The sequence below is a fragment of the Hordeum vulgare genome, chromosome 3H (genome assembly GCF_904849725.1).
Source record: "Hordeum vulgare subsp. vulgare chromosome 3H, MorexV3_pseudomolecules_assembly, whole genome shotgun sequence".
Classification (NCBI taxonomy): Eukaryota; Viridiplantae; Streptophyta; class Magnoliopsida; order Poales; family Poaceae; genus Hordeum; species Hordeum vulgare.
The window spans coordinates 193,837,958-193,910,046 of record NC_058520.1 but is presented as its reverse complement, the minus strand read 5'-3'; positions in this window follow the sequence as shown (position 1 = coordinate 193,910,046).

Sequence of the window (72,089 nt, the reverse complement as noted above, 5' to 3'; positions counted from 1 at the left end):
CTTGGTCTTGCATTACCGGGTCCTCCACTGCCTATCAGCATGCGCTTGCGGGTGTCGTCCATTGCACGACGCTTCTCTTCCAGCATAAGCGCTTTGTTAACCAACTCGCTGAAAGTCTGGCAGTCGCAAACCACCAGCTGGTATTGCAGGGACTGCTGTAACCCTTCCATGAAGCGTTCCACCTTAGCGGCCTCAGTGTTAACATCTTCAGGTGCGTACCTTGACAAGAGATTAAACTTCTGCAGATAGTCCTTAACAGTTCCACTGCCCTGCCTTAAGACTCGGAATTCACGCTTCTTAATGGTCATCAGTCCAGGCGGAATGTGAGCCGCGCGAAATCCTTCCTTGAACATCTCTCACGTGACGACTTGCCCTGCCCGCATGATCTGGAATCCATCCCACCATGCCCTGGCAGTGCCTCCGAGACAGTGAGAAGCATAAAGGACCTTTTCATGATCATCGGTGCACTTGACCAGCGCAAGGAGGTCTTCAATGGTGCGAATCCAGTCATCGGCGTCCAGGGGTTCACTCGACTCCGTGAATATGGGGGGCGTAGTCCGCATGACCTCAGAAAGAGTAGAGCGACCACCGCCATACTCATTCCGCGGTGGGTTGTCCACCAGGACTTGGGTCAGCTGCTGGATAGCGGCATTGCTGGCTTGACGCTCCTCTCGAAGAGCTTGAAGGAACTGAGCCATCGTCAAGTTCTCAGGAGGAGGTGGTGGCAGAAGGTCTCTAGGCTGCTCGTGGTGACCTCCAGCGTGATCTTCTCCTTCGGTTCCCTGCGGCGTCCCTGAAGAGCCAGCGCCGGGGTTGCCGAAGGTGCTGTTGCGGGTTGCATTCACCATCCTGTCATAGAAACAGACAGGTCAAAATGCCACCTTGCTCGAGAGTACAAGGATTTTCTCCTAGTAGGAGGGGGTCCAATACGTGCATGTGCCAAGTTTTTAAAACCAAAGTTTTTGACAAACTGGAAATTGCATTCATGACAACTAGGTGACGTAGTCCTTACAGACTGCCCAAGGAAATAGGTGACTTACATCAAGCACACATACACAATTTAAAAACGGATACAAGGATACCCTATACTCGGGTACTCCGATTGCCTATGCAAAAAAAATCTAAGCGGCGGACTGCTCGGTCTCAAAGGAGGACTCAACGGGATCCTCATCTTCATCAACATCCTCTTCCTTTATAGGAGTGGAAGAAAGAATCCGCACATCTCGGCGTCTCTTGGGCGAGGCGGCGAAGATCTCAGTGTACTCTTCCGCTGTCAGGCAACGACTCTGAAGAGGGACTGCTTGGATGGGTAACACACCACCCCTAGTGGCAACAGCTGCCCTCCCTTCAGGTGCGCTTGCCTTCTTTACTTTGCGGTTCTGCATCTTTTGTGTGTGGAGCAGGCCTTTGACTAGGTGCAGCTCTTGGCGAAGCTTGACTGATTCCTTAACCAGGAAGTGTGTCAGGGTGTCTGACGAGAGACTGAAGTAGGTCTGAAACCTCAGTGGCATCCCATCCTCCGTGGCGGGGGTGAGTGTCCAACTCCCATCCACTCCTTCCTTAATGAAAGGTAGATGAGGAGTGACAGGCTCGTTGGCCATCTCAAGGAGGATGCTGCGGAGTTGCACGAGCGCCTCTCGTGCAGCCGTCTCCACTGCCAACATCAGCTCTCCCATCTGTGGTCCTTCAAAGAACCAACTAGACGGGGAGTCATTAGCCTTCACTATCACGTCCACGTGATATTCCTTCGTGTCGGCGTTGACCCAATGCTCGTGGTAGAGGAAGATGGGCATGCATCGTACGTGGCACTTCTCGAGACAATCCACCAGAAGTAGTCGAAAGCCGGTCTCCAGAAGCGTCTCAGGTACAGCAGCCATCTACAAGGCATAGGAGAGTAGTCAGGAGGTTGTATGTGCAAGAGTCTTGTGCAAGGCTGGCGTCCTAACATTCTTGGTTAACGTCCATGCTATCTAAGGCTTCCTATAGTCAGGATGGCTCTGATACTAGTTCTGTGGGGACCCCGACTAGCAAGTCGAGTTCGCCGTGCCCAGTGACCCCAAGGATCAATGTTCACTGAACACAGATACTGAGTGATAGAGTCTTACATCCAAGTACCAAATTATTACATCAAATGACCAGAAGGTCGGGTTCAAGAGCAAGGCCTAAAGCCAAATAAAGGGATACATCGAGTAGCGGAAACTCGTAAGGGCAAAGCGGTGCCCATGCCATCAAGCCTACACCGACAGGCATTCTGACTCGGAAGCGTCCTAGATCGCAGGTCCGTCTCCGACGGCGTACTCATCGCTTCCATGTCTGGTCAATAACATAACCAGTGGAAAGCCAATGAGTACTTTGAATGTACTCGCAAACAGCCCATGACATAAATGGTAATGAATGGCACTAACATGCATCTTTAGTGGAATGCGATGAGGTGGTATGATCATGTATATGCATCAGGTTAAAGAATTACTTTTGAAGAACAGGTTACAGATATCATCATCTCTGCTAAGGGTTGAACACATCGGGTTCACCCTATAAGCCAAGTCATCGGACTTGTCATAATCTCAAGGTATTAATGAGGGCTAAACCATCCGGGTTTACCCTATATGTCAAGTCACCGAACTTGATCATATTATTGTGATTATCATGATTATAACGACACCTTTTTAACACCACACACACACACACACACTTGGTTTATGCGGAAACTCAGGATGTAGTTTAAGCAGCACCACCCAACTGTCCTTGACCGTGGACACGGCTATTCGAATAGTTTACACTCTGCAGAGGTAGTACGCTGGACCCATGAGAAACGGAATACTTCCGTGTCATCCACGACTCGCGGTATATCACATATACCCGAGGTAAGTATCCGATCATCATCTTTCCCCTGATGATACTAGACAAAGAGATCCACTCGATTGGTACCCAACCCACATGTTGTACGTCTTACGAGCACCGGCTCTGGACTGTATCAACCATGCAGGGACCAACGGTGTGCCTGGAACTCATAATAATGGCATAGTCGTCCTACCTGGCACGACCCCATCACGAGAGTGACACCGATCACTCCCGCCACTAGTAATGTGGCTCTTTGCTAGCACCGACCAGAGTAATCAACAAAGCCCCGTCCGATAAAGGGGTATCGTGGTCGTACTGGGTAAGGTTGGGACGGTCGACACATCATAAATCTAATCCATTTCCGAAACCATACTCACACCAAAATCACCGGTGCATCACTTCACCAAAAGTGATCACCAACTCATCATCACCTTCGGGCATTAGTGGCACCCGACGGGGTTTTCATAAACTCTTTATTTAACTCATCATCATGCTCATGATAAAATGCTCTATTATTACTTGTCAACGTGATGTGCCTTAACATTACTTGTCAACATGATAGTATCATGACCCTCCCGGGGTCCAGCTCAATGCAGTGATTCTACTCTACTAGCCAACATGACAGTAGCATGATCCTCATAGATGGTAGGATCAGCTCATCATGCTCATGCTCCGAGGAGCCATGTGAAATCACTACTATAATGCAAGGGCTTCGAAGAAGCCTTCGGTACCATCACATCAATGATGAACGGACATCGTGATTACATGCAACGGAAAATACTGGCTATTCTAGCATGCATCATTTTATTTACTTAAGTCATGGCAAAAGGGCATGCTTGCCTTGGTCAGCTAGGTATCCGGGGTCTTCGAGGTCTTCCGCTCCGGATCCTCCGTCACTCGGTAATTTTACTGTCGAGAAAGGAATAAATAAATACTAGCTTTTACTAAAACAGTTCACAAAGTGCTTTTAAAAATGTTGCAAGGCTTGAATAAATCCAGGTTATTATTTTGAAAAATGTTCCCTACTGTTTTATTAGCTAAGCATATTTATTTAAAAGCAAACAGAAGCAAACAAGTGCTTTTTAATATCATTTTATTATACCAAAATAGTTTCTGTTATTGATAAATGTCAACTATTACAAAATCAAATACTACTCATTTTTAGAAAAATACTGGTGGAAGAATTATATTTTTCTACTGGCTAAATCTTTTTATAAAAATCATTTAGTTTGCTGGATTAAAGCAAAACAAAAAGGCCAGGGAAACAGATCCAGCCGGCCCAGCCAGCAGGCCTGGCCACCAGGCGCGCGCGGGCCAGGTTCAAACCTGACGTGCGGGCCCCTGGGGTCAGCGTCAGCGGCTGCGCGCGCTGGCAGCCCCAGGACACCGGCAGGTGGGCTCCACCTGTCGGGTCCTTCTCCTACCTCTGGCCAGAGAGGTGGAGATGGACGCCAGTGAGGCTGCCGTTGTCCTCAGGCCTAGCTAGGAACGGGAACGGGTTCCTCGTGCCTCCGCCTACCTACTCGTGGTCGGGACGTCACCGGAGGTGGTCTGGGTCGCCGGCGACGAGGTGCTCGTGGCGGCAGGGTTTCGGGTTCGAGTTGAACTAGGGGCTAGAGGTATGAATTTGCTCGGGAGAGTTAGGGGAAATGTTCCTGGTGTCGAGGGGAGTGTAATGAGAGGTCGGGCAGCGCAGGAGCTGACGTGTAGCCGGAGATCGACCGGAGCTCCGAGGCGGAGGGTCCTCGGTCGATCTCGAGCACCGGGGCTCTGCGAGCTCGATTGGGCGGCTAGGGAGTGTCTACTGGTTGTGCTGAAGCTGCTTGGAGGGTGCTGGAGTGTCGGGGGGGTCAATTTACAGGCCAACGGCGGTGACCCGACTCTGGCACGCCGGTGACTCACTGTGGCACGCGTGCAAGCACAGTGAGGTACTGGCCGCGAAACCATGGGTTCGGGACGTGGTTTAGGGCCTCCTGATGCAACGGCTGCAAAGGGAAAGTGAGTGGGGATGAGCTGCAGCGACCGTGCATGCTCGGCCGCGTCGGGCGCGCACGGGCACGCGTCTCCTGAGCTCTTGCGCGAGGGGGAGAGGGTCCCGGGGGTAGCTTTGCACTGAGGGGCTATCGGGGAAGAGCTTGGACACTACTGGGGAGGCTGGGACCGGCCGGAGCATCGGCCCCTTGCGGGTGGCTCTCTGCAGCGCGCCCAGAGCGCAGTTTTGGCATGCCACGGCATGCTGGCTCGCTCTGGGGCACTTGGGACGTGTCCTCCATGGCCTGAGCGTTGCTGGGAGTGTGCCTAGCCGTTGTGGTTTAGTGGGAGCTCGAGCTGGTCAAGGGAGCAAGGAACACTAGTGTTGCCAGTACTGTCCTGCTGCTCAAATTGGAGTTCTTGTCCCTTGTGCTTGGAATTGGGGAGGGGCTGGTTGACTGGGTGCTCAGCGTGTTCTGGTGCTCTAATCCACCAAGTTGGGGGCCTTGACATTGGGTAAAACAGTGGCTAGGAAGGTTTTTACCTTCCTGTCAGTAGGTGTTCGACAGTGACTTGTGGTGCTTCCACTCCACCATTGTAAATGAAACTTAACAGGTTTGGTCTTGGGGTAAAAACATGGGGTTCCACCAAATATGAGCTCCATTGAACAAGTTTGGCTTTGCAAACTTGAAAATGTCTCAAAGTGACCAGTACTGTCCCTTACAAAGGAAGTGTGGTCAAATAGAGTCTCACAAATCCCATTTTTGGTATGGAGTCCTCATTTGGGGTGTTAAACACCTCTGCAAAGTTTCAGCTCTATTGGTGAAAATTTGCAATGTAGAGTAGTTCCAACTCTACTCTGGACAGAGAGGGTTTTGGGCTCTCTAAGTGCACTTACCCACCTTGGATCAAGGTGAGATTTTTGGTGAGCACCTCATATGGTTTGGGAGGGCTCCTGTAATTTTGTGGGAATTTACTGAGATACTTTCTTTTGGAAACATCTCAAAAAGCTAAAACAAACAGAAATGGTTTTCAGGGTTTTACTCAAATAATATTAATATAAAATAGGGTTGAAAATCTTATGTATGGAAAATATATGTCCTTCTGAGCTTCCATGAATTTACTCAGAATTTCCTAAGGCAGGAAAGTAATTTTCCTTGTGGAAATATCATTAGTGGCCTTAGAAATAGACATAGATATAAAATAGAAAAATAATATTTTAAATCACTAAATAGTGTTTTTAATGAATGAAAATGATATTAGGATCAGATCACCAACTTTACTTGGGAGTGCCACTTGGCTTCATGAGCTAGTAGTGTATCCCAACATGATGAAGGTGATCTTGATGTAAAGGAAAAAGGGTTTTTGATGAGAGCAAAATAATAAGTTTTTCATGGGTTGAGTCATCAAACAAGCTAGCATACACTCAAACAAGGGTTAACATTGCACTCACAACATTATTTGGAAAAGTTTTATCAAGCTCTGATTTTTGCAATACAGAAAACTTGGGGTGGAAAACAGGGTGTGACAAGCATCCAGCCAAACATCTTGATTTTCATGGTGCATCAACTTTTCCAAATCCAACCGAGCAATGGGTTGGGAACAATGGGTAGATGCACATGGATGTAGTATTTCTTAGCAAAAATAAGCTTTACAATCACTACTCCATAGCCAAATAGCATTGCAAGATGGATCTTTATCAAGATTCTGGAGTAAGGAGGTGACTGATTCCAACTCTTGATGGGCCCTGTCGGAGAGAGGTAGGTGAAACATGTTGATCATACTATCTGTCTGATGATCCTGGAATACGTCCTCAGTAGTGCAGAAAGTGTCAATAACGAAGCAGAACAATCTTTGAAAACGAAGAGCTAGAGGCATGGTAGAATCACCTAATGCCCAGGAATCAGTCCAAAAGAGGAAAGTGTCTCCCCTGTTGGGCTGGACATATGTGATAGCTCTGTAATTGTCCATTTTCTTGCAGATGTCCTTTCACCAGAAAGATCCACAAAGGGAGGTACCCTGAGGAACTGTGGTGTGGTAATAGGTGTTCCATATTAAATCCACCCAGGGTACATCAGCTTTGTTTAAGAACTTATCCACATGTTTGAGCAACAATCCTCATTTTGAACAGACAGATTCATAATTCCCAAGCCCCCCTTCATTTTTGGCCTGCACACTAAGGCCGAGGTTGCAAAGGAAGGGGCATGGTCTTGGCCATTCTTCCTCCACAAGCATTGTCTTTGTATCCTTTCCAACTGCTTAAGTATCCCTGGTGGTATATCCAAATTGCACAGGAAAAAAATGGGAACAGAGGATAGGGCAGAATTGAGATATTGTAGGCGCCCCCCTGTGCCAGGAAGGAGGAGCTAGCAGAGAGTCTCCTTTCCATACTATCAACCAAGGGCATTAGATCAATAATCCTTGGCCTGGTTGTCCCAATAGGTAAACCAAGATATGTGAAGGGAAGTGATACAACCTTACAACCAAAGGAGTCGGCAAGTGGCTGAAGTTCCCCCTCAGCAATGTTGATAGGCAACAGAGCAGACTTGTGGTAGTTTACTTGGAGACCTGTGGATTGGGAGAAAAGCAGGAGCATCTTTTTGAATTCTAGTAGTTGAGATTCAACGCACGCAAAATGATTAGAGTGTCATCTGCATATTGAACAATTGGAAAGTCCTTGTCATGACAGGGTATTGCCAGCTGGATGAGGCCATCTTGCAACAGATGATTTACCAAAGTTTGGAGAAAATCAGCAGCAATGGCAAAATTAAGAGGGGACATGGGATCACCCTGCCTAACCCCCTTCTTGCACATAATTTTTTTCCCAGGTACTCCATTGAGAAGAATAGTAGAGGACCCAAACTGAGCAACTGTTGCACCCATAATATCCACTTAGCATTAAAACCTTTGTGCTTGAGGATCTGAAAGATGAATTCACGTTCCACAGAGTCAAAGGCCTTTTCAAAATCAAGTTTGAGGATGACAATTGGTTTTTTGGATTGGTGACATTGATGCAAATATTCCAGTGTCCATCCAACAGAGTCTTGTATGGTTCTGGACTTGATGAAGCCATACTGATTTTTATGAATGCATTTCATGATATGTAACTGCAGCCTATTGGCAATCATCTTGGATAGGAATTTAAGTCACATACCAGTAAGGGAGATAGGTCTGAAGTCACCAACTTGCTCAGGAGAACTCTTTTTGGGCACTAAGGTAATATAAGATGAGTTCATATTTTCCAACTCAGCAATCCCTGCATGAAAGTCAGCTGCAAGCTGGTAGAATTCAGGACAAATGATATGCCAACATTTCTTGAAGAAAAGGCCATTGAAACCATCTGGACTAGGAGCCTTATCAATGGGCATTTCTTTGACAGTCCTATCCATTTCCTCTTTGGTGAAAGGCAGTGTCAAAACATCAAGCCCTTCCACTCTATGAATGAGAGATTGAAGATTAAATGCCAAATTAATTCCCTGAGATGACCCCATCCTCTTCTTGAAAGAAGTCGAAAAACATCCTGCAATCGGCTCATGATCAGTGATAACAGACCCATCTGCCAATTTAAGAGATGAGATGGAGTTTCTTTTGTATCTTTTAGTAGCCATGGCATGAAAAATTAGTATTTTCCTCCCACACCTCGATGAATCTGATGGTGGCCCTATTTTTCTAGTATAGAAACTGCAGATGTAGCAGGTGATCTAGATGAAGTTTGACAATCAGTCTGAAATTAGCTTCAGGTCTGAAAAGGGGTCTGAGCTCCTCTAGATCATTTAGACATAGCACCACTTTATTACACTTATCAATGAGTGTTTTAAGCTTTGTGAGGCTAGTCTGCCATATCTTCAGGGCCTATCTTAGGTGTTTAAACTTATCCATGATGATGGCAGTGATGTGACCTCTCCTGGAAGGTGTCTTCCAAGAATTCTTCACACATTCCAGGAACCCATCCATCTCCAGCCAATAATTTTCAAACCGAAAGAGATTACATTTAGGGATGGAGGTGTGGACTCTCACCACACACGGAACATGATCAGATGCAGACTTGGCTAAAGGCAGAACTTGAGTCAAGGGGTAAGATGATATCCAATTGGCAGAAGTGAAGAACCAATCCAATTGCTCTAGGAGGGGTGAGTCTTGCATATTGGCTAAAGTGAAGGACCTTCCTTTGAGAGGCAATTCTAAAAGACCAAGATGGCCAATGGTCTCATTAAAGATGAAAATGTCATTCACATCAGCACCAGGGAGATTTCTATTGGAAGGGGAGCGAATAAAGTTAAAATCTCCAAGCAGCAGCCAATCATCATTTGCACGGATATTAAGATGGTATAGCGAGTTAACAAACTGATCTCTAGCCTCTCACTGACAAGGACCATAGACATTAACCAGAGTCCAAGCTTTAGAGGTGTGATTGGAGGTGAATGAAACAATTAAACCAAAAGTCTGTGTTTCAACCAAAGTGCCCGTTAAAATAGACGAGTTCCATAGAGTGATCAATCCACGAGAGGCGCCACGCAATGGAATACAAGCAAATTGATCAAATCTTTTGGGACAAAATCTCCTAACAGTCCGAAAGTCAATATGTTGCATTTTAGTTTCCTGAAGGCAAACAACCGAAGCCAAGCTTTCATCAATGTTGTTTCGAACTGCTCTTTGCCGAGAATCAGAATTTAAACCACGCACATTCCATCAAAAAACACGCTAGCTTCTTGTAGATCGACTATCCATAGCAAGGAGGTAAAATAGTAAAAGTGGAGTTACATAATAACCCATGCATCTAAAGTTCAGATAGCTGTGACATACAGCCAGAAGTAGCAAGACAAACTGAACAGCAATAAGAACATAGATACATAGACAATTGTTTAATAAGTCGAGACATCAGGATCTTCCATAATTCGATCCTCTGACAGCTTCTCAGGTGCAACGCCAAGGCTTTGGCCCACCGCCTGGATTACTCGCACTGGAGTCTCGGGTGGGACAGACTCCTCCTGAGCCGATGATGGCGCCGCTTGAACCTCCGGGGCGTCCATGGGTTTAGCTCTTGGATTCTTCTTCTTGGGCACATGCATCAGGAGTTCCGGCAGCATTGGCTTGAAACCATCTCGCTTGATCGATCCCCTGGTGCACCGGCGTACCGAGGAGTCCACAATGGGTGTGGCCTTCTCGCGGGGCCCCCTCTTCGGGGCAGCTGGAGATTCAAAGGAGAACAGATCCCCTATTGGTGCAGAGATGTTGTCAGTTGAAGGAATTCCCTCAAAAGCATGGGCAGGAGTGTTGTCCTTGTAGATGATGCGAGGTTTAGCGTGATCTTCATAAAAAGCCAAAGACCTGGAACGCCTGGGTAGCACAATTGGTATGGCCGCACACATCTGAAGATGGCGGGGGACATGACTGGAAGTGAAAAACCCCATGAGAGCTTCAAAGGGCCGTGTCCAGGAGATGATAGGTGGGAGCGGAGGTCCATAGGCAACCGATCCATTCCAATCATCAGATTATCAGGCCGCACCAGGGGCTGCTGATAAGGGACGATCGCCAGGGGATTGAAATCTTCAGGGGCCTCATCATCAGCAGCTTCCTCCTCAGCAGCATTGTCCCCATTAGGAGGGTCAAGAGCATCAGCAGCATCATCAGCAGCAGCCTCATCATCTTGATTAGCTGCGGCAGCATCCTCTGCAGCAACTTCGCGCCATTCGGCTGAGGGTCAACCACCACAATCTCCTGAACAGAGTCAGAAGAAGTTGGCTGATCAATGACCATAGACTCCTGGTCTTGTTCAGGTGCAGCGGGTTCAGTAGCAGGAGCTTTAGGTTGCCAGCCCCAACCGCCATCATCGTGTTGAACTGGAGGCTCTTGCATTGGAGGTGGTGGTGGCGGCGGCACATCGTTCCACTCTAGAGGTGGATATGGCGGAAGAGCAAAGAGTGGATTATCTTGCTCCAACTGACGTGGCAACGGGTGGGGGTGGCCATTCAGGGGCATGTGGTCCTCATCGTTTGGCATCTATTCAGCAAATCCTGCACCAATGATGAACAGAGGTGCAGACCAAGAAACCCTCGCTCCACCCCAAGCAGCATACTCAGAAAAAGTGACACTACAGGGAACCAGAATATCATCTGGGAAATATGCAAAAACAATGGAGCGGACTAGGTACAGGTCATCACTGACCCAATGGTGGAATTCACCAAAATTGTTTACCGCAGCACGAAGATCATTGGTGTTGCGGAAATCCAAAGGTACACCTAAAAACATCAGACAGCCCTGTCGGAAACCAGCAGCACCTCTAAAACCTACTCCCTCATTGTGCCTCATGCATCGAACAAAAGTATCATTCCCCAAATCCTGGGGAACCATCCGAACAGCCGAAAAACTTTCACCAACATCCCTAAGCTTAAGAAATCCTACCCCCTCAATCGAAGGCGGAGCAGAACGGACATGAAAGCCCAAGTTGTGCAGAAGATCAACAACCTCCTGCCGTACCTGAGCAACTTGATCGGCAAGCGGGGCGGGCATCACCTCAGCGATGACATACTGTTCATGCATGCGGGCAATGGGGATTGCCAGCGTGATTAACGTCCTTGGGAGGCGGTCAGGGCCACTGTCGATGATGTGGTGGCCTGGAGGCACATACCGCTTGGGATCTAGCTCGAAGTTGGCCATGTATGGGTGAGTAGCAGGAGGAACTATTCGGCAGGCTGCGCAGCTTCCCCAAGATCAGCAGAGGTTCCCGAGAAACCGATGACAGGGGAGGTGGTCGGGCTCTTACATTTCCATGTAAGACAATTATCACGCATAAAAGAAGCACAGTTAGATTTGGAATGGCCCACCCTGCCGTAGGAAGAGCATATCGGCGAAGCCGTGCAGTTGGGAGCTAGATGCCCACGTTCGGAGCAGATCGTGCAGGAAAATATCTCCTGGACCATGCCGTTCATAAAATCGTCAAATTGCTGATGGGCTTCTTGCGAGGAAGGAATATTCGGACCCATCGAAGATGAGGCCACTGATGGCCCATTAGGGTGAGCAGGGGCAGGCCCGCAGTCGAAGCCCTCCGTCACCGACAATTCCAAAGATTTTGAAATCTCGCTCGAAGCGGAGGGTGACACCAAATCAGCGCAAGGAGAAGAAGAAACCTCGTTAATCTCGCTGATAGGAGTTTGAGTGCCTGACAACACGGGAGGTGACGTCGGCCGACAAACTGTCCCAAAATTAATATGCGGCGTCGCCGTCGTCCACCAAAGTTCAACCGACGGTGGTGCACTGATAATGACACGCTCCTGCAGAGGAACAGAATAACCAATAGTTTGCAGCGTCAAAAGCTCATCCTGCGTGACAGGGCACCGATAACCTTTGCAAACCTCATACTCCTGGAGGGTTGCGAAAGAAAGCTTCTTGCGTGTAGATGATTTTTCAGGCCTGGAATGCATTGCCATCAGACCTAGTGCAGCTCGTCGCTTAGAGGGGATGACCAATATCTATTCAGCATCACACTTTTCTTCCATAGAGAAAATTCCCGATGCCAATTCGGGCCACCATTACCCATAGATGAAAGAAACACTTAAAACTGAACACTTATAAGAACGTAAATGCAGTATATGAAAACCAACTTGCTTGCAAGAAACCATGAAGGAAAAAACCGAGTCTGTGATCTTAGTGACCATAAGATCAATGGTTGAACCCCCTGTCATGGGTATAAGCCTGACAGTAGATGTGTAGGGTACGAATGAGATGGGCAGAGTTCGAGCTACGGCGAGGTTGTATGATTTCAGGCCCCTCTGCGGTGGAGGTAACAGCCCTACGTCTCAGTGCTCTCGGAGCTTGTTACCGAGTGTGATATGGAGTACAAAGATTTGCTAACCCTTTTACCAGTGGGGGAGGGCGGCTTATATAGAGTGCGCTGCCCTCCACAACGGTTCTGATTCAAGGGTGGAGTAGTGGCGATTGAATGCGTACGTTACAGGTAACGTATGCTCTAAATGCTAGTAAATGCACCCGGAACGTACAACAGATTCCCTCCAGAGAGGTTACGGCACACCGAGTGTATCCAGTCGGTAGGCCCGGTGTTCTCCGAATGTTAGTCTCCGTCTGGATGATTCTGGGCCTGCTACCGACTGGATGACGGGGGCACCTTAATTCAGTCGGGCATACTTAAGTTCCTGTCCCTTGTGTGGGGTAGTCCTTGGGTAGGACCTGTAGGACAGGCCTATGACCCTACCCTAGGACTATGACCCCATCATTAGTCCCCGAATGGATTGGGGTTGAAATGTCAAAGCAGTGCTTGAGGTTCAGATCCGACTGGACTAGGTTCGGCTTGGGCGTTGCTTGCCTCTATCCATTTTATCTCTCCTGACCAATGGTCCGAGTGGAGGTGTTTTGCGAAACAGACTGTCGGGAACCGAGTGCTTTCGCGGCATCTTTTGACGCGACCGGTCAACTGACAGCGGCGGATTTTCCGGGATCTCAAATTTCGGGTTCCGCGCGCTTAGCGGGGACGACGTGAGCACGCTCGAGTAGCGCCTGACTCCTCGATCCTCGCGCCTTCAACTCCTCCACTGATATCGCCGTGGCTGGTTGGGCAGATAAGATTTCGGGCCCGCTCGCCAGCGACCCAGTCGGTGCTCTACTTAACTCTGGTCGACGAGACCCTTCGGTTACGCTCGCCGAATCCTCTGCTCTTGCCTGCTCCATCTTCCTCGCCACCTCCTGCGCTCATACACCCTTCTCTTCCCCTCCTTCTCGAGAGCTCGCCGTCGCTGCCATGACCAAAGGTCAGACCAGCAAGATGGAGGCAAGGAAGAAGAAGAACAAGGCGGCGGCTGCTCAGCGGCGGCAGCGGCCGTTGCCGACGGGGTGGATCCAAGGAGACTTTCTCCCCTCACAGTGACGGAGGGGGACCTGCTGGAGCTGGTACAGCACGGCCAGCTCGTGCATAAGTCCTGGAGGCTGCCGGCGGACGACGAGGTCGAGCCGGCGCCACGGGAGGGGGAGCGCGTCTTGCTCCTCAGCCATGTTCACAGAGGTTTCTCTCTGCCCCCGCATCCTTTCTTCAAAGGTATCATGAATCATTTTGGTGCTCAACTCCATCACTTCCCTCCGAATGCCATCGCCCACCGTTCTGCCTTCATTGTTTTGAGCGAGTGCTTTATCGGTTGCCCCCCATTGGGGTTTATTCAAACATATCTTCTCCGCCCGCTCTCAAACCATCAAACGTCTTAGTCAGTCAGATGACAAGACGCATCTCCTCCAGCTCTGCGGGGGTTTAGGGTTTCAGAAGAAGAGTCGGAGCAGCTACCCTACTCTCAAGTTGAGCGAGTCGGTTAGGAACTGGCAGTCGACGTGGTTCTCCTGCCAGGACATAGCCTGTCCGAACGCGTCGACTAGGCTGCCTCCATTTAGTCTAGACCGTCCTGCTCCGCCCAAGCAACTCGCCATCTCGAAAGCCGAGAAGAACGACATCCAGCCTTTGGTCGAGGCACTCATGGATGTTGTCAGGAGGGGGGTCACCGGTATTGACCTGCTGGAAGTCTTCATCGGTCGGCGAATCCAGCCTCTGCAGGCCCGCCATCCACGCTATGTGGCACTACACAGGGCCCGAGGATTCCACTCGGACCAACGTGGAGGGCATTCTCGAGGAGAAGGTGACCTCATGGGTGCTCCAAATCACGGGTCCTTGTGAGAACCCCAAAGGAGCCCGCCGAGTGGTGCCTTACAGTGTGGACAACCCTCCACCGAATCAGGTGAGTAGCATTAGCCGAGTGCATTGAACTGTCTTGATTTCAGTCGTTTATTTATATCTCCGTGTGATGCTTAATGTTTCCGACTGAACCTCATGCAGGAGTGGACCAACTGGTCTTCTCCCGTCTCGAACGGGAATCCGGAGGAGGAGGAGGAAGAAGGCAGCCAGGAGGGGAGCGTGGAGAGCGCCGAATACGTCTCCGACAGTGGGGAGTCGGAGGAGGAAGATAGCGAGGAAGAGGAAGAGGATGAAGAACCAGATTCGCCACCTTCGCAGCCAGAGCATCGGAGTAAGCGTCGGCATGAGCCTGCCGTCCCTTCAGCCCCTCCTACGTCGTCGAGTGCTCCGCCTGCTGCCCCGGCGGTACCGAGTGTTCGAGGCACCAAGAGGACCAGGGACGCAGCTGCCGAACTTGCAGGCCAGTCCTCCAGGGCGCCCAAGCCGAGTGGGCCCAAACCTCGGAAGGCTCTGCCGCGGATGAGGATGGCCATCCCTGTCACTTCCACGTAAGTGAATCTAACTTTCGGCTTTTTCTGTTGACCGAGTGAACTCCTGCTTTACAAGTTGAATGGACTCGACAGGGTTGCCACTTCTGCGACCTCACCGGCCCGTCAAGGGGACGACCCCATGGACACGGACAACGTCGTTTTGTCCCAGCAAGGTATGTTGTGGGAGAGTCGGGTGTTTTATTCCTGTAGATTGCGCCATCCTTTTCTTTTTCTGAGGCGTTATGTTATTTGGCTTGTCAGGGGCCATCTGCTTGGACGAGGGTGACCAGGGGAGAGCCGACCCCGTCGTGGAGCTTGTCCTAGAACCTGTCCTTGAGGCCGCTCTTCCTGCTGCCGCCCCTGCCGCCAACGCTCCCCCAACCGAAGTGCCTCTACCAACTGAAGTGCCTCCACCGACTGAACCGGTGCCGGTGGGTGAGGAACCTACTGGGCGAACCTTGGGATGCCCCAGGAACTTCCCACGATTCCCGGTTCGTCGAATGCTGAATTCAGCATTCGGTGTGTCCCAGAGGAGCAGGTGGGGGCGGCCAAGGGGGCCATGATCCAGGCGGAGCTGATGGCCGGAGAAGCTAAGAGGGCTTATGACTCCATTGCGGCCTTGTACTGGCGGAGCTTGGAGCTGTGCGATGACATCCGAGTAAGTAGTCTAGTAAGTACTTACTTTTCTTCTGTAACCCACTGGGTGTTGTCTGCTGTTTGCAATCGGTTCACTCCGAGTGAGCCCAGTGGGTGTAGTCCCCGAGACTTCTGTCGAGTGCTTGCACCGACAGTTGTCTTTATACATTTGGCCTTTATTTTAGTTGTGTCTGTAGACAATATTTCCGAGTGCGAGTACTTATTTCAGTCGGAGCGCTCTTGCGGTAAGAGTCTCCGAGAGTAAGTTGCACGCAGGTGGAGCAGTATTAGCCCCTAAGGCGTAGGTGAAAAACATGCATCTCAATAGGGCGGGCCTGCTTGAGGAGCATGCCAGTGGGGTCACTCTTAGTGAACCCACTGGGTGTAGTCCCCGAGACCGCTGTCGACTGCTTGCGTCGGCAGGGGTCTGAAGAACTTATACTGTGTATTGAGAAACTTGTTGATTACCCTTTGTTTCGTGGTGTAGAAAACTTGTGAAATGGGAACTGCGTATGAAGCCTTGAGGGCGGAGAGGAACCAGTATGCTGGTGAACTGGAAGCTGTAATGCTCGTCATGGCCGGCATGAAGGACGCGCTGGAAGTTTGAGAGAAGTCCTTGGAGGAGGCGTTGGAGGCAAACAGGGTGTTGGTGGCGGAGGTGGAGTGACTGAAGAAACAGAGGACTGAACTGCAAGATCAAATGGTTGTTGGGAACAAACGATTGACAGCTCAGGAGAAGTATGTCAACGACTGGGCTGTCCAGATGATGACTTGTCTGGTAGGTAAGTCTTATGCTTTGTCGAGTGGTTGTACCGTGTGACGAACACTCGGTTTTTACTGTCTGTTTGCTCGTTTGGTGCAGATTTTTGTGGTGACGCCGAAGCTGAAGCGGCGGCTGTAGAGCGGTCCATGAAGGACAATGTGCCACTCGGGGAGGACGCCAACCGGGATCTGCTCCGGCCGCATATCCGTGTAGGCAAAGTGGGTCCTTTCGTCAGCCGACTGAGAGAAGTCATCGGCCGCATTGAAAAGGAACTTTGGCCGGAAGACGAGTCGCGGCAGGAGATGGAGACTCTGTTGGGGCGACTGGAGGAGATTCCGGAACGAGTGCAATCCTGGAAGAAATCGGCAGCGCGTTGCGGTGCTGACGTTGCGCTGTCCTTGGTCCGAGTCCATTGCAAGGAGGTGCGGGAACATAAGCTGAAAGCATTGAAGGTCGCCAACACGAAGAAGCTTCAATTCGAAGACTTCATGGAGACGTTCCTTGATACTGCCACCCGCATCGCTCATGGAATCGACTTGGACACTTTTGTGGAGCCCTCTAGTCCTGACGCCGGCCCAGCGGACGCGTGATCAAACTTTATCCTCGGTATGCCGAGTGTTTACTTGTAAGATACTCTGGCCACTTCTGTTGGCCGTCATACTTTTAGATCGGTGCGGGTAATCTGGATCCGCACTGAGTCAGCTATCGTTTTTGGACTTATGTTGTCGGAACGAAAACATTTAGTCTTTTGTTGAAATGTTGTTTCGAGTGGAACACTTAGTGCGTACTCGGAGAAGATTAAGACTTAGGTGATTCTTGGTCACGTCTAAGTCCCCGAGTGGGACTTGTAGTGCACACTCGGAGGAGATTAAGACTTAGGCGATTCAGGATCGCAGCTAAGTCGCCGACTGCGACGTATATTTCACGCTCGGAGAAAGTTATTACTTAGGTGATTCTTGATCACACCTAAGTCTCCGAGTGCGACGTATAGTGCACACTCGGAGAATGTTAATACTTAGGCGATTCGAGATCACAGCTAAGTCCTCGAGTGCGACGTATAGTGCACACTCGGAGGAGGTTAATACTTAGGCGATTCAGGATCGTAGCTAAGTCTCCGAGTGCGACGTATAGTGCACACTCGGAGGTAGTTACTACTTAGGTGATTCGTGATCACAACTAAGTCCCCGAGTGCGACGTATAGTGCACACTCGGAGGAAGGTTAGTACTTAGGTGATTCTTGATCACATCTAAGTCCCCGAGTGCAACGTATAGTGCACACTCGGAGGAGGTTAATACTTAGGCGATTCAGGATCGCAGCTAAGTCTCCGAGTGCGACGTATAGTTCACACTAGGAAGAAGGTTAGTACTTAGGTGATTCTTGATCACATCTAAGTCCCCGAGTGTGACATGTAGTGCACACTCGGAGAAAGTTAATACTTAGGTGATGCTGGATCACAGCAAAGCCCCCGAGTGTGACGTGTAGTGCACACTCGGAGAACGTTAATACTTAGGCGATGCTGGATCGCAGCTAAGCCCCCGAGTGTGACGTGTAGTGCACACTCGGAGAAAGTTAATACTTAGGCGATGTTGGATCGCAGCTAAGCCTCCGAGTGTGACGGGTAGTCACACTCGGAGAAAGTTAATACTTAGGCGATTCTGGATCGCAGCTAAGCCCCCGAGTGTGACGGGTAGTGCACACTCCGAGAAAGTTAATACTTAGGCGATTCTGGATCGCAGCTAAGCCCCCGAGTGTGACGGGTAGTGCACACTCGGAGAAAGTTAATACTTAGGGGATTCTGGATCGCAGCTAAGGCCCCGAGTGTGACGGGTAGTGCATACTCAGAGAATGTTAATACTTAGGCGATTCTGGATCGCAGCTAAGCCCCCGAGTGTGACGGGTAGTGCACACTCGGAGAAAGTTAATACTTAGGCGATTCTGGATCGCAGCTAAGCCCCCGAGTGTGACGGGTAGTGCACACTCGGAGAAAGTTAATACTTAGGCGATTCTGGATCGCAACTAAGCCTCCGAATGTGACGGGTAGTGCACACTCGGAGAAAGTTAATACTTAGGCGATTCTGGATCGCAGCTAAGCCCCCGAGTGTGACGGGTAGTGCACACTCGGAGAAAGTTAATACTTAGGCGATTCAGGATCGCAGCTAAGTTTTTTTTTGTGTGTGTGAGAACTCTGAATCTGCTGAATATATTGTTTCTTCAAACTTGTTCGTTACACTGCTTCAGTCGACGATCACGTATAAAAACGCTTGAGGAGATCTCCGTTCCATGCACGCGGCTCGTCTGTCTAACTCTGAATATTGTAGAGTATGTATGCTCCGTTGTTCAGCACCTTGGAAATGATGAAAGGACCCTCCCAGGCCGGAGCCAACTTGTGGGGTCTTTGCTGATCCACTCGGAGCACTAAATCGCCAGCTTGTAATGTGCGTGAAAGCGTTGCAGATCTTGCTGGTAAATTGTTGAGCGAGTGAGTGCCATCTCGCGCTCCTCCTCTAGCAGATCGACTCCATCTTGCCTTGCTTGTTCCGCTTCGGCTTCGGAGAAGAGTTCGACTCGCGGGGCATTGTGAAGCAGGTCACTCGGAAGGACCGCTTCTGCTCCATAGACGAGGAAGAACGGTGATCGCCCCGTTGATCGGTTTGGAGTGGTGCGGAGGCCCCAAAGTACTGAAGGTAACTCGGTGACCTATGCACCAGCAGCATGTCCAACGTCTCGCAAGAGTCGAGGCTTCAAACCTTGAAGGATAAGTCCATTCGCACGCTCAGCTTGTCCATTGGATTGCGGATGTGCTACGGAAGCAAAATCCACTCGGATACCCTGACTCGCACAGAAGCCTTTGAATCAGTCCGAGTCAAAGTTTGTCCCATTGTCTGTGATTATGCTGTGAGGCACCTCGAATCTGGAAATGATGTCCCTGACAAACTTGACAGCTGTTGAGGCATCGAGTTTCTTGATGGGCTTGGCTTCTATCCATTTGGTAAACTTGTCGACTGCCACCAACAGATGTGTGTAGCCTCCTTGGCCTGTCTTGAATGGTCCGACTGTGTCTAATCCCCAAACTGCAAATGGACACACAAGTGGGATTGTCTTTAGCGCAGATGTTGGCTTGTTGGATTTGTTGGAGTAGAACTGACAACCTTCACATCGGTCGACCATAGCTTTGGCCATCTCGTTAGCCTGCAGCCAGAAGAATCCAGCTCTGAACGCCTTGGCGACGATTTCTCTCGAAGAAGCGTGATGGCCGCAGGTACCCGAGTGGATATCCTCTAGGATCAACTGTCCTTCCTCTGGGGAAATGCAACGTTGGAGGATGCCTGAAACACTCTCCTTGTACAATTGACCGTCAATGACATGATCTTCATCTTCTGGAAGTTCCTGTCTCAGGATATATGCCATGATCGACACAGTCCAATCAGGAATGACTACCAGAATCTCTGTGACTAGATCAACCACAGCAGGCACATCGACTTTAGTCGGATCTGTTGCGCTCTTGGGTTGTATTGGTTCTTTCGTGAAGGGATCTTCTTTGACCGAAGGAAGATGGAGGTGCTCGAGACAGACATCACTCGGGACTGGTCTTCGAGTGGATCCGAGGTTTGCCAACTCGTGAGCTGCTTGGTTCTTCAGTCTTGGAACATGATGAAGTTCTAGACCCTCAAACTTCTTCTCCAGCTTCCTGACTGCATTGCAGTATGTCGTCATGGTGGGGTTCCTTACGTCCCACTCTTTCATCACTTGATTGACCACCAAATCTGAATCGCCGTAGACCATGAGGCGACGGACGCCGAGTGAGATGGCCATGCGCAATCCGTAGAGGAGAGCTTCATACTCCGCCTCGTTGTTGGAGGAATCAAAGTGTATCTGGAGCACGTATTTGAGCTTGTCGCCTTTCGGTGATATGATCACAACACCAGCGCCGGATCCATTCAACATCTTAGACCCATCGAAGAACATTGTCCAATGAGCCGAGTAGATGTGAGTCGGTTGCTGTTGTTCTACCCATTCTGCTATAAAGTCAGCCAGGGCTTGAGACTTAATAGCTTTCTTGGCCTCGAACTTGATGTCACAGTACAACATATCCATTGCCCACTTCGCCACTCGGCCCGACGCGTCTCGATTGTGGAGAATTTCCGACAAAGGAGCATCAGAAACAACAGATACCGAGTGGTCTTGGAAATAATGGGCCACCTTCTTCGCAGTCATATAGATCCCATAGATAAGCTTCTGATAATGGGGATACCTCTGCTTGGAAGGGGTCAGGACTTCGGAGACGTAGTACACTGGCCGCTGTATAGATCCCATAGATAAGATTCTGATAATGGGGATACCTCTGCTTGGAAGGGGTCAGGACTTCGGAGACGTAGTACACTGGCCGCTGAACTTTGTATGCTTTGCCTTCCTCTTCTCGCTCGGCTGTAAGAACAGTACTAACGACTTGATTTGTGGCTGCAATATATAGAAGAAGGGGCTCTTTACTAAGCGGAGCAGTAAGAACTGGCTGGGTGGAAAGCAGGACTTTGAGGTCGTCGAAGGCGACTTGGGCTTCGTCTGTCCACTCGAAGGTATCTGACTTCTTCATGAGTCGGTACAGAGGAAGTGCTTTTTTGCCGAGTCGACTGATAAACCTGCTCAAAGCCGCTAGGCAACCTGTGAGTCGTTGAACATCGTGTATTCTGACTGGCCTATCCATTCGGACGATGGTCCCGATCTTTTCGGGGTTAACATCGATCCCTCGTTCGGAAACGAAGAAACCGAGTAACTTTTCGCTGGGAACACCGAATGAACATTTGGCTGGGTTTAGCTTGATATCGTACCTACGAAGGTTGGCGAATGTTTCTGCCAAGTCAGTCAGCAGGTCGGAACCTTTGCGTGACTTGACTACGATATCATCCATATATGCCTCCACATTGCGACCGATCTGGTCGAGGAGACATTTTTGGATCATGCGCATAAAGGTAGCTCCTGCATTCTTCAGACCGAAAGGCATAGTGATGTAGCAGAAGCACCCAAACGGGGTGATGAAGGCTGTTTTCAACTCATCGGGACCATACAGACGGATCTGATGATAACCCGAGTAGGCATCAAGGAACGACAAACGCTCGCATCCCGCAGTCGAATCGACAATTTGATCTATGCGGGGGAGCGGAAAATGGTCTTTCGGGCAGACCTTATTGAGGTGCTTGAAGTCAATGCACATTCGGAGTGACTTGTCCTTCTTGGGCACATGACGACATTGGCGAGCCACTAGGAGTGGTGAACCTCGCGAATGAAGTTCGCAGCCAGCAGCTTGGCCACCTCTTCTCCGATTGCCTTCCTCTTGTGCGCGGCGGACCGACGGAGGCGCTCTCGGACGGGCCGAGCGACGGGATCCACATGCAGTCGGTGCTCAGCCAACTCCCTGGGTACACCCGGCATGTCAGAAGGTTTCCATGCGAAGATGTCCCAGTTCTCAAGGAGGAATTGGGTGAGCTCGGCTTCCTATTTAGGATCGAGGGTGGTGGAGATGTTCGTCGGGGCGGCAGACTCGTCCGTCGGGTGGATGCTAATTTTCTTCGTCTCTCCCGCTGACTGGAACACGGACTCAGAAGCTGGTTTCTTCGAGCGCATCAGGTCGGCATGGTCGACTGTCTTCTTGTATTCGTCGAGCTCGAGCACCGCCATCTGATGGTCGGCGATTCTTGATCCCTCTTGCAGACACTCCTCGGCTCGCTGGCGGTTGCCGGTGATGGTGATAACGCCTTTTGGGCCCGGCATCATCAGCTTCAAGTACACCTAGCACGGGCGTGCCATGAAACTCACGTCCGCCGGCTGGCCCAGAATTGCATGGTAAGCACTCTGGAAATCCACCACCTCGAATGTGAGCTTCTCCTTGCGAAAGTGTTTGTCGGAGCCGAAAGTGACGTCCAACGCGATCTGGCCGAGTGACTTGGCCTTCCGCCTGGGGACGACTCCGTGGAACTGCATATTGCTCTCGCTGAGTTTGGAGATCGGAATGCCCATTACCTTGAGGGTGTCGTCGTACATGATGTTCAGTCCGCTACCGCCGTCCATGAGAACTTTGCGCAGTCGGACTCCTTCCACCACCGGGTCGATGACCAGAGCCTGTCTTCCTGGAGTGGGGACATGTGTTGGATGGTCCGACTGATCAAAGGTGATCGCAGTCTGAGACCATCTAAGGAACTTGGGAGCAGTCGGAACGACCATGTTGACCTCTCTGTTCACCAACTTCAGACGACTCTTGCTTTCGACATGAGCAAAAATCATGAGGGTTGCATGGACTTGGGGGAACGGATCCTCCTTGTCTTCCTCGTCCTGCTCGGGATTCTTCTCACTCGGTTGTCCTTTGCTGAACCCCTGGATTAGGAGACGACACTGCCTAGTGGTATGCTTCGCGTATATGGGATTGCCTTCTTCGTCCATCTTCGTGTGTATTGGAGAAGGCTGATCCAGGATGGGATTGTTGAACGGCTTCTTCTTGGGGGCAGACTGTGCTTTCCCCTTGCCCTTGAACTTGGCGGTGGTCACAGCTGCAGCTTCTGCCTGCGGTGTGGGTGGAACTTTCTGTTTCTTCTTCCGAGTGTTACCTCCGTCGGCATCGCCGACTGTCTTGTGTTTGCCGCTCCGGATGCGGTCTTCTTCCTCGCCATTTGCATAACGAGCAGCTATCTCCATCATCTTGCTCATGGAGATGTCGCCTGTCCGGCCGAACTTTAAGTACAACTCTCTGTACCGTACGCCTGCCTTGAATGCGCAGACCGCTTGATGCTCAGTGACGCTCTCCACCGTGTGGTAAAGAGTCGTCCATCGTTGGATGAAGTCGAGCAAGGGCTCATTCGGCTTCTGGACACAGTGCTGAAGCTCCACCAGGCCTGCAGGGCGTTTGCACGTCCCTTCGAAGGTCCTGATGAACACTCGGGCAAGATCTGCCCAACTGTAAATGCTTGAGGGGGCTAACTAGTTCAGCCAAGCTCGCACCGAGCCGTCGAGCATCAGAGGGAGGTGCTTCATAGCGACATAGTCGTCCCCTCCTCCGATATGGACTGCCACTCGGTAGTCGTCTAGCCATGTTTCAGGCTTGGAATCCCCCGTAAATTTACCGATTCCCGCTGCCAATCGGAAGTTGGGCGGGATGTCAGCCGAGCGGATGGCTCGACTAAAACACTCGGGGCCGGACACGATGGTCCTGCCACCACTTGGACGGTCCAGATCGTGGCCATCGCGGTGGGCTCGACCCCTATCGATTCTTCGCTGGGCGATTCGCCCTCTTGCGTCGGGTCTCGGGTCGTAAGTCTCGCCGATTGAACGCCGATCATTATGATGTCGGGACCCATAGGGTCCACCCCGCGGAGGGGTGCGCGAACGGTGACGATCTTCACGGACCATGGAACGACTGCCTCCCCTGTCGTGCTGATAGGAGCCGGGGCTGTGAACCGACAGATGTGTGTTTGCATGGGCGGAACTATTGTGGATCTGATTGTGCGACTGGGAGACTGCCGAATTCTGCTGCTGCGCCGTGTGTAACAGAGCACGGATCTGCTCGATTCCTCTTCCTGCCTATGAATCAGTCGGCTGGAGGGAATCGGCGATCTTGGCTGCCGCAGCCCAGTTGAGGAGAGGTGTGCGGAACAACTCTACGTTGCTCTGCCGGGTGTGCCGACTGGAAGAACGACGAGGCGGACGGCGTGCACCGGATGCTTCACCGACTTCGCGCTCGTTCCGGCCGGCCTGATGGGGATCTTCATTGGTGTTGGCCATGTGAACTTCTGCTGCAGGCCCGCGGCCCACGTACTCGGAAGGGAACTCAGTCGGAACCGAGCCCGAGCACTGGGGACGCGGGGCAACCACAACAAACTCCAAAACCGCCACTTGAGAGGACGCGAACTGACGCGCTCGGGCATGCTGCACCCAACGTTGTAGACGCGGACTGCGAGATCGCCTGTTGCGGCGCGTGACGAAGGTGCAAGCCGGCAATGGAGCCGATTGTTGGAGAAGAAGAACGCCGCGAGCGCCGGTACGGAAGTGTGTGGCCCCGCGACGGGGAAGCGCCTCGACGTCGAGAGGTGCCTCCCGAAGCCACGCCGAATCGTTGACGACGAAGGAGAGAGCGCCGAAGAGGATCTGGTGACCCATGCTCGAACATCCACCGGACGACATGACGAAAGGAAGTAGTCGCAAACTCGCCGGAAGTCGCTTAGACGCCTGCCCCACGGTGGGCGCCAACTGTCGTGGGTATAAGCCTGACAGTAGATGTGTAGGGTACGAATGAGATGGGCAGAGTCCTAGCTACGGCGAGGTTGTATGAGTTCAGGCCCCTCTGCGGTGGAGGTAACAGCCCTACGTCTTAGTGCTCTCGCAGCTTGTTACCGAGTGTGATATGGAGTACAAAGATTTGCTAACCCTTTTAAAAGTGGGGGAGGGCGTCTTATATAGAGTGCGCTGCCGTCCACAACGGTTCTGATTCAAGGGTGGAGTAGTGGCGATTGAATGCGTATGTTACAGGTAACGTATGCTCTAAATGCTAGGTAATGCACCCGGAAACGTACAGCAGTTTCCCTCCAGAGAGGTTACGCCGCACCGAGTGTATCCAGTCGGTAGGCCCGGTGTTCTCCGAATGTTAGTCTCTGACTGGATGATTCTGGGCCTGTTACCGACTGGATGACGGGGGCACCTTAATTCAGTCGAGCATACTTAAGGTCCTTTCCCTTGTGTGGGGTAGTCCTTCGGTAGGACCTGTAGGACAGGCCTATGACCCTACCCTAGGACTATGACCCATCACCCCCAATGGAAGATTCCTGCACCGCAGCCACTGAATCTTCTCAGAGACGGAAAGCATGACGACAAAAAGATACCACCATGATGAAAGGTTGGTGATGATTCATCGGGTGCACAGAGAAGCCATAGTGATTCATCCGCAAAAGTTGCACCAGGTGAAATATCCAGATCCAACGTGGAGCCACCCATGCAGGCCATGAAAAAGCACGTACGGGATCGTGGGAGTGCACCTGAGATGATGCGCGGCGCGAGAGAGGTGCACGCCGGCTAGAAATCCATATCGCCATGGAGTCGCCGGTGTGGGAGGAGGGACGTGGGAGTCGCCATTTTTCCAGCGCATCATCTATTACTTGGGACATATTAGGATTAATAGGATGTGGTCGTGGTGTTGCAAGTCTATTCAAAACAGAGGGTGAATCAAGTGCAGAGCTAGATGGCACTTCCTTACCTCCCCTTGTCTTAGAGGGAACATTCTTGGTTCTTAGATCATTCACATTCTTCATAGTGATCAATAAATAGATATCACAAGTGACTAAGCAAATATAGCTATGCTCCCAGGCAACGGCGCCAAAAAACGTTCTTGATAACCCACAAGTATATGGGATCGCGATAGTTTTTGAGGGTAGAGTATTCAACCCAAATTTATAGATTCGATACAAGGGGAGCCAAAGAATATTTGCGGGTATTAATTGATGAGTTGTCAATTCAACCACACTTGGAGATTTAGCATCTACAGCACAGTGATCAGTAGCACAGTAATATGATAGTTTTGATAACAGTGGTAATAGTAACAACAGTAATGGTAACACTGATAGCAGTTTTATAGCAGTTGTAACAACAGTAGAAATAGTAGTAACTTAGCAATCACACTATGTGGAAAACTCGTAGGCATTGGATCAATGATATTGCTGGATTATATTCATCATATAACACTCACAACAGAGGGCGACAGAGAACTAGCTCCCGTTCATCGATATAATGTAGGCATGTATTTCGAAAATAGTCATACATGCTGATGGAAAAGAACTTGCATGACATATTTTATCCTAGCCTCCTGTGGCATTGGGGTCCATAAGAAAACTAAGGGATATTAATGTATCCTTTTAATAGAGAACTGGAACAAAGCATTAACACATAGTGAATACATGAACTCCCCAAACTACGGTAATCACCGGAAAGAATCCCAAAATTATTGTCACTTTTGGGTATGCGGATCCTAACACGTAGTAGGTGCATATAACTTGCAAGATCGGATCTGGAACATAGATATAATGGTGAAAAATAAACGGTTCAGATCTGAAATCATGGCACGCGGGGCCATAGTGACAAGCATTAAGCATAGCAAAGTCATAGAAACATATATCTCCGAACATAGTGGATACTAGGGATCAAGCACTAACAAAAGTAACTCGATTACATGTTGAATCTCATCCATCCCTTCACCGACTAGAAAGCCTATGAAGGGATTACTCACTCTCGGCTTATAGCATCATGGAATTGGCGATGGAGGAGGGTTGGTGATGATGAAGACCAAAGATTCCCCTCTGTGGAGCCCCAAACAAACTCAAGATTAGGCCTCCTGGTAAAGAACAGGAGGTGGTGGTGGCTCTGTATCATGAAACGCGATGAAAGTTTCTCTTTCATTTTTTTTCTCCAAAAATAGGAATTTATAGTGCTGGAATCAGGGTCAGCAGAGCCACGTGGGCCCCACTAGACACCAGGCCATGCCAGGGGGCCTGGCGCGCCCTAATGTCTAGTGGGCGCATGTGGCCTCCCCTCTGGTGAGTCTTGGTTCTAGTATTTTTCATATATTCCAGAAAAAATGTCCAAAATGTTTTGTTCCATTCCGAGAACTTCTATTTTCTGCAAAAAACAACACCATGGTAGTTGTTCTGAAAACAATGTCAGTTCGGGTTAGTTTCATTCAAATCATACAAATTAGAGTTTAAAACAAGAGCAAAAGAGTTAGGAAAAGTAGATACAATGTAGATGTATCACTAGGCGCTAAAAAGAGAAGGAAACTCTGATCTGAGGTAGTCTTCATGATCCCATGTTGCTTCTTCTTCTATGTGGTTGCTCCAGTGGACCTTGAACTACTTGATGGTGCGGCTTCGGGTGCAACGCTCGGCTTCATAAAAGACGTGGATTGGTATCACACGTTAAGTGAGGTCTGGCTCAAGGTCGATGGCTTGATGATCGATATCCTTATAGAGATCAGGGCGGTTGGGAACTTGGAGGCACTTCCGGCGTTGTGATGCGTGGAAGGTGTCGTGCACATCTGAGAGCTCGGAAGGTAGCTCTAGTAGGTAAGCAACTTCTCCTCGCGTGTCGGTGATCTTGAAGGGGCCGATGTATCTTGGTGTTAGCGTTCCCTTGACGTGGATGCGCTTTGTTCCCTTGAGAGGCGTAACTCGAAGATAGACATAGTCCCCAACAGGGAAACTCATGTCTTGGCAATGGGAACCGGTGTAGCTCTTATGTCTTGACTTGGCAGCCTCTAGGCATTCTCCGACGAGTTGAACTTGGTCTTGTGCTTGACGGAGACATACGGTCCAAAGACTAGCCCTTCTCTGGTTTCTGACCAGTTGAGGGGAGTGCGACACTTATGCCCATACAACACCTCAAATGGTGCCCTCTAAAGGATGGACTGATAGTTGTTATTGTAGGAGAACTGAGCAAATGGCAAACAATCTTCCCACTTAGCTCCATATGCCAAAACACACGCACAGAGCATGTCCTTGAGTATTTGATTCACTCGTTCCGTCTGTCCCCTGTTTGAGGATGAAAAGCGGTGCTGAAGGATAGCTTGGTTCCCAAGGCTTCTTGAAATCTATTCCAAAATCTTGAGGTAAACTAGGTACCACGATCTGACACGATTTCCTTAAGGACTCCATGGAGGCTTACAATCTGATTGATGTAGAGATTTGCCAACTGGATCCCAGCGTAGGTTGTCTTGACGGGAATGAAGTGGGCCACCTTGGTCAGGTGATCAACAATGACCCAATTGGAATGATGTCCCTTGATTGATATGGGCAGACCGGTGATGAAATCCATTCCCACGTTGTCCCACTTCCATTTAGGCACCATGAGAGGTTGTAGCAGCCCAGCAAGTCAATGATGCTCAGCCTTGACCATGTGGCATACGTCACACTTAGCGACATAAGAAGTTATATCTCTCTTCAAGCCATGCCACCAGAATCTTGCCTTGAGGTCTTGATATATCTTGGTTCCACCATGATGGATGGAATATGGAGTGCCTGTGGGGACCCCGACTAGTAAGTCGAGATCGCTGTGCCAAGTGATCCCAAGGATCAATGCTCACTGAACACAGATACTGAATAATAGAGTCTTACATCCAAATACCGAATATTACATCAAATGACCGAAGGGACAGGTTCACAAGCAGGGCCTAAGGCCAATTAAAACGGGTACGACGGGTAGCGGAAACTCATAAGGGCTATGAGGGTGCCCATGCCATCAAGCCTACACCGACAGGCATTCTGACTTGGAAGCGTCCTAGATCGCAGGTCCGTCTCTGAAGACGTACTCATCGCCAAACTCCGGTCCTTCCATGTCTGGTCAATAATATAACTAGTGGCAAGCCAATGAGTACTTTGAATGTACTCGCAAACAACCCATGATATGAACAATGAAAGTGAACTACAACAATAACATGCAACTTTGTTGAAATGCAACTTGGTGGGATGATCATGTATATGCATCAAGCTAAAGAATTACTCTTGAAGAAGAGGTTACAGATGCCATCGCATCTGTCAAGGGCTGAACACTCCAGGTTCACCCTATGTGCCAAGTCACCGAACTTGGTCATATCGTTTCATCTAGTAACCCAGTTACCACACATACACACACACTCACACTTGGTTTATGCGGAAACGTTGGACGTAGTTTAAGCAGGTTTACCCAACTGTCCTTGACTGTGGAGACGGCTATTCGAATAGTTTGAACCTCTGCAAAGGTAGTACGCTGGACCCACGAGATCCGGGAAACTTCCGTGTCATCCACGACTCGCGGTATATCACATACCCGAGGTAAGTACCCGATCATTATCTTTCCCCTGACGGTACTAAACAAGGAGGTCCACTCGATTGGTACCCAGCCCACATGTTGTACGTCTTACGAGCACCGACCCTGGACAGTATCAACCATGCGGGGACCAATGGTGTGCCTGGAACTCATAAAAATGGCATAGTCGCCCTTCCTGGCACGACCCCATCACGCGAGTGACGACAATCACTCCCGCCACTAGTAATGTGATTCTTTGCTAGTACCGACCAGAGTAATCAACAAAGCCCCGTCCCATAAAGGGGTAACGTGGTCGCACAGGTGAGGTTGGGACGGTCGACACATCATAAATCTAATCCCATTTCCGAAACCATACTCACACAAAACACCGGTGCACCACTTCACCAAAAGTGGCCACCCATCTCATCATCACCCTCGGGCATTAGTGGCACCCGACGGGGTTTTTCATAAACCTTTGATTTAACTCAGCATCATGCTCATGCAATGGTTCTCTAACTCTACTAGTCAACATGATAGTAGCATGATCCTCATAGATGGTAGGATCAAGCTCATTATGCTTGTGCTCCGAGGAGCCATATGTATAATATCACCATCATGCAAGTGCTTCGAAGAAGACTTCGGTACCATCACACCAATGATGAACCGGCACTTTGATCACATGCAACGGAAAAGTACTTGCTATTCTAGCATGCATCAATTCATATGCTCAAGTCATGGTCAAAGGGCTGCTTGCCTTGGTCAGCTAGGTCTCCGGGGTCTTCGAGGTCTTCCGCTCCGAATCCTTCTCACTCGGCAATTCTATCATCGAGAATAGAATAAATAAGAAATAGCTCACACAAAAACAGATCACAAATCACTTTTAAAAATGTTGCAAAACTTGGTTAAATTCAGGTTGTTACTTTGAAAAATATCTTCTCTTAGTTTTTACTAGCTAAGCATTTTTAATAATTACTAAAAAGGGGCAAACTATTGCCTTTAATGCCTTTATATTATTATAAAATAGATTTTGTTTTTGAAAAATGTCAACAATGGCAGAATCAAATACTACTCATTTTTAGAAAAATATCAGTGGAAGAATTATATTTTTCCACTGGGTAGTTATTTTTACAAAAATCATTTTAGTCTCTATTTTTTTTTAAAAAGGCCAAAGCCTGGCCTCTGAAGCAGGCCGGCCCAGCCAGCGAGAAGGCTGCCAGGCGCGCGCGTGCGCCAGGTTTGAACCTGACGTGCGGGCCCCTGGGGTCAGTGGATGTGGCTGTGCGCGGGGCTGCTCTAGGACGCCGACAGGTGGAGCCCACCTGTCGGGTTCTTCCCCTACCTCTGGCCAGGGAGGAGGAGCTGAACTCCGGCGAGGCTACCGTCGTCCTTGGGCCTAGCTAAGGGCAGGAATGGGTTCAGCGTGCCTCCGCCTACCTGTAGGTGGTTGGGACAGCGCCGGAGAGGCTCGGAGTCACCGGCGACGAGGTGGCCGTGGCGGAGGGGTTTCGGGATGTGGTTGAACTGGTAGCTAGGGGCACGGAATCGTTCGGGCAGTTGGGGGAAAGGTTCCTGGTGACGAGGGGAGTGCTCGGGTGGGTCGAGTGTCACAGGAGCCTGCGTGTAGCCGGAGATTGACCGGAGCTCCGAGGCGGAGGGGCCTCGGTCGATCTCGAGCACCGGGGCTCTGCGAGCTCGATTGGGTGGCTAGGGAGGAGCTAGTGGTCGTGCAGAGGCTGCTGGAGGGGTGCTGAGGCGCCGGGGAGGCCTATTTATAGGCTCACGATGGTGAGCCGACTCGGTGCATCGGTGACTCACCGTGGCATGCGTGCGTGCAGAGTGAGGAGTTGGCTGCGAAACCACGGTCTCCGGACGTGGTTTGGGACGCTCTGAAGCATCGGCCGCAGAGGGAGAAGGCGTGGGGTCGAGCTGCAGCGTGGGTGCATGCTCGGCCGAGTCGAGTGCGTGCGGGCACACGTGGCTCAAGCTCTAGCTTGGGAGAGGAGGGTCCCTGGTGGCTGCTTTACACAGAGGGGTTGTCGGGGAAGGTCTTGGACACTTCAGAGGAGGTTGGAACCGGCCGGGAGCGTCGTCCCCTTCTCGGTGGCTCCCTATAGCGCGTCCAGAGCGCAGTTTTGGCATGCCATGGCATGTTGGCGCGCTCTGGAGCACTTTAGATATGTCCCTCATGTCTTGGGTGTTGCCGGGAGTGTTTCTAGCCGTTGTGTGCTAGTGAGAGCACTGGCTAGTCAAGGGGGACATGTTTCACTAGTGTTGTCAGCCCTGATCTGTGGCACAAATTGGGGTTCTTGTCACTTGTGCTTTGAACTAGGGAGGCGCCAGTTGACTGGGTTTTTAGGTTGATCTGAGGCACTAATACACCAAGTTTGAGGCTTTGCCATTGGGTAAAACAGTGTCTAGGTGGGTTTTTACCATCCTGTCAGAAGGTATTCGACAGTGGTTTGGGGTGCTTCCACTCCACCATTGGAACTGCAACTTAACAGGTTTGGTCTTAGGGTTAAAGTAAGGGGTTTCACCAATTTTGAGCTCCATTGAACAAGTTCAGCTTTGTAAACTTGAAAATGCATCAAAGTGGTCAGATCTGTCCCCTCCAAAGGGATTGTGATTAACATAGTCTTACAAATCTCATTTTTGGTGTGGAGTCCTCATTTGAGGTGCGGAACACCCCTGCAAAGTTTTAGCCCCACTGGACAAACTTTGTTATGTAGAGTTGTTCCAACTCTATTCTGGACAGAGAGGGTTTTAGGCTCATTTGGTGACCTTCCCCACCTTGAATCAAGGTGAGATTTTATGTGGGCATCAAATATGGCTTGGGGAGGCTCCTCTAATTTAATGGGATTATATTGAGAGTATTTCCTTTGGAAATATCAAAAAAGGTTAAAACAGACAGGAATGGTTTTCAGGGTTTTATTCAAATAATTATAATATAAAATAGGGTTGAAAGTCTTATATATGGAAAATATATGTCCTTCTGAGTTTCCATGATTTTATCAGAATTTTCCAAGGCAGAGAAGCATTTTTCCTTGTGGGAATATCATTCCTGGCCTTAGAAACAGACATGTACTTAGAATAGAAAAATAATGTTTTAAATCATTAATTAATGTTTTTGGTAAATAATAATAGTATTTGAGTCCAGATCACCAACTTTGGTTGGGAGTGCTACTAGGCATCATGAGTTAGTAGTGTAACCCAAGCAAGGTAGAGGTGATCTCGTGTCAAAGAAAAAGAGTTTTGGAAATTCATTAAAAGAAATAAATTTACCATGGGTTTTGGATCAACAATCAAACAAGCATACATTCATACAAGGCATTCATAGCATTCACAACATCATTAGAAAAAGTTTTAACAAGCTATGATTTTTGCAACTTAAAACATTGGTGGTGAAAAACAGGGTGTGACATTGCCATGCGCTTCTTGCAAGATCAGGTTCTTGAGCTCAACTTTCTTGGGTAGACAAAGGAGATTCCCAAACCATACAACTCCTTGTTCATCCACTGAGAATCTTGGGGCCTATCCATTCTCAATCTTCTTCTTGATACCTTTGTTGTTGTCGTGCCTCTTCTGAGCTTCCTTGATGTCATCCATCAACATAGGCCTTGCTTCGAGGTTAGCCAGAAATCCTGGTGCGACTAGATCCAACATGAAGCTTTCAAGTTCTCGTAGAAGGCAGGTAGCCTTTCCTTGATCATAGCATTTAGGGAACGACCCTTTCTTCTCAATGCATCTGCTACCACATTCGCCTTCCCGGGGTGGTATTGAACATTGAGGTCATAATCTTTGATCAACTCCAACCATCTCCGCTGCCTCATGTTCAATTACTTTTGAGTAAAAATATACTTCAAACTCTTGTGGTATATGTATATCTCACATCGCTTTCCCAGAAGGTAATGTCTCCATGTCTTCAAAGCATGAACCACTGCTCCCAGCTCAAGATCATGAGTGGTGTAGTTCTCTTCATGCGTGTGTAGCTATGTGGATAGATATGCCACGACTCTGCCTTCTTGCATCAAGACACCACCAAGCCCGGTCCTTGATGCATCACAATATATCACAAACTCCTTGTGAATATTGGTAGTGGCCAGAATGGGGGCCGTTGTCAATCTCTTCTTGAGCTCTTTGAAACTTTCCTCGCACTTCGCCGTTGATTCGAACTTATTGTCCTTCTTCAAGAGTTGAGTCAATCGTCAGGCGATGCTTGAGAATCCTTTAACAAACTTGTGGTAGTATCCCACGAGTCCGATGAAGCTTCTAACTTCCTGGACATTGGTCGAAGATTGCCACTCCGTCACGACTTCAATCTTGGCATGATCAACTAGCAATCCATCTGCTATCAAAACATGACCCAAGAATCCAAGTTCATGCAGCCAAAATTCACACTTGCTAAATTTGGCATAAAGCTGGTGCTCTCGAAGCTTCTCCAGAACCATGCTCAAGTGTTGGTCCTGTTCTTCTTCAGACTTGGAGAAGACGAGTATATTGTCGATGAAGAGAACGACAAACTTGTCCAGATACTCCATGAAGACTTTGTTCATGAGATACATGAAGTAGGCTGGGGCATTAGTTAACCCAAACGACATGACCGTGTATTCATACAGGCCATACCTAGTCACAAGTGTCATCTTCGGGATATCCTCGAGTCTGATCTTCAATTGGTAGTACCCCGACCCAAGATCGATCTTGGAAAACACCTTGGCACCATTCAGTTGATCGAACAGGTCTTCAATCTTGGGGAGTGAATACTTGTTCTTTATTGTGACTTAGTTGAGGGAACAATAATCAATACAGAGCCTGATAATTCTTTCCCTCTTTGACACAAATAGAATAGGCGATCCCCAAGGAGAGGCGCTAGGGAGAATGGATCCTTTTCTGAGCTTCTGAGATAGTTGCTTCTTCAGTTCAGCCAATCTTCGGATCCCATTCTATCGGGATTCTTATAGATGGGTCCTGCTCCGGGCATTAGCTAAATAATGAACCCAATGTCACGATCAGGAGGCATTCCGGGCAGCTCATCATGAAAGACATCCGGGTATTCACATACCACTGGCACTTGATCCAACTCAATTCCCGACAGGGAATTAACATGAGGGGCTTGATTGGAGGTAGGGTTGGGAACATACTTGACTTTGACTCCTTGGCTATTGGTTATGGTAACGGTCCTCTTGGCATAGTCCAACAAGCCTTGGTGCTTGGTTAACCAATCCATGCCAAGGATCACATCCAAGCCTCGTGACTTCAGGATGATGAGATCTACCAAGAAGTCTACCTTGTTGATGTTAATCCCAACTCCTTTACACCCTATCTTGGTCCTTAATACTGCACCCCAGGTTCGTACCATCATATGACTACCCAAAGGTGTAGGCTCCATGCCACTCTACCACAAATTTTGGGGTAACAAAAGAATGTGAAGCACCACAATGAAACTTGCTCGGATTGAGTTGACAAGGAACCTGCCCAGTATAACATCCAGGTCTTCCTGGGCTTCTTCAGCGATAACATGATCCACACGACCTTTGCCATTGTTGGGTAGGTTGCGGGGAGCTTGGTTCCTAGGTGGCGCTCCACGACTTTGTCCTCGGTTTGGCTCATTGGGGTGCGGTGCATCTGACTTCTTGTTGGGGCACTGCTTCAACATGTGTTCAGGCTGACCACACCCAAAGCATGTGACATGCCCGAAGTTGTTGGTCTTGCAACCAATGTTGTTATTGGGGTTCTTGTATGTTGGCCTAGGGTTGGCATACTGTCGAGGCTAGTAGCTCTTACGAGGTGCTGGAATCTTGGATTGCTAAGGCTAATAGCTTGGCTTCGCTGAGGTTGGTTGCCAGAGGCGAGTCTTATGGTTGTTGGGAACACCGATGTTGATCATCTTGCGTTGGCGTGTGTCTTCCATGGAACGATGCTTATCTTCAAGCATGAGGGCCTTGTGTCTAAGCTCAAATAAAGTTCAGCAGTCATAGACAACAAGTTGATACTACAGTGATTGTTGAAGTCCTTCCATGAAGTGTTCTATCTTGGCTGCCTCAGTGCTGACATCATTAGGCGCATTTCTAGACAGGAGATTGAAAATCTGCAGGTACTCCTTGACAGAGCCACTTCCTTGCTTCAGCGCTCAAAATTCCCTCTTCTTGATGGCCATAATCCTAGAAGGGATGTGGGTAGTGTGAAATCCTTGCTTGAAATCAGCCTAGGTGATCACACGCTCACCTTGCATGACCTTGAATCCATCCCACCAAGATCTGGCGGTACCTCCGAGGCAATGAGAGGCATAGAGAACCTTATCACAGTCCTCATTGCAATTGACGAATGCAAGCAGGTCCTCGATGCTGCGGATCCAGTCATCAGCATCCAAAGGTTTAGTTGTCTCGGGTAAGGTCGGGGGCGAACTCTTCATGAATTCTGGCAGAGTGGAATGACCATTGTCATTCCCGCCTTGCTGCTAGTTGATCACGAGAACTTGAGCCATATGTTGGATAGTGATAGTGTTGGCTTGGCGTTCCTCTCGGAGAACTTGGAGAAACTTATACATGGCCATGTTCTCCAGTGAAGGCGGTGGCGGGGAAGGTCGCCTTGTGGCTGCTCCACGTGACCTCCAACTTGAGCAGACCCACCAGCCTGTGGTGCTAGCTAGATTTGTCGGTGTTGGGGTTGCCAAAAGTACTAGGGCGAGTAGAAGTCACCATCCTGTTTGGAGCGGCCAAGTCAAACAACTGGAATAGACAAAAGAAATAGCATCAAGAGGGAAACACGTCTAAGGGTGTTGGTATAATGCAAGTGTGACAATAAAAGGTCGAAAGACCCAACACATAACATAAAGATAACATAGGCGATGTAGTTGCTTACAAGTTGCATAAGGCAAAAGCGCCACTTTCATCGAAACACAAACATTAACACAAGCAACAAGCACACATGGTTTCATATGAACCATTACACGGACTCGACTTTGCATGAGGGATACTTAACTTATCCTACCCTAGGGGTTCTCGGAATCAAGTAGTGGAGTGCTCGGTCTCATACTCACGCTCCTCTGGGTCTTCCTCCTGGTCATCATCTGTATGGGCATCGTCACTCGTCTAGTGAGTCGAAGGATGGGGAGGTCCATCTAGGTGATGCTTCACCGGTGGAGCAGTGAAGAACGCACGATACTCCTTCGCACTCATGCGGTGATGACGTGTGGGTGCATCTCTAGCTGGGGGTACTCCTCCTTTCTAAGCAATAGTGGGTCGTCCTTCGGGGGCTCCATCCTTCTTGATATTTGTTGGCTTCGTCAGAGATTGTCGGAGTAGCTCACATGTGTGGTGAAGTTCCTGGCGGAGCTTCACAAATTCCTTAATCAGGTTGTGAGCCAAACTATCGGCGGAGAGGCTGAAGTAGGTATGGAACCTGAGCGGTGTTCCATCCTCCGAGGATGGAATCAACGTCCAACTCTCGCCAACATCATCTTTCCAGAAAGGGAAGTTGCGAGTAGCCGTCTTGTGAGCCATCTCTGGAATGATGTCTCGAAGGTGGATGAGCGCCTTCCTTGCAACTGTCTCAACTACTGATGGAGAGTGTCCATATGTGGTCCTTTAAAGAATCAACTCGTTGGGGAGTCGTTTGCCTTCACGACCACATCAACATGGTACTCCTTCGTGGTGCCATCAACCCAGTGCTCGTGGTGGAGGAAAACGGGTGATTGGCAGAACTAGCACTTCCCCAGACTGTCCTCAAGGAGTAGGGGAAAGTCTGATGCTAGGAGGTCTTCTGGTACGACGGCCATCTACAAGGTTTAAGGGGAGCGTGTTAGTAAAGCTTTTGAAAATAGATTGGCAGGGGCAAGAAGTGCAAAAACTCCTAAGTATATATGCTAGGCACAATGTTTGGAAAGGGGTTCGTCCCAACTAACGTCCATGCTAACTAAGGCTTCCGACAGCCAGGATGGCTCTGATACTAGCTCTGTGGGGACCCCGACTCATAAATTGTGATCATCGAATACACGTGTACAATAATCCCATGTATCAATGCTCACTGAACAAACAAAAGTTGAAATACAAGAGTCTTACATCCTTACATATCGTCTGATACAAATAGTGACCATTATGGTCAAGTCTTACATAGATAGGGCCTCAAAGGCCGACTCACCAACATAACTAATAGCGGAAAACTTGAACGAAAGCATGAACCCATGCCATCTACCTTAACCTACACGCATTCTAACTGGGAAGCGTCCTAGTTCGCATGTTCATCACCGACAAACTCTTCTCCATATTCATGCTCTTCCATACCTTGCCAATTAAATAACCAGTGGCAAGCCAATGAGTACTTTGAATGTACTCGCAAGCAACCAATGATGTGGAACAAGCCAATAATAAAGGATGATATAGCACTAATAGGTAATTTGCGGAGAGAAGATTTTTTTCCAATGCAATCACATGATCAACTTCTCGTGAGGGCATGCATCATGAGGTCAATGATATACATGTAAACAAGTTACCGATATCAATATTGATTCGGGGCTGAGCATCCCATGTTCACCCACCTTGGCAAGTCGTCCGACTTAGCTCAGGTGTCATGTTTCTCCCATAACCACCATTCTCTCTCACACACACTGTTTGGTAAACATGGACGTAGCCCAAGAGCGGTCATCCAATTGTCCTTGACCGTGGACACGGCTATTCGAATAGTTTTACACTCTGCAGAGGTTGCGCACTTTACACACAAGACTTGGGAAACTTTTGTGTCATTCCATGACTCACGGTATTTCTCATACCCGAGGTATGTACCCGAACATTACCTTTCGCATGACGATACTAGCAAAGAGACCACTCATTGGCAACAATCCCTCCTCATGTACATCACACGTATCATCCACGAGGGCATGCAACGGTGGGCCCGGTGTCTGTGAAAACATCCCATGGTCGTCCTTTCTTGGCACAACCCTGTCTCGAGAGTGACCATGTCACTCCCGCCACTAGTAATGAGGTCTATCTACTAGCACCAACCATAGTAATCAGCAAAGTCCCGTCCCATAAGGGGTATCGTGGTTGTACATGTAAGGTCGGAGTAACGGTCGCAACTTAAACCAATCCGATTTCAAAAGCCACACACTCACTAGCCTCGGTACACCATTTCTTTCTCACGTGTCTACCTAGCTCACATCGTCTCCCTCGGGCATTAGTGGCACCTGACAGGGTTTTCGTCACCATGCATGTCCCCATCCCATTTGCGTAGCAACTACTAGCAACCTATCTACTTCCCACCTACACAACCCTCATAGGAAGGTAGGGTCATGCTCAAGAGCAAGTGCCAATGAGGAGTCATCGGAAACAACCCACAAAGGTAGTCACCGATTCAACATGATTCTATGCATCGAAACGAAGTGCTATATATGGCATGCATAAAAATAGCTTCTTAGACATGGTTAAAGGGCTACTTGCCTAGATCAACAAAGTCTTCGGGGTCTTCAAGGTCTTCTGGTCCAAGTCCCTCATCAATAACGGAAACTATTGTCGCAATAATAATGAACAAAAATAAAACACAACAAAACAGAGAAAATAATCCACTCAGAAAAATGTCAACCCATTTTTGTAAAATACTAGGGTGCGTATAGGCAGTGTAAAAATTGTTGGGTTTTATTTTTGAAGTGCAAAAAGTTGTGAAAACCATTTTAATAGAATGTTAAAATGCCCTAAACATGGTTTTAAAATAAAACAATGCATGAAACTTTGTGTAAAAATTATACAAGTGGCACTATAAAATACTACATAATAATACAAGATTTTAGGTGGAGGAATATTTGGATTTGGACAAATATTTATCCTAGTGGGATTTTTGCAAGATTTGCAAAAATAGGAAAAAGAAAAGAGGCATTGTGCCTCATGGGCCAGAAGCTGCTGGCCGAACCAGCCCGGCTAGCGAAACCAACCGAGGCACGCGCACCCACCACGGTTTAAACCCAACAGGCGGGGCCCAGCCGCCAGTGCCACAGAGGGGAGGTGAGGGAGCGGTGAGAATGATAAGTGGCCCACACCTGTCATCTTCAACCTCAACACAGAGAGGGCGGCGAGCTCACCGACGATGGCAGAGGGCACGGCGAGGGCGGCTGGGGTGGAAATGGGTCCAAGGGTGAGTCACCGTTTGACTGGTGGTGGAGGGAGGAGCCGGGGTGCAGGGGGTCGCCGGCGACGAGATTCCGTCGCGGAGGAGCTTCGGGAGGTGGTTGCTGGGGCTGTTTCCTGCAGCAAAAAGGATGGGGGATAGGGGGGAAACTCGTCAGGTGAGCAGGGGAGAGCCGAAGGAGGAAGAAGGAGGGCCGGAGTGGCTCCCTACCGCGAGATCGACGGCAGGCCGAGGCGGCGGAGCTATGGCTTGATGTCAAGCTCGGTGAGCTTTGGAGGTGAAATGGGGTCGCTGGCGCGTGATTAGGAGGGGGAAGAGATATCAAAGTTGATAGGGGGTCTCGGGGAAGCGTTATATAGGCGGGGCACGAGACCATCATGGACCCGTGCGCCGGAGCTGGCTGCCATGGTCACTGGGGCACGAAAGGAGACATGGGAGGCTCGGGGGTCTTCATGGGGGTCGTTCACGACCGCAGGGAGATAGAGAGGAGAGAGGGGAATGCGCATGAGAGTGCGCATGCATTGGCCGGCTCGGGCAGCGTCCGGCACGGGCTTGGAGAGTCGTTGCACGAGGAGAGAGGAGAGGGTCGGCAGTCTAGCTTGTTGTGGATGCCAGGACGCCTCGAATGGTGTGAGGTGAGTGCCTCGAGGCGGCCTGTGGACGGGCGCGGTGTTGGAATTATGCCCTAGAGGCAATAATCAATATAGTTATTATTATAATTCCTGTATCAAGACAATAGTTTATTATCCATGCTATAATTGTATTGAATGAAGACTCATTTACATGTGTGGATACATAGACAAAACACCATCCCTAGCATGCCTCTAGTTGGCTAGCCAGTTGATCGATGATAGTCAGTGTCTTCTGTATTTGAACAAGGTGTTGTTGCTTGATAACTGGATCACGTCATTGGGAGAATCACGTGATGGACTAGACCCAAACTAATAGACGTAGCATGTTGATCGTGTCATTTTGTTGCTACTGTTTTCTGCGTGTCAAGTATTTATTCCTATGACCATGAGATCATATAACTCACTGACACCGGAGGAATGCTTTGTGTGTATCAAACGTCGCAACGTAACTGGGTGACTATAAAGATGCTCTACAGGTATCTCTGAAGGTGTTAGTTGAGTTAGTATGGATCAAGACTGGGATTTGTCACTCCGTATGACGGAGAGGTATCTCGGGGCCCACTCGGTAATACAACATCACACACAAGCCTTGCAAGCAATGTAACTTAGTGTAAGTTGCGGGATCTTGTATTACGGAACGAGTAAAGAGACTTGCCGGTAAACGAGATTGAAATAGGTATGCGGATACTGACGATCGAATCTCGGGCAAGTAACATACCGAAGGACAAAGGGAATGACATACGGGATTATACAAATCCTTGGCATTGAGGTTCAAACGATAAGATCTTCGTAGAATATGTAGGATCCAATATGCGCATCCAGGTCCCGCTATTGGATATTGACCGAGGAGTCTCTCGGGTCATGTCTACATAGTTCTCGAACCCGCAGGGTCTGCACACTTAAGGTTCGACGTTGTTTTATGCGTATTTGAGTTATATGGTTGGTTACCGAATGTTGTTTGGAGTCCCGGATGAGATCACGGACGTCACGAGGGTTCCCGGAATGGTCCGGAAATGAAGATTGATATATAGGATGACCTCATTTGATTACCGGAAGGGTTTCGGAGTTACCGGGAATGTACCGGGAATGACGAATGGGTTCCGGGAGTTCACCGGGGGGGCAACCCACCCCGGGGAAGCCCATAGGCCATAAGGGTGGCGCACCAGCCCTTAGTGGGCTGGTGGGACAGCCCAAAAGGGCCCTATGCGCCAAGGATAAGAAATCAAAGGAAAAAGGAAAAAAAGGGAGGAGGTGGGAAGGGAGGGGGACTCCCTCCCACCAAACCTAGTCCAACTCGGTTTGGGGGGGGAGAGTCCTCCCCCTTGGCTCGGCCGACCCCTTGAGGGTCCTTGGACCCCAAGGCAAGGCCCCCCTCCCTCCCACCTGTATATAAGGAGGTTTCAGGGCTGATTTGAGACGACTTTTCCACGGCAGCCCGACCACATACCTCCACGGTTTTTCCTCTAGATCGCGTTTCTGCGGAGCTCGGGCGGAGCCCTGCTGAGACAAGGTCATCACCAACCTCCGGAGCGCCGTCACGCTGCCGGAGAACTCTTCTACCTCTCCATCTCTCTTGCTGGATCAAGAAGGCCGAGATCATCGTCGAGCTGTACGTGTGCTGAACGCGGAGGTGCCGTCCGTTCGGTACTAGATCGTGGGACTGATCGTGGGATTGTTCGCGGGGCGGATCGAGGGACGTGAGGACGTTCCACTACATCAACCGCGTTCTCTAACGCTTCTGCTGTACGATCTACAAGGGTACGTAGATCACTCATCCCCTCTCGTAGATGGACATCACCATGATAGGTCTTCGTGCGCGTAGGAAAATTTTTGTTTCCCATGCGAAGTTCCCCAACAGTGGCATCATGAGCTAGGTTCATGCGTAGATGTCTTCTCGAGTAGAACACAAAAGTTTTTGTGGGCGGTGATGTGCGTTTTGCTGCCCTCCTTAGTCTTTTCTTGATTCCACGGTATTGTTGGATTGAAGCGGCTTGGACCGACATTACTCGTACGCTTACGAGAGACTGGTTTCATCGTTACGAGTAACCCCCTTTGCTCAAAGATGACTGGCAAGTGACGGTTTCTCCAACTTTAGTTGAATCGGATTTGACCGAGGAGGTCCTTGGATGAGGTTAAATAGCAACTCATAGATCTCCGTTGTGGTGTTTGCGTAAGTAAGATGCGATCCTACTAGATACCCTTGGTCACCACGTAAAACATGCAACAACAAAATTAGAGGACGTCTAACTTGTTTTTGCAGGGTATGACTGTGATGTGATATGGCCAACGATGTGATGTGATATATTGGATGTATGAGATGATCATGTTGTAATAGAAATATCGACTTGCACGTCGATGGTACGGCAACCGGCAGGAGCCATAGGGTTGTCTTTATACTAACGTTTGTGCTTGCAGATGCGTTTACTATTTTGCTAGGATGTAGCTTTAGTAGTAATAGCATAAGTAGCACGACAACCCCGATGACAACACGTTGATGGATGATCATGGTGTGGCGCCGGTGACAAGAAGATCCTGCCGGTGCTTTGGTGATGGAGATCAAGAAGCACGTGATGATGGCCATATCATGTCACTTATGAATTGCATATGATGTTAATCCTTTTATGCACCTTATTTTGCTTAGAACGACGGTAGCATTATGAGGTGATCTCTCACTAGAATTTCAAGATGAAATTGTGTTCTCCCCGACTGTGCACCGTTTCTACAGTTCGTCGTTTCGAGACACCACGTGATGATCGGGTGTGATAGACTCAACGTTCACATACAACGGGTGCAAAACAGTTGCGCACGCGGAACACTCGGGTTAAGCTTGACGAGCCTAGCATGTGCAGACATGGCCTCGGAACACATGAGACCGAAAGGTCAATCATGAATCATATAGGTTATATGATTAGCATAGGGATGCTTACCACTGAAGCTACTCTCGACTCATGTGATGATCGGACTTGGGATAGTGTAAGTGGATCATGAACCACTCAAATGACTAGAGAGATGTACTTTTTGAGTGGGAGTTTAGCATATAATTTGATTAAGTTGAACTCTAATTATCTTGAACATAGTCTAAGTCCACTTTGTATATATTTGTGTTGTAGATCATGGCTCACGCGACAGTCATCCTGAATTTTAATATGTTCCTAGAGAAAGCTAAGTTGAAAGATGATGGAAGCAACTTTGTAGACTGGGCTCGTAATCTTAAGCTAATCTTACAAGCTGGGAAGAAGGATTATGTCCTTAATGCTGCGCTAGGAGATGAACCACCCGCTACGGCTGATCAGGATGTTAAGAACGCTTGGTTAGCACGTAAGGAGGACTACTCAATAATTCAATGTGCAGTCTTGTATGGCTTAGAACCGGGACTTCAACATCGCTTTGAGCGTCATGGAGCATTTGAGATGTTCCAGGAGTTGGAGTTTATCTTTCAGAAGAACGCCCGGATCGAGAGGTATGAGACCTCCGATAAATTCTATGCTTGCAAGATGGAGGAAAACTCGTATGTTAGTGAACATGTGCTCAAAATGTCTGGGTACTCAAACCATCTAGCTGAACTGGGGATTGAACTCCCGCAAGAAGCTATCACTGACAGAATCCTTCAATCACTGCCGCCAAGCTATAAAGGCTTTGTGTTGAACTACAACATGCAAGGGATGAACAAGTCTCCCGGCGAGTTGTTTGCGATGCTGAAAGTCGCAGAGTCTGAACTCCGTAAAGAGCATCAAGTGTTGATGGTGAGCAAGACCACTAGTTTCAAGAGAAACGACAAAGGCAAGAAGGGAAATTCGAAGAAGAACGGCAAGCCTGTTGCCAATCCGTCGAAGAAACCCAAGGCTGGACCTAAGCCTGAAACAGAGTGCTTCTATTGCAAGGGTATGGGTCACTGGAAGCGCAACTGCCCCAAGTATGTGGCAGATAAGAAGGCGGGCAAAGAAAAATCAGGTATATTTGGTATACATGTTATTGATGTGTACTTAACCGGCTCTCGTAGTAGTGCCTGGGTATTTGATACCGGTTCTGTTGCTCATATTTGCAACTCGAAGCAGGAACTGCGGAATAGACGAAGGCTGGCGAAAGACGAAGTGACGATGCGCGTGGGAAATGGTTCCAAGGTTGATGCAATCGCCGTCGGCACAGTGTCACTTCAGCTACCATCGGGATTAGTGATGAACTTAAATCATTGTTATTTAGTGCCTGCGTTGAGCATGAACATTATATCTGGATCTTGTTTATTGCGAGACGGTTACTCTTTTAAGTCTGAGAAGAATGGTTGTTCTATTTCTATGAGTAACATCTTTTATGGTCATGCACCGAATGTGAGAGGATTGTTCATATTGAATCTTGATAGCGATACGCATATACATAACATTGAGACCAAAAGAGTTAGAGTAAACAATGATAGCGCTATATTTTTGTGGCACTGCCGCTTGGGTCATATTGGTGTAAAGCGCATGAAGAAACTCCATGCTGATGGACTTTTGGAGTCACTTGACTTTGATTCACTTGACACGTGCGAACCATGCCTCATGGGCAAGATGACCAAGACTCCGTTCTCCAGAATAATGGAGCGTGCAAGTGACTTGTTGGAAATCGTACATACCGATGTGTGTGGTCCAATGAGCGTAGAGGCACGCGGCGGATATCGTTATTTTCTCACCTTCACTGACGATTTAAGTAGATATGGTTATGTCTACTTGATGAAGCACAAGTCTGAAACATTTGAAAAGTTCAAGCAATTTCAGAGTGAAGTGGAAAATCATCGTAACAAGAAGATCAAGTTCCTACGGTCTGATCGTGGGGGTGAATATCTGAGTTTCGAGTTTGGTGCTCACTTAAGACAATGTGGAATTGTTTCGCAGTTAACACCGCCTGGAACACCACAACGTAATGGTGTGTCCGAACATCGTAATCGTACTTTGTTAGAGATGGTGCGATCTATGATGTCTCTTACTGATTTGCCGTTATCATTTTGGGGTTATGCATTAGAAACAGCTGCATTCACTTTAAATAGGGCTCCATCAAAATCCGTTGAGACGACACCATACGAACTGTGGTATGGAAAAAGGCCAAAGTTGTCGTTTCTTAAAGTTTGGGGATGTGATGCTTATGTCAAAAAGCTTCAGCCTGAAAAGCTGGAACCCAAACGGAAAAGTGCGTCTTCATAGGTTACCCAAAAGAGACAGTTGGGTACACCTTCTATCTCAAATCCGAGGGCAAAGTGTTTGTTGCTAAAAACGGAGCTTTTCTCGAGAAGGAGTTTCTCTCGAGAGAATTGAGTGGGAGGAAGATAGAACTTGACGAGGTTGTCGAACCTCTCATCCCTCTGGGTGGTGGCGCAGGGCAAGGGGAAACCTCTTTCATTGCGACGCCGGTTGAGGAGGAAGTTAATGATGATGATCATGAAACTCCAGTTCAAGTTTCTGTTGAACCGCTCAGGTCGACGAGATCACGCGCTGCTCCAGAGTGGTACGGTAATCCCGTCTTATCAATCATGTTGTTAGACAACAATGAACCTGCGAATTATGAAGAAGCAATGGTGGGCCCAGATTCCAACAAATGGCTAGAAGCCATGAAATCCGAGATAGGATCCATGTATGAGAACAAAGTGTGGACTTTGGAGATACTACCTGAGGGCCGCAAGGCTATTCAGAACAAATGGATCTTTAAGAAGAAGACGGACGCTGACGGTAATGTGACCGTTTATAAAGCTCGACTTGTGGCAAAGGGTTTTTCACAAGTTCCAGGAGTTGACTACGATGAGACTTTCTCACCCGTAGCGATGCTTAAGTCCGTCAGAATCATGTTAGCAATAGCTGCATTTTTCGATTATGAAATCTGGCAGATGGATGTCAAAACGGCGTTCCTTAACGGTTTCCTTAAGGAAGAGTTGTATATGATGCAACCCGATGTTTTGTCGATCCTAAAAATGTTGACAAGGTGTGCAAGCTCCAGCGATCCATTTATGGACTGGTGCAAGCGTCTCGGAGTTGGAACAAATGCTTTGATGAGGTGATCAAAGCATTTGGGTTTATACAAGTGGTTGGAGAATCTTGTATTTACAAGAAAGTGAGTGGGAGCTTCGCCGCATCCACTAGACCTCCCTAGCCACCCCAGCAAACGAGCAGAGCCACAGTGCTCGAGATCGACCGAGGCCCCTCCGCCTCGGAGCTCCGGTCGATCTTCGGCTACACGACGGCTCCTACGCCCCTCGACCCACCAAACTGACCCCTTCACCCCAGGAAGCGTTCCCCCAACTTGCTTGAGCTTTTCCGTGTCTCTAACCACCCCCTCGACCACTTCCCGAAACCCCTCCGCCACGGACTCCTCGTCGCCGGCGAACCCCTGCCTCTCCGACATTGTTTCGACCACCAGCAGGTAGGTGACGGTCAGGCGGACCGATTCCCGTGTTCTTTAGGGCATGAGCGCGTCGGCAACCTCGTCGGCATCCTCCTCCTCCTCTCTGGCCCGAGGTAGGAGACGACCCCGACAGGTATGCCCCACCTGTCGGTGGCCTAGCCTCCTCCCCCGCGCTGGCCTCGGCCACTGACCGTAGGGCCCCGCGCATCAGGTTCAAACCTGATGGCGCGCGCGCCTGGGCAGGCCATCGGCTCGCCATGGGCCAGCCCAGCTCTGGGCCGAGCCAGGCCAGGAGCTGGCATGTTTTTCTTTTATTTTAAAACCTCGATTTCTAAGATTTTTATAAAAACAATTAACCAGTGTAAAAATATAATTCTTCCACTGTTATTTTTCTAAAAATATGTAGTATTTAATGTTATGCTTAGATGAACTTTTCCACCAACTATTCTATTTTACAATATTAAAAAGGGCTAAAATGGAATAGTTTTGCTTGTGCTTGGTTGTTTTCAAAAATATTCCTTCAAGGAAAATTAAGGCAAGTATTTTTAAAATGATATCTTAGATTTATCAGTAATAGGGAAAAAATTTAAAATGACTTTGTGGACTGTTTTTGTGTGAGCTATTCCTTATTTATTGTTTTAATCGACGACAGAAAATCCGTGTGACGAGGGAATCGGAGCGGAAGACCTCGAAGACCCGGGATACTTAGCTGACCAAGGCAAGTAGCCCTTTGACCATGACTGAGCATATGTTACTTTGCATGTTATAATAGCAAGTATTTCCGTTGCATATGATCATAAGTGCCGGTACTCATTGGATATGATTTTACCGAAGGCTCCCCCGGAGCACATGCATTGAGCGTGACTCTACCCTTAGGGTCATGCTAACACCATGTTGACAAGTAAAAATAGCAGTAGCACTATCATGAGCATGATGTTGTCATAAAGCAAGAGTTTATGAAAACCCCGTCGGGTGCCACTAATGCCCGAGGGTGATGATGAGTTAGGTGGTCACTTTTGGTGAAGTGATGCACCCGGTATTTGTGTGAGTAAGGTTTCGGAAATGGGATTAGATTTATGATGTGTCGACCGTCCCAACCTTACCAGTACGACCACGTTACCCCTTATGGGACGGGGCTATGTTAACTACTCTGGTCGGTGCCAGCAAAGAGCCACATTACTAGTGGCGAGAGTGATATGTGGTCACTCTCATGATGGGGTCGTGCCGGGTAGGACGACTATGCCATTTTTATGAGTTCCAGTCACACCGTTGGTCCCCGCATGGTCGGTACAGTCCAGAGTTGGTGCTCGTAAGACGTACGACATGTGGGCTGGGTACCAATCAAGTGGATCTCTTTGTCTAGTATCGTCAGGGGAAAGGCATTGATCGGGTACTTACCTCGGGTATGTGAAATACCGCGAGTCATGGATGACACGGAAGTTTCCCGGATCTCGTGGGTCCAGCGTACTACCTCTGCAGAGTGTAAAGTATTCAAATAGCCGTGTCCACGGTCAAGGACAGTTGGGTAATCCTGCTTAAACTACGTCCTGATATTTCCGCATAAACCAAGTGTTCGTGAGTGTGAGTGTGTGTGTGGTGATAAGAAAAGTGTTGCTATGATGCAATGATATGACCAAGTTTGGTGACTTGGCATATAGGGAGAACCTGGATGGTTCAATCCTCAACAGATATGTTGATATCTGCAACCTATTCTTCAAGAGTAATTCTTTAACTTGATGCATATTCATGATCATTCCACCCCGATGGGTTATACTAGAAATGCATGATATTGTTATCCTTCACTTACATTGTTCATATCATGGGCTGTTTGCGAGTACATTCAAAGTACTCATTGGCTTGCCACTGGTTATGTTATTGACCAGACATGGAAGGGTCAGAGTTTGGAGATGAGTATGTATTCGGCAACACCCCTGCGAACTAGGACGCTTCCGAGTCGAAATGCCTATTGGTGTAGGCTTGATGGCATGGGCACCTCCTTAGCCCCTTTGTTTTCCGCTATTATTGTACTCGTGTGATTTGGCCTTAGGCCCTGACTTGTGAACTTGACCCTTCGGTCACGTGTTGTAATAATCGGTACTCGGATGTAAGACTCTTTATTGAGTATCTGTGTTCGGTGAGCATTGATCTCCGGGATCACTGAGCACGGCGATTCTCTACTAGTAAGTCGGGGTCACCACACTTGCTCCCTCTTTGTTCAGCCTCCCTCTACTTGAGCGGCAGTACTGCTCACTCTGGAGCGGTACTACCTCGTATCATCGGTAGTACCGCTCTGTCTCGAGCAGATGTGGTGGGCAAAGGGTAGATTCCTTCCCCCCCCCCTATAAAAGGGGGTCTTCTTCCCCAATGGTTCCCTATCCATTGAGCTCGTGTTTCCCCCCTTGTTGACCTTTTTATAACTTGCTAACTCTCAATACCTCCAATGATTCTTGCTAGTTTTTGAGGGAAAAGAGAGAGGAGATCTAGATCCACATCTCCATCAATCACTTTCTCCTCTATGTGAAGGGAACCCCTTGGATCTTGATCTTGGAGTTCTTTGTGAGCTACTTGTTCTTCCTCTCATATTCCTCCATAGCTTTTGTTGTTGTGGAGGGATTTGATTGTAAGGGACTTGATCACTTCATGTGTTCTTGCCATTGCATTAGTTGCATCGGTTTGAGTTCTCCACGGTGATATGTGGAAGTGAAAAGTTTGAGAAGCTTATTACCCTTGGGTGCTTGGTACCATAGAAATTGTTCTTTGTGGATGCTTTAGCATCCTAGAATCTTGGTGGTGCCTCAGAGCCCAATCATTATGGTGTAAAGCTCTGGAAAAAGCGTCAGGGTCTCCAATTAGGCTGTGGAGATTGCCCCGAGCATTTGATGTTACCTCGAAGCCATATTCCATTGTGGTGAAGCTTCGTGTTGTTGTTGGGAGCCTCCAATTAAGTTGTGGAGATTGCCCCAACCTTGTTTGGACAGGTTTGGTGACCGCCCTCAAGGGTCCCTTAGTGGAATCACGACATCTTGCATTGTGCAAGGGCGTGAGGAGATTACAGTGGCCTTAGTGGAATCTTGGGGAGCATTTTGCCTCCACACCGCTCCAAACGAAGATTAGCAACCGCAATGGTGTGAACTTCGAGATAAATCATCGTCTCCACGTGCCTCGATTATCTCTTACCCGAGTCTTTTACTTATGCACTTTACTTTGTGACAGTCATATTGTTTCTTGTTATATATCTTGCTATAACTTGGTTATTTATCTTGCTTTGCATAAGTTGTTGGTGCACATAGGTGAGCCCAGTTGCTTTAGATTTTGTGCTTGAAAAATTAAACGTTAGTTTTATTCCGCATTTGTTCAAGCCTAAACCATAATTATTTTAAAGCGCATATCCCCCCCTCTAGGCGTCATCCATGTCTTTTCACATGCATTATAGGTGATTTTGCACATGTGCTCGTGCATCTATCCGTTGATGAAATGACTTGCTATTTCATTGTTTTCTGGCAATATATTTGTACATAAACTTTAGCTTTGAAATTAGTACAATAGATAATTGTTTCATAAGGAATAATTTCATGGTACAATGGAAATCTCAACTTGGGCTTTTACATATTTAATGAATATATAAATCTTCATCTGTATAAATTGTTATGGTCATTTTATAACTTGTGTTGTTACCGTGGTTTTATGAAACGAGTGATAATGTTAATATTTTTTGTCTTTGCAACGCACTGTCGTATGTGCTAGGGAATATTATTTTTCTTAAGCAGTCAATTATTGATATCTCGCATGTCTCATGCTTAATAAGGATATCTGCTGATGGAATCTAAAGTCAGAGATGGCATCTTCAATGGTCTATTACTTGTTTGTTTTGACTAGGTTTGCTCTATAATCTAGCTCAAATGAAGTTTATTTATCTCTTCCGCAAATTTACCTACCGGTTTTCTCTCTACTGGGTTTCTTCCACTCCCTCCCCCAAAAGAAAATGGTTCGAAGACATACTCCATCGATCGAACAATAAAATCACCACGCGTGTGGTCAACTCATCCCTATCATCTTTCTAGAAAAAGCTGAACTTCCAACAGGATCATACACACACGTCAACAGAAAGATCTCTCCTCTTCCTATGTTTTCGTTGCAAAATTCATAACATAATCAAGACTTTCCAAAAAATCCTAATTACGATTTTCTACAACCAATTTTTGGCAATAAATATTTTGTTTGCCCACTTCTTTTCCTTCCCTTGCATGCGACACATGTGGTTGCCCTAGCAGATCCCAGTCTTCAAAGGCATTAGTGGTACAAATGTTGCATTTTTTTACATGGTAATACATGTCTCATTCATATCCTACAAATTTCAAAATACAAGTCCCGTAGAGACCGACATGACAAAACTGAAAAGATACCACAACATCTTTGAGTTTGACACTAACGTGCACCACGTGCCTTCTGCACCACTGCAGCAGCCAGTGAATAAAAGAATGACGGGTCACCTTCTCTCCCGAGCTCGACGCGGCTCCATCGCTGATATGCAGCTTTGTAGACCTCCAAGGTGGCTCGCCAAAAGTGAAGCCCTTACTATTGAATGAATAAGGTCGGGGAAACATCCTGGACAAGCAAGTGAGCTCCAGATCTGACACCCCACGACGACTAAGACGCCGAAGGAGGAAACCATACCTTCCATCCACGAAGCCAACACACATTCAATTTTCTAGATGTCGTTGATGCAGAACACAATCTGCATCCACTCCTGGACTATCTCGCAAGCGTCTCAACGACACTGGAGCACACATCATCGCAACAGTGGAGCCCATGGGCACAGGTCCACCATGAGGATGTCGTCGCCGTCACGCCATCCTTGCTTGAACAGACTAGTTTCCAAATTCATCCCCAACCGTGGAATCAATGACTTCGGCAGGTAAGGATGTAAATAATCTTTATTCAGCATTGCCATCGTCGATGCCAAAGCCAAGACGATGGACAAACTAAAAACATACACTATGAGGACTAAAAACGGTCCACATACGTGAATCTTATGAACCCCCTCACCACCGACGATCGAGATTGCCAGCGGAGGGAAGCCGCTGGAGGACAACGCTCGAAGATTGTCTTATCCTAGCGGCGATTAGGGTTCCAGTCGCCAGGGACGAGGGGAAAACTTACAACCTACCTAACATAATGGGTTTGCTACACATGTTGCATTTATTTAGATGAAATTTTACTTCGTCGAGGGATAGAAATCTGGAAATCTTCATAGTCTTTTGATAAGAGTAGCTTATGCATGAATCAATCTACACATGTAAACTATTTGTTTTGTGAAATTAATATGACGGAATAAAAAACAAATCAAATATTGGTCATTTTTAAAAGTTGATGTCGTATAAAAAACGTTGGGACAACGAGTACTAGCTCGTCATCATGGGATCTAGGTCGTGGGTCGGGCTTGCTCATGAGAGGCACCAAATGAGCAAAAGAGAGACAACAATGATGGATGTGCATCTAGGGTGGTACATGCATCATCCCCCTTGATGATGAAGGTGGGATTAGCACGAACGCGGCTGGAGGGGATCAGGACGGAGATTGGGCCATCAACGAGGGACTCCTCCCTGGTGGTCCCATGACGAAGGTGAGGTGGATGTCATCCGTTTTTCAAGGAGATGTCTCCATCGAAAAAGTGTCTCGCTACGGCAAACAATTAAGCAGGAAGGGAGGGACCTCTAGAAAAACGAAAGGATGCGTCATGGGTGTTTTTTGTGTGTTGGGGCCATGTGTTGGAGATAACATAGCGAATAGTCCGAACAACTACTTTTCTCCCCCAAATATGGGTTGGACTTGGGGAAACCTAGAATGTCCATACGGTTGGTATTTGGGGAGCCTGCTGGAAGCCTATTTGATGTCCGAAACGCCCGAACGTATCAGGGAGAAGTGAGCTTGGACCTTGAAAACGATCATAATCATTTGTTTTATATAATTATATGCATTGTAGCCTGTAGTAATGTAGGAGCATTGTACTAGTATCTATTACTTGCTAGAGGTGCTATTCTCTAGGAACTTGGAAGTTGGAATAGCGGTACCAGCCCCAATTTGGCAGCCACAATCAGTTTATTTTCTTGAGAACATATTAATGAAATAGAGACATAATTATTGGGGTACTAACTAAGTATGCTCACTCATATCAATGAAACACGTAATTGCTTGGACTAATTAAGTATGCTTTCTTTGAAAATATTTTGGAACCGCATGGACTACATGTTGTGATAGAACTCATAGAGACATATTTTTTGCTAGTCATCCATCGCAATCCTTGTCCAAGAACCTTGTATCAAATTACACACGAGCACATCACCCCAATCTAATGGTCTAACAATGTTTGGAATCCTATTCGAGATTCATGGATTTCCTACACACTAATAAGTGGCATTCCTACTTAGCAGTTGAATGGTGGTACAATACTTCTTTTCATATCTCTTTGGATATGATAAGACAAATTGGGCGGAGACGGATGGCATCGATGCGGCGGCATGGGCGGGGCAGCGTCCGACGGTGTCAGGCAGAGACGGGACACATCAAGCGGAGGCAGCGGTGGGCGGGGCAGTGGCGGGAATCAAAAGGAGGATGGGCTGATAGAGTTGGGAATCGAGTGTGATGAAAGGATAAGTTTTTTTACTGCACCGTACTGTTAAAACCGACTAATGCTGGCATAGGCCTAATGGACCCAATGTGCAACGCCGACCCTAATGTGCAACGCAAAACTAAGCAAATATCTATGGCGTTCGAATTTGTCTAACGTCATCGTTATTTTAGAAAAATAATGTTAGCGTTGTTGAAAAATGGTGCATCACGAATAAGAGTTGTGGTTAACCATTTCTGCACATGTGCTCGTATAACAGAGGTTTCTCGCCAGCCCGATGCCACCGAATTCGCGATGACAACTGTAATTCATGTGTCTTACACTTCGCGAAGGTCGACCGAGTCAAGGCCAGAGTGCACGCATGTGACGGTGGCCGTGTGGTTCCCCGATGACGATGATGGTTCTTAGCCATGACAACGTATGTTGATGTACGAACTAAAGGAGGCTAGCTGCTCGATCGATCCTACAAATACACGTGGCTCCATTGATTACTCTCGAGAGAACTCATGGTCAACAAGCTGGTAGAACCCTTGTTTGGAATGAGTCAAATTAACAATAATGGCTTGCACACTTGCTCGACTCTTTCCTCCACCATATGTGTCTCGCTTCTCGCTACTAACTCTGCAAAATTCCACGATCTCTACTGTTGCGTGATACTAATAATATGAAAGTGCCACTGTCAAAATGCCTCCTCCTCCTCCCACACCACCACCTCCACCACCATGACCGACCGAGCCATTTGGTCGGCCGCCCAAGCCCCCCAGCTTCCCATTAGCCAGACTTTCCTCGCTGCCCATCCCAACTGACGACCAACTCGATGACTCACCGGTTCATGGAGCCATCAGTGCGTACTTGGGCGTCGGAAATGCCATGGGACTCGACTTCGAAGATCAATGTTGGCAGACAATCCTCCAGTGAATCTTGCCTTTTCGCTACTACAACTCTAGAGTCCATCTCAATGTCAATGTGAACTCAACATGTCTCAACATTCACTTCTTGATCATCGCGAGCTACTTCCAGGGGTGTTTCGATGGACAGGCCGACATGTTCATGCCCCTCCAACTCTCTGCTTCCTCCTTTCGGATCACGGTATTCCGTGTGCAGGTTACCAGGGCCATCCTTCGGGAGGATTAGATTGTGTCGCTCAGAATTCACATCTCCTTTTATCCATGCGCCGCCTCCGATGCCACCAGAGAAAAATTCTCCTGCATCTCACCACGCCTGCTGGCCCCTCCTCCTCACACAGGTCCGCCTACTGCCGTTTGCTCCTCTCACCCGATGCTCCCATCAGCTGCCTCCGGCCAAGGACATAAGCCCTCCATCGACATTGTGAATGTCTGGAGCATGCTTTTCATTTATTCCTAATCTCTATTCCTAGATGAATCGCAGGGCCTTGTCTTTCAAGGAGCATTATGGCAGGATAAATGCTCTATGGTTTCCCCTCGCCAGACTGCCACCATAGCTCCCTGCCAAGCAATCATCTTCTTCCACTCATCTTGCTTGCCTATAGGTCACTACCTCGTCGTCGCTCTGCTGCAAACAAGGTTTGAGGGGCGAGCTTCCACGTTTGCAGTAAAGCAGATCTCCCCATCCGCCTACTCCTTCTGCACCACCTCGGCGGTCACATGGGCATGCATCTCGGCATTCTCTCCCTTCTCCTCGACGTTCTTCTACGCCACCATCATACATGCACCAGCCTCCAACGACTCCTTCACAAATCACCACCTACATTCGACTCCACCACTAGTGTGCCGAATGCCCCCGACGCCTCCCGCCCTGACTAAGGTCGATCATCCCTCGCCCTCGTCACTGCTTGTGTCGATCGACTGCTCAACAACAATATCTCGACCGCTCGATGCTGCAAAATAGGTTAGGCCCATCCATCCTGGAATTAAATTCTGTAACCGCATTCTTAGCATGTACCACACCGAGATCACGAAGCCACTATTTTTGCCACTCTGCCAACCAAATTTCCCATTTTGGATTGTCTGTTGCTCTACCACTGTTATGCCAACTACTACAATCATAGTCTTAGCCTTAGACCACAGTTTTTAGTCAAAACGGATTTCCATGCAATTAGGATATCCCATTACGTGTTCCAGTCTTCGGTTTCAGCCAAGGAAGTGAGGTTTGTATTTTTTTTTAAATAGTCGTTGGACTTCACAAGTTTCTCCCTATCCCTCTTTGACCAACTATCCACGGCCACTATTTATGCTCAGACACTTGCCCCATGTGTTGATGACAACTTGCTTGGCCGGTGCCACCCATGCTAGTTGCCCCGGCTTCGCTTCATCCTTAGACCGCACACGGTTACACCGGACTCGCACACTGGCTTTGTCTATTCGCTCCCAACAACTACGAGCACGCTAATACCCACACGTCAACAAGCAGCTCCAATTGTTACTATGCCATAGATTCTACCAAATACGTGCAACACCCATGATGAGAATCGCCCTACAATCCTAGCCCCGCATGCTCCTTCGCTCACGCAAATGGAGCCTACCTGCCCACCGCATGTCGCCACTCTTGACACGCCCAACCCGCCCTCCCACGCATGGACGTCCATGCATGCGGAAACCTCGGCCTCGCCACCTATGGACTCAGCCCACGGGACTACTAACACTGAGCTGTAGGGCCCATCTCTGCGCCCTGCACCGGCACTGACGTGCATCCTGTCCTCCTGCATGATTCTTGGATCAGACACGGGTCAAGTAGAGGCTCTACCGTTGCTTATGCCCTCCATCCTGCACAACAATGTCGCCGCACTCCCACACTCTCACCTACCCTCTGACCGTCCATCCCTCCAATATACGTTGACCAACAGAATGACCACTCCAAACAAGACAACAACAATCCGCTCATATCGGGAAGCTCTTCTTCCCCCCACCTCGGCCCTACGCACTAACCTTATAAATAAAGCCGGAGAGAAGACTCACTCACCACCACCCCGCAACATCCTTCCCTTCTCCTCTTCTCGACGCCGCTGCTTCCGCTCTTTAGCTGTGGACTACGAGGTCCAGCACTGTCGTGACCCGGTGCGGTGCGCACGATGTTAGTGCTCCGGCCATCGTGCTCACAACTGCAGGTTGCTACCTCTGGAGCTTGCGTTAGTTTTCCCTTGAAGAGGAAAGGGTGATGCAGCAAAGTAGATAAGTATTTCCCTCAGTTTGTTGAGAACCAAGCTATCAATCCAGTAGGAGAAACAAGCGAGACTCCAATGTGGTACCTACACAAATAATCAAACACTTGCACCCAACGCTATAAAGGGGTTGTCAATCCCTTCACAGTTATTTGCAAGGATGAGACCTGGTAGAGATAGATATAAAATACTAATAGATCTGAAAGTAAAACTAAAGTACATAAATTGCAGCAAAGTATTTTTGGTATTTTTGGTTTATAGATCTGAAAATACAATATGGAAAATAAACCCGGGGGCCATAGGTTTCACTAGAGGCTTCTCTCATAAAGGAAAATAATACGGTGGGTGAACAAATTACTATTGGGCATTTGATAGAAAAACAAATAACTATGAAGATATCCAAGGCAAAGATTATTCATATAGGCATCACGTCTGTATCAAGTAGACTGAAACGATTCTCCATTTACTACTATTACTCCACATATCAATCGACTCCTGCCTACATCTAGAGTATTAAGTTCATGAAGACCATAGTAACGCATTAAGCAAGATGACATGATGTAGAGGGATAAACTCAAGCAATATGATGAAAACCCCATCTTTTTACCCTTGATGGAAACAATACAATACGTGCCTCACTACCCCTACTGTCACTGGTTGAGGACACCGCAAGATTGAACCCAAAACTAAGCACTTCTCCCATTGCAAGAATTACCAATCTAGTTGGCCAAACCAAACAAATAATTCGAAGAGACTTGCAAAGATATGAAATCATGCATATAAGAATTCAGAAGAGACTCAAATAATATTCATGGATAATCTGAACATAAACTCATAATTCATCGGATCTCAACAAACACACCGCAAAAGAGTATTACATCGGATAGATCTCCATGAATATCATGAAGAACATGGTACTGAAGATCAAAGAGAGACAAGAAGCCATCTAGCTATTAGCTATGGACCCGTAGGTCTGTGGTGAACTACTCACACATCATCGGAGGGGCAACGAAGTTGATGTAGATGCCCTCCGTGGTCAATTCCCTCTCCGACAGATTACCGGAAAAGGCTCCCATATTGGATCTCCTGGGAACAGAGGCTCCAGGCATCGTAAAAGTATTTTCGTGGCTCTTTTTGGCGTTACTAGAATATTTGGGAATTTATAGGCCAAGAGTTAGGGTTAGGAGACCTGCAGGGGGTCCACAAACCAGGGGTTGCAGCCACCCCCCAGGGCGTGCCCTGCACACATGTGGCCTCCCGTCAACTGCCTTGCCCCGTACTCCAAGCCTGTTGCGTGTCTTCTGGTCCAAGAAAAATCTTTTTGGAGATTTTATTCCGTTTGGACTTCGTTTAATATTCCTTATCTGCAATATTCAAAAACATGCAAAAAACAGAAACTGGCACTAGGCTCTAGGTTAATAGGTTAGTCCCAAAAATAATATAAAACAATATATAAATGCATATAAAATATCCAAACATATAATATAATAGCATGTAACAATCAAAAATTATAGAAACGTTGGAGACGTATGAGCATCCCCAAGCTTAATTCCTGCTCGTCCTTGAGTAGGTAAATGATAAAAACAGAATTTTTGATGTGAATGCTACCTAACATATTTATCCATGTAATATTCTCTAATGTGGCATGAACATTCAGATCCATAAGCCTCAAAACAAAAGTCTATATTGACATAAAAACAATAATAGTTCAGGCATATACTAATAAGGTAATTGCTTCCTTTCGAAATAGCATGGTCTTAGAAAGTTATCCCTGCAAAATCATATGGTGTGGCTATGCTCCATCTTCACCACACAAAGTATCTAAATCATGCACAACCCCGGTGAAAATCAAGCAATTGTTTCACACTTTTTATGTTCTCAAACCTTTTCAACTCTCACGCAATACATGAGTGTGAGCCACGGATATAGCACTATAGGTGGAATAGAATGTGGTGGAGGTTGCAAAAGGAAAGGACGAAGATAGTCTCACACCAACTAGGCATATCAACGGGCTATGGAGATGCCCATCAATATATATTAATGTGAGTGAGTACGGATTGCCATGCAACAAATACACTAGAGCTATAAGTGTATGAAAGCTCAAAAAGAAAACTAAGTGGTTGTGCAAAACATGTGTACCACTAGTTATATGAAAGTGACAACATAGGAGACTCTCTATGAATAACATGGTGCTACTTTGAAGCACAAGTGTGGAAAAAGATAGTAGCATTGTCCCTTCTCTCTCTCTCTCTCATTTTTTTCCTTTTTTTCCTCTTTTTTTATGGATGGACTTCGATGGCCTCTCTTTTTTTTGTGGGCTTCACTGGCCTCTTTTATTTTTTTTGAGAAGTCCGGAGACTCATCCCAACTTGTGAGGGAATCAACGCTTTCATCATCCTTTTTCTCACATGGGACAATGCTCTAATAATGCAAATCATCACACTTTTGTTTACTTACAACTCGATATCTAGAACAAAGTATGATTCTACAAGCAATATGGAAGCGATGGTGCGTGTCATAAAAATGGGACGGTGGTGTTGCATGGCAATATATCTCAGAATGGCTATGAAAATGCCATATTGGGTAGGTATGGTGGTTATTTTGAGGAAAATATATGGTGGCTGTTTTGAGGAAGGTGGGTTTAATGTACCGGCGAAAATTGCACGGTACTACAGAGGCTAGCAAAGGTGGAAGGGTGAGAGTGCGTACAATCCATGAACTCAACATTAGTCATAAAGAACTTACATACTTATTGCAACAGACTATTAGTTATCAAAGCAAAGTATAAGACGCATGCTCCTAGGAGAAGGGTTGGTAGGAGTTAACCATCGCGTGATCCCGACCTCCACACAAAGGTTGACAATCATTAAAATAGTCATGCTCCGACTTCATCACATAACGGTTCACCATACATGCATGCTACGGGAATCACAAGCTTCAACACAATTATTTTTTATAATTCACAATTACTTACTAGCATGACTCTCATATAACCATCCTCACACCTCAAAACTATATGCAAGGAATCAAACTTCTCATCATATTCAATGCACTTAATATGAAAGTTTTTATTATATCCCTCTTGGATGCCTATTATATTAGGACTAAAGTCCTAACCTAAACCAATTTTCATGCTGTTTAAAGAACTCTCAAAATAATATAAGTGAAGAACGAGAGTTTTAATATTTCCACAACACCGCCGTGCTCTAAAAGATATAAGTGAAGTACTAGAGTAACATTGCCTAGCTCAAAAGATATAAGTGAAGCATAAAGAGTATTCTAATAAATTCATGATTCAGTGTGTCTCTCTCTCTCAAAAGATGTGTGTAGCAAGGATGATTGTGGCAAACTAAAAAGTAAAGACTTGTATCATACAATGCGCTCCAAGCAAAACACATATCATGTGGTGAATAAAAATATAGCCTCAAGTAAATTTACCGATGGATTGAAGACGAAAGAGGAGATGCCTTCCGGGGCATCCCCAAGCTTAGGCTCTTTGGTATCCTTGAATATGTATTTGGGTGACTTGGGAATACCCAAGCTTAGGCTCTTTCCACTCCTTATTCCATAGTCCATCAAATCTTTACCCAAAACTTGAAAACTTCACAACACAAAACTCAACAGAAAACTCATGAGATCCGTTAGTACAAGAAAGATAAACCACCACTTAGGTATTGTTGTGAAATCATTATTTATTTATATTCATGTAATATTTAATGTACTATAACTTCTCCATGGTTCATACCCCCCGATACAACCCATAGATTCATCAAAATAAGCAAACAACACAAAGAAAACAGAATATGTCAAAGACAGAATAGTCTGTAGCAATGTGTTTACTTCGAATACTTTTGTAACTTGAAAAATTCTGAAAAATTAGGACTATCTTGGCAATTTGTAAACCAATATTTTGTAAAAACTTCATCTCAAAAGCATGTTCCGGTGAATTTATAAAATTCCTGGACTCAGAGCGAAAGTTTCTGTTTTTCAGCAAAATCAACTTGCAAGCACCATAGACCATCCCAAAGGTCTTACTTGGCTCAAACACTAACTAAAACAAGAAAACACATTTATTACATAGGTAATAATATGTGCAGCACACAAAAACAGAAACAAAAACAAAAGCGAAACAAATAAAATTGGGTTGCCTCCCAAATAGCGCTATTGTTTAACGCCCCTAGCTAGGCATAATGCAATAGATCTAGGTATTATCATCTTTGGTATGCAATCCATAGGTAGCTCCCATTATAGATTCATAAGGTCATCTTATTTTCTTTCTAGGAAAGTTCTCCATGCCTTCCCTTAATGGGAATTGGAATGTAATATTACCTTCCTTCATGTCAATAATTGCACCAATCGTTCTAAGGAAGGGTCTACCAAGAATAATAGGACATGTAGGATTGCATTCTATATCAAGTACAATGAAATCTACGGGAACATAATTCCTATTAGCAACAATAATAACATCATTAATCCTTCCCACAGGTTTCTTAATTGTAGAATCCGCTAGATGCAAATTTAGAGAACAATCATCAAATTCATGGAATCCTAACACATCACATAAAGTTTTTGGAATTGTGGAAACGCTATCACCCAAATCACATAAAGCATGGCACTCATAATCTTTGATTTTAATCTTAATGGTAGGTTCCCACTCATCATAAAGTTTTCTAGGTATAGAGAACTCCAACTCAAGTTTCTCTTCAAAAGATTTCATCATGGCATCCACAATATGTTAAGTAAAAGCTTTACTTTGACTATAAGCATGTGGAGAATTTAACATGGATTGCAACAAGGAAACACAATCAATTAAGGAGCAACTATCATAATTAAAATCCTTTAAATCCTAAAGGGTGGGCTCATTGCTATTTAAAGTTTTGACCTCTTCCATCCCACTTTTATCAATCTTATCACTAAGATCTATGAAATCTGAATCATTGGGACGCCTCTTAGCTAAAGTTGACTCATCTCCAGTCCAATATTTTTCAAGAATTATTCTAGAAAACAAAGATTCAATAGGTGTCACACCAATCACTTTTAGATCTTCATCAGTATCATCACAAGAAAACACCTTTTCAAGCCATTCACGCTTAGCACGTATTCTACCGGTTCATTCCTTACACTTATCGATAGAAATTCTCTTAGCTTTTAAAGACTCATTAATATCATGCTTGGGTGGAGTAGATATAATTTTGAAAGAATCAATCTGAAGAGAAATTATATCAACGTTCCTAGCCAAATCGTCGATCTTGAGCAATTTTTCTTCAACCGTAGCATTGAAACCTTTTTGAGAGCTAATAAATTCTTTAATATTATTCTCAAGATCAGAGGGCATCTTATTATAATTTCCACAAGAATTATAGTAGGAATTACCATAATTATTAGAGGAATTACTAGGAAACGGCCTAGGATTAAATTACCTCTATACGCGTTATTGCCAAAATTATTCCTACCAACAAAATTCACATCCATAGATTCATTATTATTTCCAATCAAAGAAGACAAAGGAATATCATTGGGATCAATAGGGTCACTCTTACTAGCAACAAAATTCATTAATTCATCCATCTTTCCACTCAAAGTATTTATTTCTTCCATAGCATGCACTTTTTTACTAGTAGGAGATCTTTCGGTATGCCATTGAGAGTAATTTGCCATAATTCTAGGTGTTTAGTAGCTTCTCCTAATGTTATTTCCATAAAAGTACCACCCAAGGCTGAATCTAAAAGATTTCTAGAAGGAAAATTCAATCCTGCATAAAAAATTGTATAATCATCCATAAGCTCAAACCGTGAGCGGGGTAATTCCTAATCATTAGTTTCATCCTCTCCCAAGATTGTGAAACAAGCTCATGATCAAGTTGCTTAAAATTCATTATATCGTTCCTAAGGAGATAATATTAGCGGGCGGAAAGTACTTGGAAATAAAAGCATATTTACACTTATTCCATGAATCAATACTATTTTATATTTTTAGGTAAAGATGAAAACCAAGTTTTGGCACAATCTCATAATGAGAAAGGAAAAGCTTTAATTTAACAATTTCATTATCCACATATTTATTCTTTTGCATATCACACAACTCAACGAAAGTATTTAGATGAGATGCGATATCTTCACTAGGAAGGCCAGAAAATTACTCTTCCATAACAAGACTGAGCAAAGCGGCATTAATTTCACAAGATTCCGCACTAGTGACGGGAGCAATCGGGGTACTAATAAAATCATTATTAGTAGTAGTGGAAAAATCACATAACTTGGTATTCTCTTGAGCCATCGTGACAAAGCACGCAATCAAGCACACACGCAAGCAAAGAATGGAAAAAGGGCGAATAAAAAGGCAAATCTTTTTGGTATTTTTAAAAAAAAATGGAAGTGGGGGATAGAAAAACGAGAGGCAAATAGCAAATAAAGTAAATGCAAGAGATGAGTTTGTGATGGGTACTTGGCGATCTTGCTATGTATCCTCCGAGACAACGGCGCCAGAAATCCTTCTTCCTACCTCTTGAGCTTGTGTTTGTTTTCCCTTGAAGAGGAAAGGGTGATGCAGTGAAGTAGATAAGTATTTCCCTCAGTTTGTTGAGAACCAAGGTATCAATCCAGTTGGAGGAACAAGCGAGACTCCAATAGTAGTACCTACACAAATAATCAAACACATGCACCCAACGTGTGGGGACCCCGACTTATGAGTCGAGGTCGCCGAATGAACGTGCTTAGTGATCCCAGAGATCAATGCTCACTCAACACACAAATACTGAATATTAAGAGTCTTACATCCAAGTACCGAATTATTACATCACGTGACCGAATGGTCAAGTTCACAAGGTAGGGCCTATAAGGCCAAATCACACGGATACAACTAGTAGCGGAAACTTAGGGCTAAGCGGGTGCCCATGCCATCAGCCTACACCAACATGCATTCCGACTGGGAAGCGTCCTAGTACGTTGGTCCGTCTTCGAGGATGTACTCTTCACCAAACTCCGGTCCTTCCATGTTTGGTCAATAATATAACCAGAGGCAAGCCAATGAGTACTTTTAAATGTACTCACAAACAGCGCATGATATGAACAATGCAATGGATAGGATAACAGGTAATATGCATCTTTGGTGGATAACAACTTGGTTGTAAATAAACATGCTCATGGAAGTGCAACATAAGCTAAATGTTGTTTCGAAGAACAGGTTACAGATATCAACATATCTGTCAAGGGCTGAACACTCCAGGTTCACCCTATATGCCAAGTCACCAAACTTGGTCATATAAACACTTCCATAATAACACCACACACTCACACACGCTTGGTTTATGCGGAAATGACTGGACGTAGTTTAAGCAGCACCACCCAACTATCCTTGACCGTGGAAACGGCTATTCGAATAGTTTTACACTCTGTAGAGGTAGTACGCTAGACCCATGAGATCCGGGAAACTTCCGTGTCATCTACGACTCGTGGTATACAACATACCCGAGATAAGTACCCGATCAATGCCTTTCCCCTGACGATACTAGACAAAGAGGTCCACTCAATTGGTACCCAGCCCACATGATGTACGTCTTATGAGCATCGACACTCAACATTATCATCCATGCGGGGACCAATGGTGTGCCTGGAACACGTAAAAATGGCATAGTCGCCCTACTTGGTACGACCCCGTCATGAGAGTGACCACACATCACTCCCGCCACTAGTAATGTGGCTCTTTGCTGGCACCGACCAGAGTAATCAACAAAGCCCCGTCCCATAAAGGGGTAACGTGGTCGTACATGTAAGGTTGGGACGGTCGACGCATCATAGATCTATTCCCATTTCCGAAACCACACACACACAAAATACCCGGTGCACCACTTCACCAAAAGTGGCCACCTAACTCATCATCACCCTCAGGCATTAGTGGCACCCGACGGGGTTTTCATAAACCTTTGATTTTTACCATCATCATGCTCATGCGTCTACTATGCTTAGCTCTACTCGTCAACATGATATTAGCGTGACCCTCATAGGTGGTAGGATCATGATCAAGATGCAAGTGCTCCGGAGGAGCCATCGGTAACATCTCTTCAATGATTTACCGATACTTATGATCACATGCAACGAAATTATTTGCTACACTAGCATGCAATAGAACATATGCTCAGACATGGTCAAAGGGCTGCTTGCCTTGGTAAGCTAGGTATCCGGGGTCTTCGGGGTCTTCAACTCGAACTCCTTCGTAACACGGGTTTTCTATCATCATAATAAATAAAAAGCAATAAGTAGCTCACTCCAAAGCAGATCACAAAGTTACTTTAAAAATGTTGTTTATTCTGATAAATCCATATTGTTATTTTGGAAATATTTGTCTCTGGTTTTGGTGAAAGAATATTTTTAAAATCAATTTAACACAAGCAAAACTATTCCAAATTAACTCTTTTTATTATTATAAAACAGAATAGTTGTTTCAAAAATTCATCCAAGGGTTTTGTTAAATTCTACACATTTTTAGAAAAATAACAGTGGGAGAATTATAATTTTTCAGTGGATAAATATTTTTCCAAAAATCATTTAAAACCAGGTTTTAAATAAAAAGAAAAAGGGCTACAACCCCGGCCTGGCTTGGCCTCGGACTGGGTCGGCTCAGAGGCCAGCCAACCAGCCCGCCCAGGCCGCGCGCCGTCAGGTTTGAACCTGACAAGCGGTCCCTGCGGTTAGTGGCTGCGGGCAGCGAGGGAGAGAGAGATGGGCCACCGACAGGTGCGGCACACGTGTCGGGGTCATCTCCTACCTCCGGCCAGAGAGGAGGAGGAGAACGTTGGCATGTCTACTGACGTCATCATGCCCTAATGACGACAGTAATGGGTCCGGCTCGTCGTTGCCTACCTGCTGGTGGTTGAGTTGACGATTCACCGGCGACGAGGTTGCCGCGGCGGAGGGGTTTCGGGTGAACGTGGAGCTGGCAGCTACTGACACGGATTCGCTCGGGGAAGAGAGGAGAAAGCTTCCTGGGATCACGGGGAGTGCTTTGGTGGGCAGATGGACGCGAGAACCGACGTGTAGCCGGAGTTCGATCGGAGCTCTGAGGCGGAGGGGCCTCGGTCGATCTCGAGCACCGGGGCTCTGCTTGCTCAAAGGGGTGGCTAAGGAGGTGATTGAGGTCTCGGTGAGGTGGAGTGAGGGGTTCTGGAGCGAGGAGAATGGCTATATATAGGCCCGCGACGGTGATCCAACTCGGGAGTGTTGGTGATCCACCGTGATGTGCATGGGGTGCAAAGAGAGGCTGGGGTCGAAACCACGGTCTCATGATGTGGTTTTGGACCTCCAGGACTCACTGCGAGAGAGAGGGAGAGAGGAGAGGCGTGCTATCGTGGTCGCGCTCCTCTCACGCTTTAGGTGCGCGCGGCCACGCGTCGCACCGGCTCTTAGCGTGGGAGAGGAGGGGCCCTGAGGGCTGCCTGATGCAGAGGGGTTGTTGGGGGAGAGGAGAGACACCGCGGGGAGGCTGGAACTGGCCGAGGGAGTCGCCCCCACCTCGGTTGCTCCCTCTAGCGCGCCCAGAGCCCAGCTTTCGCATGCCACAACATGTTGGCACGCTCTGGGGTGCCTTGGACGTGTCTACCGTGTCCTGGACACTGGCTTGGAGATGCCTAGCCATTGGAGTCCTGTGGGAGCCTCGGCTGGTCAAAGGAAGACAGAGAAATAGGTGTTGTCAGCCTTGGGCTGAAGCTCACATTGAAGATTTTGGTTTATCGACTTTGAACCAGAGAGGGGCCACTTGATTGGAGTTATGCAGTGATGTCATCCACCTAATCTATGAGTTTGGGAGAAATGGATTGGGTTTAGCTGGGGTTAGGAGGGGTTTTACCCAACTGTCAAAAGGTGCTCGACAGTGGTTTGCGGTGGTTGCACCCCACTACCGGCTATGCAACCTAACAGAATTGGGTTTTGTGCTAAAACATGGGGCTACACCAAGTTTGAGCTCCATTGGACAAGTTTAGCGTTGTAAACTTGAAAACATCCCTAAATGACCAGATATGCTCATTCCAAAGGGAGTGTGGGAAATCAAGTCCCACAAATCCCATTTCTGGCATGGAGTCCTCATTTGAGGTCTTAGGGACTCCTGCAAAGTTTTAGCTCCACTGGATAAACTTTTCTATGTAGAGTTGCTCTAACTTCATAATGGAGAGAAGGGGTTTTGCAATTATTTGGTGACCTTAACCACCTTGGATCAAGGTGAAACTTTATATGGGCACCAAATATGGATTTGCAAGGATGAGATGTGATAGAGATAGATATAAAATATTGATGGATTTGAAAGTAAAACTAAATTAAATAAATTGCAGAAAAGTATTTTTTGGTGTTTTTTGTTTATAGATCTGAAAATATAATATGGAAAATAGACCCGGGAGCCATAGGTTTCACTAGAGGCGCTCTCATAAAGGAAAATAATACGGTGGATGAACAAATTACTACCGAGCAATTGATAGAAAAGCAATTAATTATGAAGATATCCAAGCCAATGATTATGCATATAGGCATCACGTCCATATCAAGTAGACCGAAATGATTCTGCATCTACTACTATTACTCCACACATCGACCGACTCCTGCCTTCATCTAGAGTATTAAGTTCATGAAGAACAGAGTAATGCATTAAGCAAGATGACATGATGTAGAGGGATAAACTCAAGCAATATGATGAAAACCCCATCTTTTTACCCTTGATGGCAAAAATACAATGCGTGCCTTGCTACCCCTATTGTCACTCGGTGAGGACACCACAAGAAGCCATCTAGCTACTAGCTAGGTGTGTGGTGAACTACTCACACATCATCGGAGGGGCAATGGAGTTGATGTAGATGCCCTCCTTGATCAATTCCCTCTCGACAGATTACTGGAAAAGGCTCCCAAATTGGATCTCTCATGAATAGAGGCTCCCGACGGCGGAAAATTATTTCCATGGCCCTTTTTGGCGTTACTGGAATATTTGGGAATTTATAGGCCAAGAGTTAGGGTTAGGAGACCTGCAGGGGGCCCACAAGCTAGGGGCGCGACCACCCCCCAGTGTGCGCCCTGCAGGCTTGTGGCCTCCCGGCAACTGACTTGCCCCTACTCCAAGCATGTTGCGTGTCTTCTAGTCCAAGAAAAATCTTTTCGGAGATATTATTTCGTTTGGACTCTGTTTAATATTCCTTATCTGCAATATTCAAAAACATGGAACAAATAGAAACTAGCACTAGGCTCTAGGTTAATAGGTTAGTCCCAAAAATAATATAAAACAACATAAAAATGCAAATAAAACACCGAAAACATATAATATAATAGCATGTAACAATAAAAAATTATAGATACGTTGGAGACGTTTCACAAGTCCGTCTGGTCCCTTTTGTTCTTCCCTTCGATGCCCCAAATCATACCACTAATCCTGCATTTCTCCACTCCTCCAAATCAGCCATGAATGACACCATGGTATCCCTCGAACAGGATGAGGTGGCCCCGATCATGGCTTCTGGGGTTCCATGGCCTAGGGCGGGGACTCAACCAGATGCCCCTCTACTCGGCATTCCTGTTGTGCAACTCCTCATGCACGGCAATACGCCACTTTGACATCCACGGATTATGCTACAGTAACCATGTAATTAAGCTACATTAATCACCATGATTAAGCTAATCATGTTGTTCAATAGTGCATGATCAATCTTGGAATCATACCTCATTCAGGATTCCTTTGAAATTCAAAAATTCAGTTAATAAGTGGAATTAATAATTTGCAAACCTGAAAACAAAAATCATGTTTGGATTACAAATATTCACGTGATATTTATCAAATTTGAGCCAATATTTTATATGGTATTTTAGTTCCCTAAAACAATAATAACATGGGCCAAAAAAGTTGATTAAATTCCTTTTAAATTTTAGAAATCCAAAAATAGTTTCAAATGGCCACAAATCTTTTGGGGCATTACCTAATATTGCATTTGTAATAAAGGGCCAAACTCCATATTTTTCAAAAGTAACTTGGTGTTCTTTTTAAATTGAACTAAAGCAACAATTCTAAAGAAGGGAAAACAAATAATAAAACCCCCTTCCCCCTTGGGCCACGGCCCTTGTGCCTGTTGGGGAACGTTGCATGGGAAACAAAAAAATTCCTACGCACACGAAGACCTATCATGGTGATGTCCATCTACGAGTGGAGATTAGATCTACGTACCCTTGTAGATCGCAGAGAGGGAAGCGTTAAGAAACGTGGTTGATGTAGTGGAACGTATTCACATCCCTCGAACCGTCCCACGAACTGTCCCGTGATCCTTCCCACGATCCGCTCCGATCTAGCGCTGAACGGACGACACCTCCACGTTCAGTACACGTACAGCTCGACGATGATCTCGGCCTTCTTGGTCCAGCAAGAAAGATGGATAAGTAGATGAGTTCCCCGGCAGCATGACAGCGCTCCAGTGGTGGTGATGATCTACTCCTGCAGGGCTCCACCCGAGCTCCGCAGAAATCCGGTCTAGAGGTAAAACTATGTGGAATAGGCTAGATTTGCACGTGGCAAAGTTGTGTCTCAAAAAGCCCGAACCACCACTATATATAGGAGGGAGGGGCAGGGGCTAGCCTTGAGGGACAAGGCCCTCAAGATGCACCACCCGCCAGGAGGAGGACTCCTCCTCCTCCTCCAATTCGGTTTGGGAAGAAGGAGTCCTCCTCTTCCTTCCCACCTCCCTCTTTCCTTTTTCTTTTTCTTTTCTTTTGGTATTTTCTTATGTGGCGCCATAGCCCCCTTTGGCTGACTCCACCAGCCCAATAAGGACTTGTGGCACCACCCCAGGGTCTTGGGCTCACTCCTGGGTGGGTGGGCCCCTCCCGGTGAAAACCCGGAACCCATTCGTCACTCTCGGTACACTACCGGAATTGCCCGAAACTTTACGGTGACCAAATCAAACCATCCTATATATCAATCTTCGTTTCTGAACCATTACGGAAACCCTTGTGACGTTTGTGATCTCATCCGGGACTCCTAACAACATTCGGAAACCACACATATAACTCAACTATACTAAAACATCATCGAACCTTAAGTGTGCAGACCGTGCCGGTTCGAGAACTATGTAGACATGACCCGAGGCGCTCCTTGGTCAATATCCAATAGCGGGACCTGGATGCCCATGTTGGATCCTACATATTCTCCGAAGGTCTTATCGGTTGAACCTCAGTGTCAAGGATTCATATAATCCCGTATGTCATTCCCTTTGTCCTTTGTTATGTTACTTGCCCGAGATTTGATCGTCAGTATCCACATACCTATTTCAAACTCGTCACCGGCAAGTCTCTTTACTCTTTCCGTAATACGAGATCCCGTGACTTACACTTAGTCACATTGCTTTCCAGGCTTGTGTGTGATGTTGTATTACCGAGTGGGCCCCGAGATACCTCTCCGTCACACGGAGTGACAAATCCCAGTCTTGATCCGTACTAACTCAACGGACACCTTCGGAGGTACCTGTAGAGCACCTATATAGTCACCCAGTTACGTTGCGACGTTTGATGGACATAAGGTATTCCTCCGGTGCGAGTGAGTTATATGACCTCATAGTCATAGGAACAAATACTTGACACGCAGAAAACAATAGCATTAAAACGACATGATCAATATGCTACGTTCATAGTTTGGGTGTAGTCCATCACATGACTCTCCTAATGATGTGATCCAGTTATCAAGTGACAACACTTGCATATAGTCAGAAAACCTTGACTATCATTGATCAACTGGCTAGCCAACTAGAGGCTTGCTAGGGACATTGTTTTGTCTATGTATCCACACATGTATCTATGTTTCCATTCAATACAATTATAGCATGGATAATAAATGATTATCTTTAAACAGGAAATATAATCATAACTATTTATCATTGCCTCTAGGGAATATTTCCAACAGTCTCCCACTTGCACTAGAGTCAATAATCTAGTCCTCACATCGCGATGCGATTTACATTGTAATAAATCTAACACCCATACAGTTCTGGTGTTCATCATGTTTTGCCCATGGAAGAGGTTTAGTCATCGGGTCTGCTACATTCAGATCCGTGTGCACTTTGCAAATATTCACGTCCTCTCCTTCGATGTAGTCATGGATGAGGTTGAAGCGTCGTTTGATGTGCCTGGTCTTCTTGTGAAACCTTGGTTCCTTTGCTAAGGCAATGGCACCAGTATTGTCACAGAACAAAGTTATTGGATTTAGTGCGCTCGGCACAACTCCAAGATCCGTCATGAACTGCTTCATCCAGACACCCTCCTTTGCTGCCTCCGAGGCAGCCATGTACTCCGCTTCACATGTAGAATCGCCTACGACGCTTTGCTTGGAACAGCACCACCTTACCGCACCCCCATTAAGAATGAATACACATCGGTTTTGCGACTTAGAGTCATCCGGATCGGTGTCATAGCTTGCGTCGACGTAACCTTTTACGATGAGATCTTTGTCACCTCCATAAACGAGAAACATTTCCTTAGTCCTTTTCAGGTACTTCAGAATATTCTTGACCCCCGTCCAGTGATCCACTCCTGGATTACTCTAAAACCTGCCTGCCATACTTATGGCCAAGCTGACGTCTGGTCTAGTGCACAGCATTGCATACATGATAGAACCTATGGTTGAAGCATAGGGGACGGAACTCATTTGTTCTCTATCTTCCGCAGTTGCTGGGCACTGAGCCTTACTCAATTTTATACCTTGTAACACTGGCAAGAACCCTTTCATGGACAGATTCATTTTGAACTTCTTCAAAACTTTATCAAGGTATGTGCTTTGTGAAAGTCCTATCACGCGTGTTGATCTATCCCTATAGATCTTAATGCCTAGAATGTAAGCAGCTTCTCCTAGGTCCTTCATAGAGAAACTTTTATTCAAGTAATCCTTCACGCTCTCCAAAAACTCCATGTTGTTTCCAATCAGCCAGATGTCATCCACATATAATATTAGAAATGCCACACAGCTCCCACTCACTTTCTTGTAAATACAAGATTGTCCAACCACTTGTACAAACCCAAATGCTTTGATCACCTCATCAAAGGGCTTATTCCAACTCCGAGATGCTTGCACCAGTCCATAAATGGATTGCTAGAGCTTGCATACTTTGTTAGCATTCTTTGGATTGACAAAGCCTTCGGGTTGCATCATATACAACTCTTCCTTAAGAAAACCGTCAAGGAACGCCATTTTGACATCCATCTGCCAGATTTCATAATCGAAAAATGCAGCTATTGCTAACATGATTCAGACGGACTTAAGAATCGCTACCGGTGAGAACGTCTCATCGTAGTCAACTCCTTGAACTTGTGAAAAACCCTTTGCCACAAGTTGAGCTTTACAAACGGTCACATTACTGTCTGCGTCCGTCTTCTTCTTAAAGATCCATTTGTTCTGAATAGCCTTGCGTTCTTCAGGTAGTACTTCCAAAGTCCACACTTTGTTCTCGTACATGGATCCTATCTCGGACTTCATGGCCTCCAGCCATTTGTTGGAATCCGGGCCCACCATTGCTTCATTATAATTCGCAGGTTCATTGTTGTCTAACAACATAATTGATAAGACAGGATTACCGTACCACTCACGAGCTGCGAGGTCCGACAGGAACTTGATCTGAAGTTTCATGATCATCATCATCAACTTACTCCAGAACCAGCGTCGCAACGACAGGGGTTTCCCCTTGCCCTGCGCCACCATCTAGAGGGACTAGAGGTTCGACAACCTCATCAAGTTCTATCTTCCTCCCACTCAATTCTTTCGAGAGAAACTCCTTCTCAAGAAAAGCTCTGTTTTTAGCAACAAACACTTTGCCCTCGGATTTGAGATAGAAGGTGTACCCAACTGTCTCCTTTGGGTAACCTATGAAGACGCACTTTTCCGCTTTGGGTTCCAGCTTTTCAGGCTAAAGCTTTTTGACATAAGCATCACATCCCCAAACTCTAAGAAACGACAACTTTGGTCTTTTGCCATACCAC